The 72089-nt window shown below is 45.3% G+C and overlaps 4 protein-coding genes across 7 annotated transcripts; all 4 read left to right on the forward strand.

Moving 5' to 3' along the window:
- The first annotated feature begins 11253 nt into the window (after window positions 1-11253).
- Window positions 11254-12549, forward strand: LOC120692582 (small heat shock protein, chloroplastic-like). Of its 3 annotated transcripts, none has more exons than XM_039975937.1 (3): window positions 11254-11550; window positions 11810-12238; window positions 12286-12549. In XM_039975937.1, coding segments are annotated over exons 1-3 (648 nt in total). In that variant the 5' UTR covers window positions 11254-11333; the 3' UTR covers window positions 12288-12549. The 3 variants fall into 3 exon arrangements, with proteins under 3 accessions (XP_039831871.1, XP_039831872.1, XP_039831870.1); XM_039975938.1 differs by having other exon boundaries at window positions 11810-12001; window positions 12032-12549; XM_039975936.1 differs by having other exon boundaries at window positions 11810-12549.
- A 1864-nt stretch (window positions 12550-14413) lies between these two features.
- On the forward strand, window positions 14414-15542 carry LOC120692647 (small heat shock protein, chloroplastic-like). Of its 2 annotated transcripts, none has more exons than XM_039976025.1 (2): window positions 14414-14723; window positions 14802-15542. In XM_039976025.1, exons 1-2 carry the CDS (start codon window positions 14513-14515, stop codon window positions 15257-15259), a joined length of 669 nt encoding a protein of 222 aa, XP_039831959.1. In that variant the 5' UTR covers window positions 14414-14512; the 3' UTR covers window positions 15260-15542. The 2 variants fall into 2 exon arrangements, with proteins under 2 accessions (XP_039831959.1, XP_039831960.1); XM_039976026.1 differs by having other exon boundaries at window positions 14415-14723; window positions 14814-15542.
- A 3882-nt stretch (window positions 15543-19424) lies between these two features.
- On the forward strand, window positions 19425-20886 carry LOC120687512 (UDP-glycosyltransferase 76C2-like). Its single transcript, XM_039969524.1, has 2 exons — window positions 19425-19939; window positions 20061-20886. The coding sequence occupies exons 1-2, from the start codon at window positions 19441-19443 to the stop codon at window positions 20810-20812; spliced, it is 1251 nt and encodes a 416-aa protein (XP_039825458.1). The 5' UTR covers window positions 19425-19440; the 3' UTR covers window positions 20813-20886.
- A 14681-nt stretch (window positions 20887-35567) lies between these two features.
- LOC120693140 (3-ketoacyl-CoA synthase 1-like) lies at window positions 35568-37593 on the forward strand. The gene has a single exon (XM_039976547.1). The coding sequence runs from the start codon at window positions 35630-35632 to the stop codon at window positions 37247-37249; it is 1620 nt and encodes a 539-aa protein (XP_039832481.1). The 5' UTR covers window positions 35568-35629; the 3' UTR covers window positions 37250-37593.
- Window positions 37594-72089: the final 34496 nt, after the last annotated feature.

Here is a 72089-nt window from a genome sequence, read left to right on the forward strand (position 1 = left end):
AAGTCGGTGACCGCATTATTGAGGGTCCAGATTTTATTAAAGAAGCAGAAGACAAGATAGTAGAAATCAGAGAGAATCTAAAGGCAGTTCAATCCCGCCAGAAAAGTTATGCCGATAAAAGAAGACGTACTCTCAGCTTCGAAGTTGGAGACTATGTGTACCTTAAAGTTTCCCCAATTCGCGGCACACGCAGATTCCAGGTACGAGGAAAGTTGGCTCCACGTTACATTGGACCTTTCCCAATTATCAAGAAAGTGGGAGCGGTAGCCTATAAGCTTCAATTGCCAGCAGAGATGTCAGATGTACACGATGTATTCCATGTGTCCCAACTCAGAAAGTGCCTGCGAGTACCAGAAGAACAAGTGGCCCCAGAAACAATCGACCTGCAGGATGATCTCAGATATCAAGAGGTACCAGTAAAAATTCTAGACACTGTGACTCGAAGAACCCGCAACTCAGAAGTCAGGATTTGCCGAGTTCAGTGGAGCAGGCATTCGGAAGCAGAAGCAACTTGGGAGAGAGAAGACGCGCTCCGAGTCGAGTTCCCCAGTCCCTTTAGTAGTGAAGCTGAATCTCGGGGACGAGATTCCACCTAAGTGGGGTAGGTTTGTAACATCCTGATTTTCACTACTAGTTAAAAAAAATACAAATAATTAGAGCCAATGATACTATTTTATGTGGATGGTATTACATACTAGATAATTAATAGTCAAGCTAGTTCCTTCTCTAAAGTTAACTTTCCTGCTCACTCTCGTAATCACGCACACCAAAATTTGTTCACAAAAGACTACGAAAATCATTGTGCTACTCCAACTTTGAACAACAGCCCATTCATTTCCATTGACCAGCCACGTGCTCCTGCCCTCTTCCTTCCCTGTCCACGCAAAAGCAAATACCTTCTCCTTCCTCTCTCTCTCTCTCCAAGAGCACACACACAGCAGCTAGCACACGCCATAGCCATTCTAGAAACTGGTTCGCCATGTCTCTCCCATCGGAAGCCTCTCGAGCTCGTCGTACCGTGCCATAACTCATCGTCAACTAGTGGCAGCACCTACCTGCAGTTACTTGCAAACCGACGAAGAGAAGCAACGTGAAGAAGCTGCACCGCCTCAGTGCACCGTCGAGCCTTTGCCATCTGGTTATATCACCTTGCCCAAAGGAGAACACCACGCTGCCGGACTCCGACGCGTCGCTGCCAACCGTGGGAAGACCCGTCGTGCAGAGAGCACGCCGGACTTGAGAAGACTCGAAGTGACTCCACCAGCAGAGAGATAGCAAGCAGCTCGACGACGCCCTCAGCCGGCCACCCTCCGCAATCCACGCCTGAGCCGTGCCCCCACCGCAGGCCGCATCATCCTGCTCGCCTCGGAACTCTGCGACGTTGCTATGCCAACGTCACCGCGCACAGTCGCCGGCCTTTACCCGGCCTCGTCGCCAGCGCCGTCAAGCACAGCGCCACGCTCGGCCGCACTTGCCGACCGCATTCCCATCCCTGGCCTATAAAAGGCGACGCCGAGTTCCCTTCCCCGCCGCGCCATCCAGTGCTCGCTAAGCTTTCCCGCTCCACTAGCTAATCCACCGCTCACAAGAACCGAGAGTCGTCCCCTCGCTCGAGCTGTTCCCAGTGAAGGTGAGACCCATGGCAGCTTCTCTCATCAACTCACCACATCCCCATCGTAGCCTCCTCTCCTGAGCCGAGCTCGACGAGCTCAGACGCTATGGCCATGATTGCCACGCGGCCGGAGCCGACCTGCGCCTCACATGCTCAAAGTCACCAAAATGGAACGCCCTCGCCCTCCTCTCTCTCCCCGTATACTCAGTTTCCCGTATGATAGCCTGAGCTACCGTGCGGCAAGCTCCAGAGAGCACGGCATGTCCATGCATGGTGACCGGAGCTGGGGAGCACGAAGACCCTGTGTGTAGTGCCCCTCCTGTTTTCTTCATCCAGGCCCAAAACACTTCCAGTTTAAAAGCCCAAGTACAGACCACACAAGCCTAGCTCACCTAAAAGAAAAAAAAAAGAGAGAAACCCAGCCCATCACGTGCAAGCAAGAGCCATGCCTTAAACCCCTTCATTTTATTTTAGATTTAATCACCAGCCTATACTACACGCCTCATATTTCACTCATCTAAGCTCCCATTGAGTTGATTCTTTTTCCTAAATTCATCTAAAATCAACTCTACCAAAACAACTTATTTGTATAATGTATTGATGTATGTGCTCTGTTGTTTGCGTACGATGAAGTAGAACCGGTTCCAGAAGAGAACCCGGAGGAACCAGGAGACCAGGAAGGCGCCGCCACCGACGCATACGAAAGCGAAGGCAAGTCTCATCGATCCTTTACGTTGACCATGATTGATCCTAAGTGAGGTTAAATAAAACTCGATAGACATAGGGATGACATGAGATGAAACACTGAGAGAATGAGAGAAACCACTGGATGAAGCCATGTTGCATGCTGATCAGATCTTGTTAAATGATGAAATTGTGTTGGTAATGAGATCAGGGCAGTGTGGGATGTGTTGGTGCATGCGCTACCGTGGTGGTAGACATGCGACCGAGCTCTGTCGTGGTGACATCTCGGGTTTGGTTGGTTATGGTTGTGGCTGCCCTGATGAACCTTAAGGACCGTGTGTTGTGGTGCCATCTCACCTAACCTACTTTCAGTACGACCACATGAGCTTGTATGGGCAAGCCTTAGCCTAATCCCACTGGCTAACCTGGTAGTCGTCCGAGGTGGTTATGTTTGGGGTGAGACCTGGATTGGTCAAGACCCGGGGATTTGTGGGCGACTAGTCGGGGTTGAGCCACGGCTGGGTGTCGGCTATGACGAAGCCGTCTCTGGACGGTGAAGTGCGTGTGGGTAAAGCGTACAACCTCTGCAGAGTGTACAATCCATTCGAATGGTCCGTGTCCTCGGTTTGGACAGGTTACGGTGTGGACATCTCAACTAGATGAGCTACCTAGCATATGAGATGGATGACTGGTTGGGTTACCTTTAATACTATATTTGTTATTTATTCTAGTTGGTTAATGGACCTTCGCATATTAATCTGTAACTCCCTCCCCGTAAGGGTGAGGTGGGACTTGCTGAGTACTTTCGTACTCAACCCTTGTTGATCATTTTTTTCAGAGGATCCTGACTTTGTGCCTGAAGATTACGAGTAGATCGCGTCCGCACCCAAGGTGATCGAGTGGAGCCGGGATGGACGAAGAGCTAGTCTTGCATGTCGTTATGCTAGTTGTGATCCTGTGGTTATTCTGTGTAGCGCTGTGTTGTCACTTTACTCCTCATGTACGTGTTAAATAAAGCTCTGTATGACTCTGGACTCCACTTGATGTAACATGTATTATGCCGGAGACCTTATTCGGTAATTAATACATGGTTTAGCCTTGATCTTCGGGTCGGGGCGCTTCATTCGGCCTTCATCTGACGTGCTCGTTGTTGAAACGGCCGAAAACCTTTCTTAAGCGGGAGCCGATGCTCGACGATGCTTCTATCCAGACCAGGCATCTCGGTGTAGTCCCATGCAAAACAGTCCCGGTACTCTTTCAGTAGTGCAATCATCTCCTCTCGCAAGGCCGGATCCAACTTTTTGCTGATAAATGTCGGCCGTGGCTTATCCCCAGGACCGATGTCAACCTCTTCCAAATCATCAGCTGACGTGAACCCGTATCCGAGTTTGCTGTCATCTGAAAAACCAGCTGCGAACGCAAGCGAGTCTTCGTTATCCACAAGATCAGCGGCAAACACAGGGAGATGACAAGAAAAATTATTTGGCCAACCGCAAAGGCTGGCCGCCTCTATAATTCCATTATCATTCGAAACCAAATAGTCGATGAGTGGCCAACTGCCAGAGCAGGCCATCGTGTGTACATGATGTAACAATTCCGAACCCACACAGGATTTTTCTATTTTTTGGGGCTGATCGCTGGGACCGGCCTCTCTATTTCTATTACATCTCGTAGCATGCCAGGATATGTCTACTTTGTGAGGCCAGTGGATAAGACCAGCCTCAATCCGTTTTTTGTCGCCTCGATCCGATCACAGTCTTCCAGGGCGATCCCTGATATCGGCTCTTGTCCTTCTGCATCCCAGGCATTCATGTCTGCGAGCGAGACCTCGCTAGAGTCATCTGCACGGACCACCTCCACTTCATCGCCATCCCATTGGACGAGATACTGATGCATTGTAGAAGGGATACAACAGTTGGCGTGAATCCAATCCCTCCCAAGCAATACCGTGTATGTACTTTTGCTGTTGACGATGAAGAACGAAGTTGGAATCGTCTTGCGGCCCACTGTCAACTCCACATTAAGGACCCCCACTGCCTCTGATGGTTGTCTGTTGAAATCATTGAGCATCACATTGGTCTTGATCAGATCGGCAGAAGAACGACCCAATCGGCGCAGCACAGAATATGGCATTAGGTTGATTGCGGCACCAGTGTCGACCAACATCTTGTTCGTAGACTTGCCATTGATGAAGCCCTTGAGATACAATCCCTTTAGGTGCTTGTAGCTTTTCTCCTTGGGCTTCTCGAAGACGATTGGCTGTGGGCCCAGATCCAGCTGTGCGATAGCCGATTCTTCCGGTTGGGGTGCCCGAAACTCCGATGGGAGCACGAACACCATGTTCACATCAGCCGATGGCTTCTCATCGGCTTTTGTCTGCTTGGGGCGCCACTCTTTTCTCGGAGGGCGCCTTTCCTCCCTTCGCGGTCGCCTGACTTGCTCCGTGAGATCCGGACACGCTTTCCTCAGCACGTCGAGGTACTTTGCTTTTGCCTCTTCCAGATTGCGCAAGCGCTGCACTCTGCGCTTCTGCAAGCGATTAAGCCCATCAGGACACCACCGTGGATGATGGTACCTGTCTTCTTCTTCTTCTTGCTCGGAATCACCCCTGGTTGGCCTCCTCACACGGTAATCATGACGTGTTCCGGGCCCTAAGCGCCGGAACACTGATGTCTCGTCCTGCTGGTGTCCTCAAGGCCTGCACTCCAAGCAATCATCTATAGTAGGCAATCGGCTCATGCCGGAATTCCAACAGTACCTGAAGAACGGGCAATGCCAGTGGTCGCGTATAGCCTGGCGTCCCCCCAGTGTCCTTCCTGAGCGGTGCTCGTACTCGTCCTCTTCCGATTCGTATTGGCGGCACAACTTGTACTGGTACTGGTACTTTTCCAGAAGCCGATTAGAAGCTGGAAGCTGATTGCGGATGTGACGCACCTGCTCTTCAGTCACATGATGCTGTTCCAACTTGCGTTCATCCTGCGGCCGTTTGCCAGAAGCGGCCTCTCTCCTCTGCTTGTCATGGCGACGCATGGGTCCCACCATGTTGACCTGGAACGCCAAATCCTGGCCCTTGGATCCGAAATATGACAGCTCCACCACGTTAGCTTGTGGGAAGGGCTTTGTGTCAACCTTCATCGTGTGTTGAGCCAGGATTAATCGGCCTTGCTCGATAGCCGATTGTATCTGACGACGTAGTTCCTTGCATTCACCCGTGGAATGAGTGAACGAGTGGTGCCATTTGTAGTACAGTCTTCCCTGCAGCTCTTGTGCCGTCGGTAACTTGTGATTCTCTGGGAGCTTCAGCTGTTTTTCTTTGAGGAGCAGATCAAATATCTGCTCGGCCTTGGTCACGTCGAAGTCGAAGCCGACAAGTCCCTGTTGTTTGACCCACTTGCACGGGACAGGGTTTGCCCCCCGAGTCCACTCTGCCACGGCTACTTCTTGCTCCTCGCCAGAGTCATCAGATTCTTCCGCCTGGGCCATGTTTACATGGCGCTTGAACTTGTCCTGGTACAGCTCAGGTTGGTAATGTTCGTATACTGTAAGCTTCTGCACCAGGTGCGCCAAAGATGTGAACTCCAACTGAAAAGCCGCATCCTTGATCGGCTTAGCGAGTCCCAGGACAGCCAGATCGACTGCCTCCTTCTCTGTGATGCGCGACGAGTAGCATCGGTTCTTGACCTCCCTGAAGCGCTGTATATATTCTAACACAGTCTCTCCTCGCTTCTGCCTGACTTGGGCAAGGTCGGCAATTCCAGCTTCAGCAGCCTCCGAGTGGTACTGGGTATAGAATTGATCTTCAAGCTGCCTCCAAGTTCGAATCGAATCCGGAGCCAGTGATGCATACCATCCAAAAGCTGGGCCTGTAAGAGATTGGCCGAAGAACCGGACCCTCAACGGATCCGACACTGAGATCATCCCAAGCTGCGTTAAGTATCGGCTCACGTGCTCGATGGAGCTAGCTCCTTCTGACCCGTTGAACTTGGTGAACTCAGCAAGCCGATACTTGGGTGGCAGTGGGATCAAGTCATAGTCACTTGGATACGGCTTGGAATAGCCGATCGCTTTCCTCTTGGGCAGGATGCCGAACTAGTCTCTCAATATTGCACTGACCTGCTCCACACTAAGAACTCCTAGGGCTGATGGCTCAGCACTCGGCCCAGTAGCGTACTTTGCTAGCCACGCTTGTTTCTCCGCGTCTGTTCCAGAAGCTCCTGGGTTTACCATCTGCACCGAGCGTGTTGGATTGACGCTGTCAGGGATATAGGCGCACGTGTAGCCGTGCGGAATCTCCTTGGGTGGCTCGGTGAGGAATTGGCCTTCTCCAGGATCGCCGCCGATCTTGTGGACGACGTAGATCAACGAATTTTGTGGTTTTGGAGCTGCAAATGAGAACGGCGATACCGGTCTAGAATGCAGTGCAGCTTCCTCTGTGTGACTCCCCAGGGTTGGCCCCGATGGAGAGTACTGGTTCTTGATTATCTCCTGGATGACGCGATGCACCATGCGCTCGAGTTCGTTCATCAGGCTCTGAGAGTGCCGATGAAGCGCATGGGCCACCATGTAGTTCATCTCCTGACGCAGGGCTCTGGTGCGCTCTTCTGATGGCACAGACAGATCTACATTGTCGAGAGCGCCTTCTGGTGAGAACCCCTTCCACCTGATGCCATGGTTGTGGGTCCTCTCAAAAGAGACGATGAGATCGGCTTCCAGCAGAGCTTTGATCTCATCATACTTCTTCTTGTGTTCAGGAGAGAGCTCTTCATACGTGACGGGCTTGGGAGCGGGTTCTTGATCTTGAGCTCCAGTCATTATTGCAGTGGACGTTGTTGCCGAGAAGTGTCCCACTAGGCGTGCCAGAATGTGTTGTCGGTCGAAACCCACCGACGAGCAGCGACAGGCAACACGAAGAGCCGGGAGGTCGCCGGGGCGCTGGCAGGCACTGCTCCCTCGTCGACGGCCCGCAATTCCAGCAACGCGTCGCGGCTTGTGAAGACGCAGGGCGTGCCACCTGACCTATACCCGATCAGGAAGGTGCGGACATGCTTGCGATGATTGACCTGCACACACAAACATGTGGAAATATAAGTCCGAGCCGTGGTTGGCTCCCCGGAATGACTCTTGCATCGGCTTTAAAGAGCCGATCGAGTCCCGGTGTCAGATTGGATCTGTATTTATCCGGATATTGATGAATAAAGCAAACAACTGTAAAGCTGCTTCAATTAAATCTAATTGATCTAATCCACAACGGTAAAGGCTTCACTGCTAGATCGGAACATCTTATACGTGACTGGGCCTAATAAACGTAACAGATAACTAAACCATAACTAAAACAGAGGCCTAAGAACTAGCAAGAGCCGATTCCCGGATCAATTCCCTGTTAAGACTAAAGCAAAGCATCTAAGACGCCACCGGATCGTCCAATCCGTTTACAAGGCCTAACCTAGCAGATATTACGCCAACTCTTGAGAACAAGAGCAAACCATAACAGATCAGATCTACTAAACATGAAAGAAGCAGGGTGTCGTCTCGGTGCAACTAATCCTATATGACAAGAACTAGCATAAGATTGAAACATGACTGCACAGAGACAACATGATATTCGTAGATGATAAACAACAAGGCACGATAGATCTACTAAAAGCCATGCTACGAACATCAAGATAACTAGCATTACTCGCCATCAAAAATGCTTCAGTACGAGTAATGCCAAGGTAAAAGCAAGAACAACGCTGCCCTGATCGCGAGAAGCGATCAGGGCAGCATGGCGCTTACTTGGATGAAACCCTAGGATTAGGGATGGCGATGCGCCGATGTTGTTGTTTGCGAGACGTGATGACGCTCTCCCTTCATGAATAACATAGGGTACATATTTATAGTCCGGAGACTTGGGAAACAATCTAAACTAACCTTGTCCCGATCGGACTTTATCTCTAATCTTAAACTAAATCTAAGATACAAGGCCCATGTGGCCCAGATGCTCACGCAGGAGCCGATTTACAAGTCTTCTTCAATCTTCTGCTTTAAGCTCATCTTGCTTTCGGCCCATAAATTAATCCTGTTAATTTATGGCGATCATTGATTAATTACTGTCATTAGATTTGTCGCGAAAAGTTACACACATCTCTGAAGAGGTTTTGCAAATATACTTTATTTAGTACTCCATACATGCGAGATTCTTTTCTCGACTTGTGTACGCTAGGAATAGTTTAGGGGAACCAAACAAGGCCAAGATGATGATGTGTGCTAAAATCAGGAAGGCCACCTAAGGTCCTAGGGCATCGTCGCAGAGGTGAACCGACAATAGAACATGGAATGCAAAAGCTGGTAGAAAGTTGTTCCATGAACCTGCACCCCGTCAATATATATTTTCAGCAGCATGGACTTAGTACTTCTCCTTGTTGGATATCTAAATCTTACTCTGTAGACAGAGTTTCCATGCTTTTTCGAAATAACTCAGCAGTATCAGCCTTTTTTTCTTTGAAGAAGGTGTTGACACCTTTGTGGGCTAACACATGATCGCGCTAGTATGTGCGACACGCAGCGACACACCTTGTAGCGCCGCTGCATCAACCGGTCAGACCGATATGGTGGACCGGTCAGACCGGTTTCGTCGGGACAGCTCGACGAGGATCCAACAAACGCCCGTCTGGGAGGGACTCTCCGTCAGAGCAGCGCACCTTGGACTGGCTTAGGCTCGGCAGGCCAGCTAGGGCATTCTCAAATGCCATGAAGGCGAGAGAAGAACAACATGTCGATATTGGAAAAGTAGGGTAACGAGTAAAAAAGGTGAAAATGATAAAGATAGGTTGATTTGTCTCTCTCAATCGGCCGTGGCCCTTTATATTTATAGGGAGGGAAGGACTTGCCCCGAGTATAGTCAAATTCCCTAAAGAAAACATGTCAAATTACAACTTTAACTCAGACTTTCTGTACCAAATCCGGAATATCCGAAATTAATTTTGGAACCTCTGGTTTTCCTGCAGCAGCAAATCTTCCGACCTTCGTAACTCTGACATAAAGTTCAAATTGGACTTCTACATATAAATCTAGATGTACTCAACGAGAGCTATCCAATGGTGAAGTCTAATTTACATTTTGAGGACTTAGACCAAACCGATCTGACCGGTTAGGGAAAGAGGTCTAACTAGTCTTCTCTGGGCTGCCACTTTTGGGTGCGAACATATGCCCCCCTATTTTATGGTAAAGCTTGCATGCCATAAAATATTTCAATGGTCAGAATTGCTCAAGGACGATGATAAACAATACATCGGCCATATATTTTTCTCTATACTTGTCATGCATGCTAATATAGCCGAAATAAGAAAACTAGCGAGTGTAACAATTTATGGCTTAGGATCAACAAACTATTTTAGTTTTTATATTCCTTAGCATGTTTAGTAACACAAATTCTGACACGGCCAATGCAGCCATTATTCAAATCATGGCTCCTTGGTAAGGCATAAGTATGAGATTGATAGTCATAATATGGCAACCAAGGATTATACCAAAACTATGAAACTATGGACTATAATTGGGTATACCTGAATTCGCGTTCCATGACAGATGCATTGACGGAATAAATGATCAAGACCAATGCGATGATCGCTGATGCCCTTTTGTCCTTGGTGATGAAGAATTCCTACTTTGATCAACTCCTAACTGATTATTTTTATTTTGCTCGGCTATTTTCTGATATTTATGTAGCAATTCAGCAAATTTTGGCTTCTTCTTCATCCCTTTGCTTCTTGGCGTGAGACTTTGAGCTCTACCAGAATTTTCGGTAAGATCGATCAGACCGGTTAGGCCACCGGTTAGACCGGTTCCTTCACACAACCAGTCACTTTGAGATCATTTTGCCCCCCAGCCAAACTTGATTGTTGTTCAGCTATATTATTTGAAACATATTCATCATTGGGGATCGCCTTAACACAAAGACAATGTTGACGAGAAGACATATAAATGTGCACAATGATGGGTTCTGTGTTCTTTGTGACACACGAACAAAAGAAATGATTGTTCACCTCTTCATCGCCGTTCTCAAGACAATGCTGGACCTCCTTGGCTATTAACTGGGCCATAACACTGAACCTGGCAGACAGCTAGGCAAGCTCACAATCTGCAGTTTTTCACTGAAGTTACATTGATTGCTGCCTGGGAGATTTGGAAGATTAGGAATGATAGTGTTTGATAGGCAAACTCCCAGCCGGGCTAGGTGGCTTAACAACTTTAGGGCACAATGTTTGTCACAATATGTTAGGTTTAAGGCTGATCTACGGTCACGGTCAGCCTTCCGCTTCTGGTTAGATGTTTTCAGTTAATTGTTTTGTAAGCACCGCCTAACTTTTGTTATTTTTCTATAAAGGTTTTTTCTCTGTGGGGGATCTCCTACACAGTTTTCCCTCAAAAAAAGAAACTTGTTGCTACCAGGAAAACTAGAAATAATAATTTGTTCCGCTGGGAAACCAGCATAAAGCTGAGTTCCAAGCTCTGTGGTTGATCTATGTTCTTTCTTATTTTCTAACTTAGCGAACCCAAACAATTGAATGGTGATGGTGTGTGCATTAGTAGAAACCTGGCAATGTTTTGTGTTCTTTCTTATTCTAATTTAGCGAACCGAGGAAGCAAGGAATCAACCAATCTGGAATCTGTTTTTTCGTGCTGGACCAAGCTCGCGTAGAGCAATCAGATTTTGTGGTCACATTCAGTCTAGACCACAACATAAATAGCAAGCAAAAAGAATTGCATGCATCACCTGGTCATCTTGTTCTTTTCGATCTCTGCCTTAGCTTGCAACTGCAAGATTGGCATAATTTGCACCAATGGCAAATCCCTTCATGAGAAAGCAAAGCACTTTATTCCTCTGATTTTCATGGACCAAGCAAAGGTAACCTTGTCAGATTCTCTCTCTCCATCTCTCTCTAGTATCTATCTATAAAGCCCCTCACAATCTTCACCTCACCACACTACATTCTAACACAGTCTATTTCCCGATCTCATTGCGGAGCTAGAGTTACACACCAATAACTGAAGTGCAATGTCGACGATCACTTCCTGCACCCTTCTGAGGAGTGTGACGGCAGTGCGGCCGGCAATTTCCTCCGGCAGGCAGCTTCAGTCCAGGAAACCAGCAGCGGTGGCTTCCCTTTCTTCCCAATGGAGGTCCCGGCCCCTTTCTGTGTGTCGTGCAATCAGCCGAAAAGGAGAGCACAACCCAAAGACGGATTTACATCCGTTTAATATCCCTGCATTTGGTAAGCTAGGCGATGCAAATTTTTCTCGTTCATGTTATGCGAATATACTGACATTTTAATTAGTTGTATGTGTTTCAGTTCAACGACACAAGATAAATAAATGCATTTGTAAATATGTATCACGCATCAGCTGTAAAAACATCCATTGAAAGTAACTAGATCGCCATTTCCAAATACTTATCTTATTAATATGCATACGCACACCAACAATTGTTCGTGTCAACCACTCCATTCTGATGCTGTGTTGTGTTGTAAAAAGTTCTGGTGCATCCGGTGTCACCGCGTGAGGAACGGTGGCAGGTGGAGGAGGAGCCCGGCAAGGTGAACCTGTGGTTCGAGGTGCCTGGGCAGTCCAGGGAGGACCTCGCCGTGGAGATCGACGAGGACGTGCTCGTCATCAAGAAGAAGCTCCATGCCGTCGCCGGGGACGTGGGCCAACGGAACACTGGCGGCGGCGCCACGGATTATCATCCCCAGGGCAATAATAGAAGGAGCACGGCAGCCACCGGCGAAGCAGGCAAGGAGGCGGCACAGGACGGCGAGGTGATCTACGCGCGGCTGCTCCTCCCAGCGGGGTACAGCAAGGAGGGAGTGGAGGCCGAGCTCAAGTCAGGCGTCCTGAGGGTCAGCATCGCCAAGATCAAGGAGCAGGCGCGCAGGAAGATCAGCGTCGACATCGTCGTCAAGTAGCGAAATGCATTGGCATGCATGAAGGAGTCGTTACCGGAAACTCAGAGTTCGCCGTGTGCCTCATCCTTCGCCGTGTAGTAGCCGTGTGCCAGGGCGGCTTCGCCGTGTGCTTGGCACACACGGCGAAAACTCTCGAAATCCGGTAGTGAGTGCTTTTGATCTGTCCAACAGGTTCATGAATTATTGCGTACTGTATATGTACAGCGGTCGGCTCACATGTACTCGATCGCGTCAAGCATATGTGCCTGTTGGCTTTCTGTTCCCAAATACTCAATCAATAAAATGAGCGTTCGTTGTTGTTTGCGGCAATTACACTCTGCTAGCTGTCATGACGCAAAGCAATATGCTAAACATGATTTGGAAAAAGACTAACTTGTGCATGAGTCTGTCATGATCAGGAACGTATACATTAGGTGCTATTTAATTATATTCTACGCCCAACCAAAGTTGATGAACATTAACTATGGCCTTGAACTCTTGCTGCGATATGTTCAGATTTACTGATAGCACAGAAATTCTTTCAGCATGCAGGGAAAAAATAAAGTTCTACATAGTTTTGTAATTTTTGGCGTACAAACAATAGAGTCATACTAATTCATTTTTAAAGAATTAATTTTGGATTTGTTCATCATCGGAAGTCTCCATGTCACCTCTTTCCTTTGGGAGACAGAAGTTCTATGGCATCCCATCACCGTTGGACCCATTAGTGTAGTATATCATTTTAGATCATGATCAATCTGGATCTGAGATGTGATGGTTAATGAGGTCTCTAAACCTAATTGGATCTCATACAGTTTTCTTTTCTTACCGTGGGCTCGAGTTCGGGTCAGTCAAGCTTCTCTTGTTTCTCTTTCCTAAACGTTTTTTTTTTCTATGTGAGGCTTGCAAATAAATTTGTTTGCTCGAGCGATCTCTCTTTATTTTTAAGACAACAGACAGCTTCCCTGCCAGTTAAACAAAGGCTCCACGCTCCAGTGCCAGCATCTCTCCAAGTTGCTTGCATTTAGTTGGCTGCCCTTAAAACATCTCCAGCAGTCCCCCATTATTTAATAATCTTCTACTATTGGGAAAAGAATATGTTCCACTAGTTTTCCAATACATCTCTCTTTCCCCAATAAGTATTGGGATGTCCCAATATTTCACCACATCTCCTCTCAAATAAAGGGAGAGTTCATGTTCTCCCAATATATTGTTGTCTTGGGGCAAGAATATTAGGAAACTGCAAAAGCAACTCCCCCAATAATCTTAAAGCTACTATTGGGACATCTCCCAATGCCAGTTATTAAGAAAAGATTATTGGAGAACTGCTGGAGATGCTCTTAGTGATTATTATGTTGTACTGAAATGAGATTCTTTTCTTCCAAGACTTGTCCCCTCATCTTTGGGCCCCTTGATTTATATCTCAAAGGCATGTGGAAAATATATTAATACACTTATTTGTTTGGCTACTGTCATAATAAAATTAAAAAAAGGGCTACAGCCAAATGGACCACATATGACAAACTCGAGAATGCCGTCCCTGCAGCGTACCCTGATAGATATATAGTGCTTCCATACTAATTAGGACTCAAGCTTTACATAATTAAAAAGGCTCAAACTCTTAATGAGACGATGAAAATATCCGATGATCATCGAAATACGGGTTCTCAATCAGTAAGATGAACACTGCATGTGGTTTCCTCGGTTCATATTTATCTATCTGGTGTCTTCCTCTTTCTAGTGGTTCTCATTTGCAATTTTGTGGTGCAAGAGCCAAACTTGCATTGATTTGGTGAAAACATGTATTGTGGCATGATAGCGCGGCAATATATACGTTTCGAGTATGCACAACCAAACCAAATCCAACAAGGAAAGAGTAGAAATTAAAAGGCAACATAATGAGAAGCACGGATGGAACGAATCAGGGATCTCCCTACTCTGAAGCAAACGGTACAAAGCAATAGAAGCGAAGAAAATGCCAGAGCCATTTGTCCCACCACCCTGCAAGATAGGTATCCATCCACCTGATATCCGAAGCATCCAAGCTTTTCGTACAAAATTTAAAGCGGGCGGCCTCCCGCTTTATTCCCTCCCAATCCGACCAAGCAAAGGTGCCCAAACCACGTCATGCGCGTCTCTCACTCACTGCATGCTCTCCCTAGCTATCAGCAGTCTATATAAACACTTCAACGATACCACACAGAAGCACTAAAAAAACTGCCTCTCCAACTAGGCCAGAATTAGCATGCACTAAGATCTCTCTCCCTCTCTCCATTCCTCACCGGCGGCATCGATGACGACGATTATGCGATCTTACACAGCCGCAGTGAGCCGGTCGTCGCCGGTTCTGCCGGCTTCCTCTCTAGTCACAGCCCGTGGTTCATGGAAGCCCGCAGTGGCGGCATTCCGACCTTGTGCCGGCGTTAAGTGCCGGCGAACACTTACCGTGACCTGCGCGCTCCCGGAGAAAGAACGGCCGCCGGCGTTCAGCATCCCGCCCACCGGTGAGTACATTCCGTTTCGTTCACCGGCAAACATTTGGTACCCGTAAATTATCATGCATCCGTATTTACACGCAACAGTACCATGCCTAGCTCTGCTGTGCCCCGTGCCGCCGCCGGGCGGGAAGGAGCGGTGGGACATCAAGGAGGAGGAGGACCGCGTCACGCTGTGGCTCCAGGTGCCCGGGCTGTCGGCGAGCGACATCGAGGTGACCACCGGCGAGGACGTCCTGGAGATCAAGCGGAAGGTCGCAGCCCAGCAGCCCGCGGCGCCCGTGGACGCGCACGGCGTGGGCGCGTTCCACATCCGGCTGCTCATGACCAAGGAGCATGACGGGGCCAGGGTCACGGCCGACCTCAAGGCCGGCATGCTGGAGGTCACCGTCCCCAAGAACCTTCAACGCGAGGGTGAACGCGTCGAGCTGGGGAAGCCTGCGCCCCGGGGAAAAGAGGGCACGAACACCAAGAAAGGCTCGGAGGACGCGAAACCGGCCGGACCAAACCCCGGGCAGACAAAAGACAGGGGACTAGCTGGCTGAGGGGTTGTGCAGTCTCCGTCGGCCCCCTCTGTTTCCTTTTGTGTTGAAATAAGTCTCTTATTTTGAGTTCCCGATCGATATGGGATGACGGAGATAGACTCAAGCCAGCAATCGGCTTAGATCGCTGGCCCGAAGTGAGCTCTTGCGCAGTTTGTTGTATCTTGTGTTTTTCCTGGAAGAGCATTTCTCTATTTCTTTACGAGGGTCGTTTCCTTTATTTAGCTCGTTTATGGGGAAACTAGATTGTACCACCACAAGTAACATGCCCGCTTGCTGCACCGAACATTGATGGTATCTGTTGCCCCAACATTGATGGAAGTTTTGTGACAGCGTGAGCGAGCGAGAAGGAATAGGAGCCATGATTCGGCTGATCCGATAAGGGGAAGAAGAGGTAGCGATGCAGATTGGGACTCGAGGTGCAAGAGTGCAGATTGAGCGAGCGAGAAGGAAAAGGAGCCATGATTCGGCTGATCCGATAAGGGGAAGAAGTGGTAGCGGTGCAAATTGAATTTTGATATGAATTGTATTTGGGTGGATTCAAATGAATTGTATTGGCTAATGAGGTGGGTGGAGCGGGTTCTATGTAAATATGGATTAGTGTGGATGGGGGTGGGCTGAAATAGATTCTTTATGCAAAACAGTATGACTATATATAATTGTCGGTCTCGTAAGAGTTGGACCCTAGAAATAAAACATCGCGTTCATATTATAATTTTTTATCGAAATTGACTAAATTTTGTTGGAGATAGCTCGGTATGACTAGCAGTTACTTTGTGCAAAGCAGTGTAGCTAGAAGTACACGTGCGTGCACGTCAAGAGCCGAACCCTAAAAATAAAACCTCGCATTTACACTATAAAATTTTATCGAAATTGACCGAAATTTGTTGTAGATGACTTAGTGTGACTAGGAGCTACTCTGTGCAAAGCAGCGTAGCTAGAATTACATGTGGGTCCTACGTCAAAAGATCCTAGAAATAAAACCTCGCGTTCACACTATAAAATTTTATCGAAATAAACTGAAATTTGTTTAAGATGGCTCAGTATAACTGACGGCTACTCTGTGAAAAATGGGGTGGCAAAATATACACTATAATCTTTTTTGGAAAACGAGTTCTTATTGGTTGTAATCATAGTTTGACTAATATTTTATTGCATCATGAGCTGAAATGTTTGGGTAGGATTGGTTTGTAGTGGTTGTGGTTTGGAGTTGTGTGGGTAATATTAATCGCTGTGTTCGCTTGGCTGTGGCTGATGGCTAGTTCTGATTTGTTATGAGATAATAGTACTGTTGACTGACTGGTAGTTGGTGGATGGTGCTAATTTAGTATAAGAGAACAGTACTGCTAGTTGGTTGGCTGACAAATTAAGCGAACACAGTGATTAATTTCTCTAATGGAAATGGATTGGTGTGGATATAATTTGGTTTTCAACCTATTTGTAGGGCTAAGTCGGAGGGAAGCCTCGCGTACAGAGAGATGGGGAGCGGTGTCGGTAGTGTCGGAGGGAAGCCTCGTGGACAGAGAGATGGGGAGCGGCGTCGGCTCCCAAGCCTCACAGGTGGGAGTCTGGGAGAGCCGAAGAGGTGCGCTGGTTCGGTCACGGGCGGGGAGATGAGTGCAGCTTGGGTCCATTTGTCTGTGAGATAAGGACTCTTCTGGTCTTACCTATCAATGAGATATGATGTACTAAAAGTCAAAGTACCGCAGAATCGGTCTGCTTTCGGTCTGCTTTTTTGAAATAGGTAAACATTGAAACTAAATCCAATACAGATAGATAGGTCGAGTTAACTGCACTACCAAATGCAATCCACGATCCTTTCCAAAGATCCATGAACCGTTGCCCATTTATACCTGTTGTATCGTATCATTGTCACCTTGTGGCTGCTGGATTTATACCTGTTATATATTGGTGATATGCCCAAAAGCTCATCATCACAATACAGTTTAAAGGCCCAAGAGGATATTGATCCGAGAGGGATTAGGGTTACTAATATGCCTATGAGATAGAAGCACATTAATACGCCCTATATATACGAGGGAGAGGTTAGGGGGCGACAGACCCCTGTGAGCCGCGCCACCTCCTAGCCGCCGCCCCTCTCTCTCTCTCGGCCGCCGCCCATGCCGTGCGTGCGGTGCTAGCACACCGACGCCCGGTGTTTCATCCCCGTATGTGTGGACTCCGTGGAGGCGCTGCTACGACTGCTGGGATCAAGTACGAGGAGCTCGGTTCGTGGGACGTGATCGACTACTTCCTCTACATCGACGCGCGACTTCTTCCGCTACGCTGCGCGTCTAGTGGTAACGATTTATGATCTTCTACTCGCAAACATCTTGGATATATGCGGTAGTGATGCTAGTGTAGCCTACCCGTTTATCTACATTATATCATATCATTGTCACCTTGCGGCTGCCGTGACCTGTGATAGCACGCTCATCATCCCCTTGGCATTAAGAAGTTTCCTACAGCAAGCTACTAGAATTAAAAAGATGGCGACGCAGCTGACAAAGTAAACACAGCCAGACAAAGAGCAAAGAGCCATTAGTACTGGTCATAGGGCCTGATTTGTATCAGTTGCTTCAACCGCTGGTCGGTACTAAATGGAGGCTGTAGCAACTGGTACTAAATACACCACCTCAACCTCAGTGGCGGATCTACAGGGTATGCCGGGTGGGCCACAGCATACCCTGTAAATCGGCCCAGTCCATGTACATGAAAGATGCAACAGAAAAATAAATCGATTCTGCCCTGTTTCTTCTCCCTGTCACCGAGTACTCGAGGCATCGAACAGATGTGATGGGGAAAAACCGAGTAACAGGAGCCAGCAATCCAGGATTAGCCACCGGCCGCCGCTGTCCGGCATCTCCACGTTCGGTCCACGGCTGTCCTCTAGCTATGTCGACGGCGCATCCGCGACGCAGCCCTTCGGCAAGCCAGCCAGGTCGCGGGCTCTGCGCACGACTCCATCTCCGGTCGTCCGATTTGCCTTGATCTGCTACTGCCCAATGGAGCAGGAGTGCAGGACTGCCACACAGACCGCCGTTAGGTGCGTGGTGAGCCTCTGTCCTCTCCATCTCCCGTCTCCAAACTCCTGCTCACGTGAGATGTAATTATGTTAAGCACTTGCTCCTTCCAAGCTCATAAAATGATGTATAGTAGATTAAGTTTAATAGAATCAAACAGGAGTAATATTTTCATGGCAATTGGATTGAGTAAATCAGACAAAAAGTAATATTGTAACCTTCTCTAAACAATTGTAGGTTTGTAATTAATTATGCTTATTTTAGACTTAGTGTTTAAAAAGGGCGGCCTGGTGCAAGTGGTAGTGCTTACCGCCTGTGAACTGAGAGGTCACACCTTCGAGCGGTGGCCTCTACACATTGCACGGTGTGTGGGAAAAACCTCCCGCTAATAACCTCCCCAAGACCCCGTACAGTGCGGGAGACTACGGCACTGGGTACGTCCTTTTTTTTTAATTGTAGACTTAGTGTTTGGCCTGTTTCCATTGTAATTTATGCAAGTTTCAAGCTTAATTAAATGATTTAAAGACATTATCAGATCTTTTACAAGTATTGTCATGTTTTTAATTATCTTCTACTTCTATACTGAATTTTTGACAAAGTTGTTTTCAAATTGTGGGTTGTATCATTAGCTTAAAATCCTAGATCCGCCACTGCTCAAGCTTTCCATGTAACTTTCTTTGCCATCTCACCTATGTATCACATGTGACTATGTGTGAGATGCTTCTCCTTTCGAAGTAACCCGTGTGAGGCCTATTTAGTATCAGACCAAGACACCGACTAATATTAAATGTCAATCTTTAGTGCCGGTTGATGTCACTGATTGGTACTAAATGGCCGAGCCATTTTAGTACCAGGCCATAACACTACCCGGTATTAAAATATGACATTTAGTATCAGTCGGTGTTACCAACCGGTACTTAAATAACCTCCGAGGATCTAAAATTTCTACCTGGTACTAATTTCGCACGTTAGTGCTGGACGAAAATGCATCTGGTACTAATGTGTTGGGACGAAAGCTCATTTTTTTTCTTGTAGTGAAACGATAGAGATCTTGTTTGCCGCTGTTTATACTCCTTGTAGACGACACTCGAATCTCCGAAGAACCTAGATATATACCCTGGCATCCAGCATCCTACCATGGAACGCCGTCCAGCCGTGAGAATGGCCGGAAGGGGCCGTCCAGCAGCTCCAGCCCGCGGCGCTCGCGTCATGCTGTTCCCGCTGCCGTTCCAGGGCCACATCAGCCCGATGCTGCAGCTCGCCGGCGCGCTCCATGCGCGGGGGCTCGCCGTCACCGTCCTCCACATGGCGTTCAACGCGCCTGACCCCGCGCGCCACCCGGCTTTCACCTTCGTCGCGGTGCCGGACGCCATCCCGGAGGCCGTGGCCGCGACCGCCGATGGCCTCGCCCAGCTCCTCGCCCTGAACGCCGCCATGGAGGCGTCCGGGCTCGTCCGGGATGCGCTCGCGTCGCTCCTCGCGGACGAGGGGGAGCCCCGGTTGGCGTGCCTGATCTTCGATTCCACCCTCGCCGCTGTGCACAAGGCCGCGGCTGGCCTCGGGCTACCCTCGCTCGTGCTGCACACCAGCAGCGCGGCCTGCTTCCGTATGGTCGGATCCTACGACATGCTCCTCGACAAGGGCTATCTACCAGCGACAGGTGCTGCCTCTGTTTCTTGAAATATTTATGCGATGTGTTCATGAACCAATTTTCCTTGAATAAAGAAGCTATATAACGCATCCAATCGAACAGGACTTGATTACACTTCGTTTCGTTTCAGAGTCCAACCTAGACATGCCGATAAAGGAGCTGCCACCACTGCAAGTGAGGGATCTGTTTGACCCAAGCAAGCTCCCCAGCAAAGAAATTGGGCAGAAGATCTTGAATCTTGCCATCGAGACCACAACAAACTCCTCCAGTGCAATATTCAACACATTTGAAGCACTTGAACCCGACGAACTTGAGATGATCCGGGACCAACTTGTCCACAATGGCGGTATTCCAGCCTTCGCTGTTGGTCCGCTTCACAAACTCATGAGCTCTAAGGGTGATGGCGCCGAGACTAGCCTACTCAACCAGGACCGCGGTTGCATCGAGTGGCTGGACACGCAGGCCCCTGGTTCCGTGCTATATGCGAGTTTTGGTAGTGTTGTTCATGTGACTCGAGACGAGATGGCGGAGATGGCATGGGGCTTGGCGAACAGCGGCAAGCCGTTTCTTTGTGGAGATGGAAGGAACTCCACGTTGGAGAGTATCTACGAGGGGGTGCCTATGCTATCGAGGCCAATCTTTGGAGATCAATTGCCAACCGGAAGGTACGTGCAAGATACATGGAAGATAGGGATTTTGTTGGAGGGTGTGCTAGAGCGAGAGGAGGTTGAGAAGGACATCAAAAGGCTGCTAGGTGAAGATGAGGGAGTTGAGATCAGGGGAAGAGCAAAGGTTTTGGAGAAGATGCGGATGTGCCTTGAGAGTAGTGGGTCTTCTCAACGGGCTGTTGATAAACTAATGGATCACATACTTTCCCTTTGAGTTTTTTTTACAGAATTGTTATGTCTCACCTTGCTTTCAGCTGAATAAATTAATATAACTACTGGTATTTTGTCTGTCGTTAGTTTTCATTTTATTCAGTAAATAAATATCTACAAAATGAACAATAGCAAACTTTTCAGGCACACAACTTCCATGAAACAAATAGATTCGGTCAACAACAAAGATCATTTAGTATGACATGATCATGAATAATTTCTAAGAGGATGGTGCTCTGTGTGGTAAATCGTGTGATTTTTCTTCTCCGTGATAAGCACTCTTTCACCTTCTAAGCAAACCATAGCTAGCTACCAGCCTAATATCAACAAAACGCAAACTGATGTTTAATGTTCATAAAGGTGGAGAATCCATTCCACATATCCGGCAAATGATGCCTACTGATGTTCTATGAGCTGACAACTGACAAATAATGTATGACGTTTTTAACAAACCCTGATGAGCAGATGTTCTATAAGCATACATTTCACAGACAAACACAAGGACGTGTGCACAGCATGCGTTTTAGGCTTTTAGCAAGGATTAATCAGTGCAAGGCAAGAAACGAGACCAGCAGAATTAACCAAGTCTTTGACAAGGCTGGAATCAGCAGTTCCAACTTCTGAAATATTTTTCAAGACATCAGACAGAAGGTAACGTTCATTCATCACAGATGAGCGCTTAACGGTCTGTTCATTCAGTCCCAAATCACCACGTATGCAGATGTTGATCCAACAAACTAGTAATAAACAATACGACGATGGCGCTAGGGATGTATGGTCGAAACTGGACTCCATTCTGAGAATCATATACCGTGCGACTTGATGAGGCCCCTGAGGTCGCAGGTGAGCTGCTTCTCATTCTCGTGCTTGGGTTCGTCGTCATCGCTGTCAGACCAGTCTCCCAGAGTCAAATAAGGCCTGCGTCAATGTGACAGGCAGCACAAATGAGGGATCCAACACAATTCAAATCCAATGGGATCAGAGAAAAACAAAAGCAGAATAGTCGAAATCAATGGACTGTGTATGCCCTGTGCCTGACTTTGCAACGTCGTCGAGGTCTTCCAGTGGGATGTTGGGGAGCAGCCCCTGCAGCATCCGCATCATCTGCTCCCTGTAATACATGATCCCGGGTGAGTAGATCGACATCAACGTGATTCCCCCGAACCTGACGCTGCCCGGCCTGCCGACGTCAAGGACCATACACTCAGAGTACTGGTTGCGCCAGCACAGGAGGCGGAGCCTCGGCGCCCGCAGCGTGAATGACCTGTAGTCTGTGGTGGCTCCAGCCCCACAGTCCATCTCCAGCTCTGTCAGCTCCGGCGCGTCGATGGTGATGACCCCGTACGGCGCCTCGGTGGATGATCGGCCGTGCGGTGCGACGTCGACAGAGTCCATGTCAAGGAACCTGAGCCGCGGCAGGCGGATGTCCACACGGGCTTGTCTCATCTGGCAGCCGAACAAGCTCAGCTCTTCGAGAAGAGGGCACCAGGCGCCCGGCGCGAACGGGGCCTCGACGGTGATGTCCTTGAGATCCAGGGAGACCAGGGACGGGAGGCGCGGCCACTCGGTGAGCACCCCGTAGTCGAGGCGGAGCTTCCGCAGGGCGGCGGCGCCTGGCCCGGCGATGGCGGGAGCGAGGTGCCTCATCATACTGACCTCCAGCTTGCGCGCCGCGGGGGGCAGGTCCAGCGACCATGCGTTCCGCCGCGCGTCGGCATCGCGGACGAAGGGTGCGGGTGCCAGGAAGCGGATCACGCGCGCGTCGGCAAGCGCGATGATGCGGGCGGCGTGGCGTCTCATGCGGGGGTCGTCGATGTCGGAGACGAGCCTCAGGGTGTCCACCTTGGACGAGGACGGCTCCAGCGCGCGGCGGCCGAGGGCGACGCGGAGGGCCAGGATCGCGCCCTCGTCAATGATGCCGCGGACGGAGTTCGCCTCGTCGAAGTAGATGTCCCTCAAGTAGAGGAACGCGTTGAGGTAGATCTTGACGACGGGCGTGTGGAGGTGGATGTGGCGCCACGCCCGAGACAGCACCGTCAGCTGCACGATCTCGTCGAACGAGAGGAGGGAGGCGATCCGCGCGCGGAGCTCGAGCGGCAGCGCGGTGATGCGGTCGCCGCTGGAGCTGGAGCCAGCGGCAGTCCTGGCCTCCTTGCGCTTGCTCCCACTGCCCCGATCCATCTTCTTCTCAGCCGCCGCCGCCTGGGCTGCCTCTCTTCTCCCTTTCGTCTCCGATCTATGGAGATCGGGATCGGGAATGAGGGTAGTTTCAGAATTTTCGATGTCTCGGCCGCAGTTTGGGAGGGAAAGAGCGGCCCCTGGCAACCGTTCCCGCCAATTCCAAAATGGGCTGCGTGACAGCCCACGATGGGTGCAAATGGGCAATGGGGACGGTTCTCTTGAGTCAAAACTCACTGCCACCACACCAAAGAGTATGAAGACTAATCTATACTATAAAATTTATAAAATAAATCTATCTATCTGTATTCTATATATTATAAAAGTTGAAATAATTGAAAACAATTCTCACTAAAGCTAGGCCCACCGTATCTCTCACGGAGGTCCTGCTCGCCAGCCCAGAAGGTTTGACGAAAGGGAGTGGAGTCCATTTTTTGATAGAAGAAAAATATTTCCATCAAAATCCTAATACTTTTTACACCAAACACTTTTGTCTACCCACCCTTATTCCCACTTATTACTTTCCATTGTATAGATATCATGTGATCATAATTTTTGGTAAGGCATCCTTAAATCTCTCCTTTTCATTCCTTTTTATTTTAAGCTAATTAACATTATATTGTGCGGTTATTACCTTCCTCTTGTGCACTGGTTAACTTCCTATTCATGCACCAATTACTTTCCGAATCGCTTGATGTGATATTCGCCCGACGTTGCCAATTTAAATCTTCCATCCTTCCTCCTTCCTTGATCGTCCACCTTCACTTGTTATTGATTGTCTCGCACGTCTACATTAAGCAAGCTAGATCAATACATACTCCTCTCCATCGTCGGTGGACTCATTGCTCCAACTCCAACCTCGATGTCTAGCTGGGTGAGTAATTGAGCGGCTTTGCTTCTCCATCTTCCTCATCTCCTGCACTCAGGTGGCCGCGATCCTGATCCAGCAAGGCTGATGGGAAAGCCTGCATTCGTTTAATTTTCTACAGGGTGGTTGGTGCACGATCTGAGAGCATAGGGGGACGAGGAGATGGATCGATATGTCATCGACGGGAGTGCTGCCACGCCACGAAATGGAGATGGGCCACGGGGAGAAGCTTATATAGAATGTGCATAAATATTTCATTTATATATATTAATGGATGAGTTTTTTTTACACTCGCGTGTACCTACTCTCAGTATCAATATGTCATCATGTGTATCTCCACATACTCATTTATCACTTTGAGTATGTTCATATACTAATTCTAAGATATTTCAAAGAGATATATAAGAAAATTTCAAAAACATCCCTATTTTTTAAATATATTATGATTATACATTATTGCTATATATTAAAAATAAGTATGTACATATACTCCATGTATGGTCACATACCCAATGTATATACCATCATATATTGTCTAGTATGATTACATACTTCACATACATATTTTTTGTTGGGTCAGATACATCATACATCATGAGATATACACGTGGGAGTAACTATAAGCGAGTGTAGAAAGGATTTTTCCAATATTAATTATTTAGTTATCTATTATTTATTTATACAATATGTATATATAATATTTATTATTTTAACTTATATACGCATATAGGATGTTTGGCTGCATTTGACCACGGTTTCATCTCGCGAAGCAATGCTGCAGAGACCTGTGAGAATCATCAGCACTAAAAGATGATTTTAATAATTTCATTAATTATTTTGTTATTGTTGTTCATTTATAAAGTATATATATTTTTGTTGCTGATGTTTAGAATTTTATACATTCAGATCCTTTGTTGCGTAATGGAATCAAATTTGCGGTTACCACTCGAGATGAGAAGTTTTGCGATGTACCACGCTTGGATTCTAAAAGAGGGCAAGTCTACAGTGAAGTACTGGTACAAGTATATGAGAGGTGGCTCGAGCCTCCCCGAAATATCATCTGCAATCTCGTACAAGTCTGTCGATTAGACTGTTTTAGATTAGATTGGGTTAGTATGATATACTAAAAAATAAATAAAATCTTTAGTACTATTGATGAAATAAATTGTTTAAATAATTGTTCTTTAAGTACGGGTCTTTACACATACATCTCCACTAATAATCTTAAAAAAGCATATCGAAGGAAACATATATTGGTAGGTTAAGATGATGACAGATATCATAAAAAAATTGTTTTGTCAAATAGTCTATCTTATTAGTTTGGATGTTACTTTCTAAAAATTGTATAGTCAAATTCACAAATCAATGTATATGGTCAAATGTTACCATTTTGGCAAAGTACACATTCACCAATTAGGTACTATAATTATATATTAGATGATCATTCTAGCATGAACATCCCAAATATATATACATCTTATAAAAGAAAAACCCACTAATAACGTATTTGTATGTGATTTCGTGAAGCCACTTCATCACGAGGGCCCCATCAAAGCAGTACGTTCAAACACTAAATTATATTTGCTGGTATATATAGCCAAAAAATTATTACGGTGTTGTAGCATGACCCGGTACTAATAGTCAATAATTAGGACAAGGATTGTGCTATGGCCCCATGCTAAAGGCCTTGAGAACCTTTGGCAGCGGGTCGTGGCAGTACCTGGTGCCAAAGGCCCTCTCTAGCCACCTGGTCGTTGCAGCCGGTATTGATGCTACAGCTGACCCGTTTTCTAGTTGTGCAGACCATCTTATCTACGAATTGAACTTCATCCATGGGTTCTAAAAATTCTACAAACTTGAGCTTACAAACTTGTTTATCTTATTATTATGTTGTTACTCAATCACCAAATCACAATAATGGCCTAATGACACCATTTTCCTTAAAGTGGGAAACTCAAAAATGTCGATAAATTTGTTTTTGATTGTAACCTTGGTAGATCTATCCAAATCCATTCATTTTCATAGTTTGACATAGGTTATGGTCCACATGTTATTATCATTTTTCAAATGTGCGAATAGATTCATAAATTAGTGGCACATCGGCTATTGCTTTTGAAGTTTTGTTCTTGCCTGCCGAGTCGTTGGCGAGACTTTTGATCGCTCGTGCCACTATGTTTTTTTTTGCTTTGGAAATTTTCCTTTGGCGTTTTGGCGAGGATCGGCACACTATTGTTTATTTTTTTTATAAAATGCATTAGCGTTCCCGAAACTGGTGAGCATGTGTAATTTAGGTCCACCAAACTTTAAAAGTGCATTTCTAGATTCACAATCTTGTCAAGTTGTTCACTATGTGTCCATATATATCCACGAATGCATGTAAAGTTGAGATAACATGATGATGGTACATCTCTCGTCCCATTTATATCCTCTCCTCTCAATCTCCCCAATCCAACCCCATCTCGAGCCGTCGAGTGGCCCTCAGCAAGTGGCGGGATCGACAAACAACCCGCTAACTAAGAGGAAGACCTAAGGAAAGAGATGGCATGGAGCAGAAGAAAGCTAAGGGCAAAAGCATAAACTCTCACCATAATCTACCTTGGCAGCCTTAGGGAATGTACAATCAGCATGCCATGTCAGTGTTACGTGCATACGTGGATACATATGGATATGTGGTGAATAACTTCAAGCATTTTCATAGTTGATGACCCTCACAAATTTAGGGACCGCCATTTTATTGTACTCATTTTTTCTTGAAATACTCGATCACATTAAACTTCATATACAGGCAAATCACCAGAAACCAATTTTGCCTCGTAAACACATCAGAGCCAGAGTTCAAGACACCCATTCCAAAAGCAACTAAAAAATCAGCAGCCGTACAACAATTTCAATTACGGATAGAGACACTAAAAGTAGACAACATAGATCCAACCCTAATATAGTACACCAGGCAACTAGTAGGACTCCGATATATTCCTCCTAAATTGAGGCAGATGCCAGCACTAATGCGTTTGTCTTCGAAATAATCAGCATACCCATCCGTGCAGATTGCTGCACACCCCTTTTTCGAACAAAGGCATTAAGCCTAGCTTTATTGAAAGCCCAAAGAGCGTAATAGAATGGTCGACGCCTGGGACAGAGCCAGGAAGCATTACAAGGGAGCCACAGAGTTCCAGCTTTAACAGTACAAATAACAGCAAAAGAACTAGCTCTAACTGAACCGCAAAACTAACTCTACTTGAACCAGCATCCAAGCGAAACACCAGACAGATCACCAACCACGTAGAACAACTCCATCAGACAGGGAACAGAGATCATGCGATTGAACCGCAGGCTCCATTGATCTCAACCAGGGCGGTCTCTACCTATTTCATCTTCTTCTCATCGAGTAGTTGCTTCCAGTGTGTGAGAAGCACCACCGTCTTGTGGATGATCATTGTGGGCGATGCTATCACCTTGTCCTCGAAGACCAAATCATTTCTCATTTTCCAGATCGCCCACAATGCTCCTGCAAAAATAAAGAGAAGGACAGATTGAAATCTGTGATTCCTACTCAGAAAAATCAGTTCTAACTCTACTATCGAAGATGGGACCGAACCCAGAATCGGAGTCTCTTTCAGGAACACCCAAAGAAAGACTGCAATAGGACAAGTGAACAAAATATGATCAGTAGTTTCTACTGCCCCGCACATTTTGCATTCCTTTGCACCTGCCCAATTCCTCTTCCTAAGCTGCACTGCTGACTGAATCCTATCATGGCAGGCCATCCAGAGGAAAATCTGAATCTTCAATGGCACTTTACACTTCCAAACTTCCATCATAATAGGGTCTTTCACCCCACCGAAGGTCATCATTCTATATAGTGATTTTGTTGAGTATCTTCTCTTGCTTTCTAACAGCCAGAGCATCTCATCTCTCCCCTCACACAGATGTACACTCTCCAGGATGTCTGATAGATTCTCCCACTCCTCTAATTCATGTTGGATTAACGTGCGCCTAAATTTCAGGTTGCACGTACCTGCTCTTAGAACATCTGCCACGGTCACATTCATGTCAGAGCAGAAGTTATAAAGGTTGTGGAATTGTGTCTTCAAGGCGCAGTCACCCAACCACACATCTTCCCAAAAACTGGTCTGACTCCCACTTCTAACTTTCATAGCTCTCCCCCACTGAAACCACTTTCTGACTCCTAGCAAGCCGCTCCAAAACTGTGAGCCAGAAACCTTTTAAATTTGAAAGATATTCTTTGAGCCCAGATACTTTCTTTTCAGTAGTTCACAACACACATTGTTAGGGCCATTTTCCAATCTGTCAAGCCACTTGGCCACTAAGCAAACATTCATAGCTCTCACATCCAAAATGCCTAGGCCACCAAAGTCTTTTGGTCGAATAAGGGCATCCCATTTGACCATGTGATACTTCCTCTTTTTGCCTGTACCTTGCCAGAAGAATTTGGAACGCACCTCGTCAATGACTTGATAACTCCCCTCATAGAGCATATACACCCCCATAGTATACATAGGAACACTAGAAAGGCAAGAATTAATTAACACCGCTTTGCCACCTGACGACAAGTATCACATTTCCACATGCTGAGTCGTCTGCACACCTTCTCACCCACATAACTCAATTGTGCTTTTGACAATTTGCAGTCACTCACCGGCAGACCAAGGTAAGTTAGGGGGAATTGCCCCACCTTACACCCAAAGATGGAAGCAATCCTGCTCTGCTCAGCTAGCTCTACTCCAACGGAAAAAATTTCACTCTTATCATAGTTAATCTTCAGCCCTGACATAGCTTCAAAGCAGTACAGGATAAATTTCAGATTTCTAACATTCATCTCAGAGTTTCCAATGAAAATGATAGTGTCATCAGCATATTGGAGATGGGTGAGGCCGCCCTCTACTAAATCAGATGTCACCCCTACAATGTCACCAGCATTACTAGTAGCACATAGCATGGCAGACAGTGCATCTCCTACAAAGTTGAAAAGGAGAGGTGAAAGGGGGTCCCCCTATCTCAGACCTCTGAAGCTTTTAAAGAAATCTCCTCTCTCTCCATTAATATCAATCGCAACCCTGCCATCTCTCACAGATTTCATGATCCAATCAATCCAAATAGAGGATAAATTCCTTGTTTTTAATACCTCTTCTAAAAAGGATCAACTCACTCTGTCATAGGCTTTCTCAAAGTCAAGCTTTAGAATGATCCCCTTCTCTTTTTTTGAATGTAGAGAATGTAGCACTTCATGAAGGATTACCACACCATCAAGAATATTTCCCCCTGGGATGAAAGCTGTTTGGTTACTATTAATAACTCTACTTGCCACTGGAAATAGTCTCGGGGTTAGGACTTTGGTAATGATCTTGTAAATGATGTTCAAGAGACATATTGGACTGAATTGCTTAATAGTCTTTGGCAATTTTAGCTTGAGAGTCAGAATAATAACACCATAATTCAGTCTCCACAAGTCAAAAAACCCAGCATGCAACACATCGAGCATTTCTTTGATATCACCTCTTATAAGCGGCCAGAATTTTTTGAAAGACTCTATGGAGAATCCATCTGGACCAGGGGCTGTTCCATTTCTCATCTCTTTAACTGCAGCATCAACCTCTTCCAAGGTGAAGGGTTCAGTCAGCCTATCATTCTCCTCAGGAGTGATTTTTTGCTGAACGGACCAAATCCCGTAGTTTAAATGAATATCAGCTATCTCTTCTTTCCCGAATAGCTTTTTGTAATACTGAGTAATGTGCTCTCTTAGCTCTGCTTGCTCTGAAAAGCTAACACCTTCATTTTCCAAGGAGTGGATTATTGATTTCCTCTTTCTGCCATTAGCACTTTTTATGAAAAAAGGTTGTATTAGAGTCTCCCTCCAACAGCCATTTGACCCCCCCCCCCCCGCTTTTGCCAATAAATTTCTGCAGCAGCATATATAGCCAGGAGTTCTTTCTCTAGTAAATATCTTATCCTCCATTGTTGTTCAGAGAAACCTCCCAAATCAGCCTCCATATCCATGTTACCCAAGGACATCAAGAGCTGTTGTTTGTGTTTCCTCATGTCACTTTCAAAATTGGCATCCCAGCCTTTCATACCTCTCCTCAATTTCCCAGTGATCACATGCCAGTGATCTAGACAATTTGCCTTGATTCCCAGAGGCCATCTGGCAATCAGCCATTCTTTGAAGCCTTCCTGTGTAAGCCACGTAGGGTCAAACCTAAAATAACGAGGAGGGTGTTTCAACTCTTCCTCTAGGCACACAATAAGGGGATTATGATTAGATCCCACTCTTGTGGAAGCAAAAACTCTCACTAAATTATACCTGTCCTCCCAGGAGTTAGTCACAAAAACTCTGTCTAGTACACTTTGAACCGGCATAACTTGCTTGTTAGACCAGGTATAGCGACTCCCACTTCTGTGCAGTTCTTTGATTGCTGAATTGTCTATCAGATCTTTAAAAGCTTGCATCCACCTCACATCTACATTGCCTGAGGACTTGTCTTCCACTCTTCTGACCATGTTAAAGTCTCCTCCCATGATGAAAGGAAGGTGACAGTTAGAGATCAGCTCAGCTAACTCTTGTAAGAACTCAGCTTTTCTGTTGTCTTGAACAGGTCCATAAGCATTGAAATGGCACCATTGGAAGCTATATGAATTATTTTTGAGCTCCAAGAAGTGGCAGAAGACCCCTTTTTCTTCCTTAAGGACTGTAACTATCTCTTTGTCCACTCCCATCAAGAGCCCACCAGAGTGCCCATTGGAGGCAATCCAACTCCAGGCAAAGTCCAGACCTCTGCTGAAGGAATTTATCTCTCTAGGTCTGAAAGAGTCTTTAATTGTCTCTTGCAAACAAATGAAATGTAAATTATGGCACTTACAGAGCTCTACTAACTATTTTCTTCTACCAGCACCCCTAGACCTCTAATGTTCCAGAAAAGCATCTTCATTAACTCTTCTTTTTTGATTTTCTCCCCTCTTATTTTGGGGGAAGAATCTTTCTTAGGCACATACCCATTCTCTTGGATGGGTGGGTTCACTAACTCTTCTAAAGAATCACTGACCTCTAGGTTTGTGAGATATTTCCCATCTGCTGCAAGCTCCTCTCTCTTCTTTTTGCACTCAATTGCCTGCTGAATGGCTGCTTGAGCCATTTCTTTAGCTCTCAAAAGAGATAGATTCTCATATTCACTAGTATCATCAGATTGCAATTGAATGCCACAATTTACAGCAAAGGAGCTAAGAGAACTATTGTTAACCTTTTGTAAGATAGCAAAGGGGTTTGTGATGTGCATCCTGGAGCTTCAAGGTTCTTCATAACAGCTTTGGCTTCAGTAGTCTCCAGCATAGAAACCCCTGTCCTAGGGACTCTTTTGCTGAAAACAGTAGCTTGTGCAGGGAGTTTTCTCTTGGCCATATTCTGATCAGAAGACCCATCCATTTCCATCAAGTCATCCTCTTCACACTAGTCTTCAACCACTACTACCTCTTCTTCAGAGTTACCAGCATTCTCAACTAGAACAACAACTTCAGTTTGGTTAAGCATATATACCACTATTAGCCTTAGAGTTCTCACTCACTACTCCCTCCATGGTTACTTCCAACTCAAATCCTGACTCCATAGATTGTTCATAAGAGTCCCTTGCAGCCACACTGGATCCTTAATCTGAGAGGGGGGAAAGTATTGCTCTACCAACATTTCTGATGAAACCTGACAGAAGAGTTGTGTCCCTGGGCTTTCTGCAGCATTTGTTCTTTTCTTGTGTGAGCCAGTAGCAGGGTTAGATTTAGGAACATTCTCAGAGGAAAATTTCTGTTTTGGACGCGCCTCTCCTTTCAAGATATCTTTGGATAGCTCCTCATAATTATCCTGGGAGTCATGTTCCTCCTCATCAGTCTCCTCATCATTATCATCTTTTTTGTCATGTGGATCCTGATTGGTTTTTTGGGGGACCTTGCTCAGATGCAAACCAGGTCATTTTGTATCCTTGTTTATTTATATACACATCAGAGGAGCCCATAATATGTGCTGGATTCTTACAGGCCACTTTAATCCACACCTCCCTCCAATTTAAAGACTCTACATAAATCTCTTCAGGGTCTTCAACCAGATATGCTAAATCTGTCACAAAAGTTTTCTTCCTAGCAACTTTTGGGATCCCAACTACTCTAACCCAAGTATCTTTTAGGACATCAAAGGATTCTGAAACCATCTTTGTCTCCTCCACCGAGGCCAAAATATCAGAGCAGCTGAACCTGATATTGCCCATTTTTTTTGTAAAAGATTCAGAACAGCCACTGAAGGAACTACTATCAAAAACTGAGTAGCAGAAATTCTCTTGACCTTCCAGTCCCATTAAGAGTCTGCCAAGTATTTTAGTTCTGTATCAATTCTAAACCTTGTTCCTCTTCCCTCTAAGACTGTTACAATAGCTCTAATAGACTTGTCTACCTCCGCTTGCTCAACATGAATAGTCATACTATAGAACAGTTGACCAGGCATCCCAAAACCACAAAGCTTCAGACCTTTGTTCACCTTTGCACTAGGACACTTGGGGGCAATATGAGCAGACAACTTACAATTGTAGCAGTAGGATGGATTGGTACATTGGGATTTGTGATGGCCATATTGATGACAGTTATAGCAAAGCATACCTTTATTTCCCCCTTCAGGAACAGGGTCCTTGCCTGCCCTCCTCAACTCTTCTCTCTTTGGCTGATCCCATCTTGAGGTGTTCTGTTGTGGATAGTACTGCATGGGGAGACGGCGCCCATCTTGATTGTTCAGCTTGTGATGCAAATCATCCTCAGTCATCTGTTTGACCTCTCAACCTGCGCCCCCTTAACCGCTGCGCTTCAAACCAGCATAATATTGCTGCACACCCCTTAGTGCCGCAATCGTTTCAGCCTGCAAAAAAAGACGCCACATGACAAATATTGCCAGCTCCAGCCACCAGCACTTATTTTTTTTATGAAACCAGCCACCAGCACTTCGTCCTTTGTGGTTCCAACAACGAAGACCTAGCCTCCAATTCTTGTGTTTGGGTCAAAAGCACCGTAAGAATAATTAATCTAGCAGTACTCTGTTGATGGTGCCCTGGTGGCCTCTACATAAGTCTGACGTCACACAGCACCTCATTCCTATTACTATTCTGCAACTTCTCAAAACTCCATTAGAATGTATAAGACAGAACCTAGAATTTCACTTGTACACTGCATCCTTTCACCATTATAAACCATGGTATAGCCTTCTCCATCTTCCATATCTTAGTGAATAGTGATTATTTCCTTTCCTGATTGGCGATTTGGCAATTCAGTTCTGATATCCTCCATATCCAATTCATGCCAACAGAGTTTAACATATTTGCATTTAAAGAAAACATGTCCACAATCCTCACCAAATCTTTGGCATACTGGACCTTTAGAGTCTAATTCCACTCCACGTCTTGCCACATTTCTCCTTACAGGCAGGCTGTTATGAGCTAAGCACAACAAAAATATTTTGACTTTGGTTGGGAGCTGAAGCTGCCATATCATGTGCCATTCAAATCACCACTGGCTCCTCTTATGCTCCTTCAAGTTGAAGCATCCTGTGGCCTACCTTTGCATCCCTCTTTGACACTGCTATTTTTTGGTGTGGTTTTAGAGCACACCAAAAAACTTCGTTTAGTAGCCAGCATTGATAGCACCCTTAACCATCGGCATTTTGCAGGTAGTTTCACCACATGCTCTTGTCCAGAAAGTTTTTTTTTTCTTTAGAAAACTTATCCAGAAAGTATTGGAAGGTAGCACAATGACACGTATGCTTGCGTGCAGGGTCCCAGTCACATGGATAAGCAAAGAGGCGTTTCGTTGGTCTTAATTTCCAGGGTTTGTTGAGCGCGCGCGCGTCGATCAGAGCCGTGGGGTGAACCACCCTACCCGTCACGTCTCGTCCATTCATTAGCCATCGCCCACCCTCCCACCTCCTCTCAGCGGCTGCCAGGTTTCTTGCCGTGCTGCCGCTGCTGACATGGTGTGCCTGCCGACGCCGTGTGCTATTCCCTTGAGGTTGAACGCTGGTGCGGCAGGGACAGGACAGCAAGCAGGTTGTTAGTTCACCGCAGAATTGGAGCTGCTTGCTCTTTCCAGTTCTAGACCTATCAACCGTCATGCAAGATCACGCCAGATATACACGTCTGCCAACTCGGGGGGTCGACCACACAAGTCCCTAAAAAATAGTAGTGCTCAATCTTTTTTTATAGAAAATCAAGCTCCGTTTCTTAGGCCATCTGGCCATGTTCAGTAGGGTTTCGGATTCTCCGATATCTGTTCCCCAATTTGTTTCTCACTGGTAGGGTTTCTCTAGTGATGAATAAAAATCACTCTGTTTTGATTAGTATATGACGGTTTAGATTCTAGGAAGGCTCTGCATGCGAGAGGAAGTTATTCTCCTCTAGTAAAAAACGAAACAATTCCTATTTCTTACTCAAAACACTTGCCTATAGTATTGTTTGGTAGTTGGGGGTTAAAATGGTGCGGATAATTTCCTAATCCGAATTTTATAGATATATGAAGAGTTTTTGATACCTAAGAATTGGACATGGACTATCCGAGGCTTTGAAGGGTAATTGTGATTTCACTTATCAACTTAACCTTTAGGGAATTTGTGTTCCTACTCCTACTTTGAAAGGTAATTGTGATTTTACCTTTATATTTTTTAACTTTCTGATTTTCCCCTTTACAATTTACAAGTTAATTGAAGTTTACCCCTAGTCAAACCATCAATATAATGGAAATACGTAAAAACTAAGGGTAAAATACAAAAGGCAAAACAACAATTTTACTTTAAAGTAGGAGCAAGAATATCAATAAGTATAAATCTTTATAGATACTAATTTGAAACTCTTGGAAAATAACAAACTCTCCCCATTAAACCAAATATAAAGCAAGGCGGTGTTTGGTTCATTCTAGAAATCCTAGAATACATTTCCGGACTAGAGAATTTTACCCGCATGAAGTACTAAATGAAGTTTATTTGCAAAACCTATGGATGTAACTTTTTACGACGAATCTAATAATGGTAATTAATCATTGATTGACTACAGTGATGCTACAGTAACCGTCCTATAATAACGCGGTCAAAGGTCTCATTAGATTCTTCAGGATTCTTGGCGTAAGGGTCCTGGAGTTGGTTTTGTAAACTGATTTTGTTTGACACCCCTAATGGACGGTCAAAGTTCATTCTAGGATTTTCCAGGGAGTATCCAAACAAGGCCCAACCAACCTTTAGGGTTGACAATGAATAATTTGGATTGGCTTGACTAGGTCCGTGCATGCACGCTTAGATGGCCTAGCTAAGTCAATGAGTAGAAAGCTTTCTGACTAGTTTTGCGAGCAAGGTGAGATCGAATGGAGCCCCATGGGAAGCATTGGCGACCGTAGCTTTCATGTGGTCTTTGTACATCAAGCGGGATGCAGTATCTTCCGTTGTCTCTCTGACCTAATGTATTTTATATATTCTCCGACTGACATGCACAAACAAAACTTCTCTGCCATTCGAGAAGACAGCTAGAATTCAAAGCCTTCCTTGGCAAATTGTGTCCTTTTATCATCCCGGACATGAAATTTGCCTTCCACTCGACGCCAGTTACTTTCGCGGCGTTTTCCACCCCGAGAAAACGCCTATAAATTGACTTGCCACCCATGTCCATTTTTCTACCCAATTCCAACCAAACGCAACCAAGTCCCGCGCACGCAAAGAACTCGAGCTTAGCTCACGTCCAAACCGACGCGACCATGGAGGCCGCGCCGTCAACGGCCGCGGTCATGGAGCGCGAGCGCCTCACGGCCGAGCTGGACGTCGTCGCCGAGGCCGCGGCGGAGCCCATGCCCAGCAGCTTCGTCGTCAAGATCCGCCGCCGGCTGCCGGACTTCGCGCGCAGCGTCAACCTCAAGTACGTCCGCCTCGGCCTGCGCTCCGGCGGCATCCCCGCGCCCTCGTCCTGGGTCCCGCTCGCGCTCGCGCCGCCGCTCCTCGCCGCGGCGGCGCACTCGCTCGTCGGCGCGGATAGGCTCTACTCGCTCGACCTACTCACCTGCGTCGCGTGGCTCGGCGCGGCCGTGCTGCTGCTCACCGTGTACTTCCTCAAGCGGCCGCAGCCGGTGTACCTCGTGGACTTCGCGTGCTACAGGCCCGGCGACGAGCACTCCATCTCCAAGGAGGGCTTCCTGGAGATGACCGAGTGCACGGGCCGCTTCAACGCCGAGGCGCTCGAGTTCCAGGCCAAGATCACCACACGCTCCGGGCTCGGCGACCGGACGTACCTCCCGCCGGGGATCCAGGCGCGGCCGCCGCGGCTGTCCATGGCCGCGGCGCGCGCGGAGGCCGAGGCCGTCATGTTCGGGTGCCTCGACGCGCTGTTCGCGTCGACGGGGATCGACCCGCGCCGCGACGTGCGCGTGCTCGTCGTCAACTGCAGCCTCTTCAACCCGACGCCGTCGCTGGCGTCCATGGTGGTGCACCGGTACAAGATGCGCGAGGACATCAAGTCGTTCAACCTCGGCGGCATGGGCTGCAGCGCGGGGCTCATCGCCGTGGACCTCGCCAGGGACATGCTCCAGGCGAACCCCGGGTGCTACGCCCTGGTGGTGAGCACCGAGAACATCACCCTCAACTGGTACTTCGGCAACGACCGCTCCATGCTGCTGTCCAACTGCATCTTCCGCATGGGCGGCGCCGCCGCGCTGCTCTCCAACCGCCGCGCCGACGCCGGGCGCGCCAAGTACCGGCTCCTCCACACGGTGCGCACCCACAAGGGCGCTGCGGACGAGTGCTACGGCTGCGTGTACCAGCGCGAGGACGGCACCGGGCGCGTCGGCGTGTCGCTGGCGCGTGAGCTTATGGCCGTCGCCGGCGACGCGCTCAAGACGAACATCACGACCCTGGGCCCGCTGGTGCTCCCGCTGTCGGAGCAGCTCAAGTTCCTCAAGTCCATGGTGCTCCGCCGCGTGCTCCGCACCCGCGGCGTCCGCCCGTACATCCCGGACTTCCGGCGCGCGTTCGAGCACTTCTGCGTGCACGCCGGCGGGCGCGCCGTGCTGGAGGAGGTGCAGCGCAGCCTGGGGCTCGGGGACGCCGACATGGAGCCCAGCAGGTGCACCCTGCACCGGTTCGGCAACACCAGCAGCAGCTCGCTCTGGTACGAGCTCGCCTACGCGGAGGCCAAGGGCCGCGTCCGGCGCGGCCACCGCGTGTGGCAGATTGGTTTCGGCTCCGGGTTCAAGTGTAACAGCGCCGTCTGGCGCGCGCTCCGCGATGTGGCGCCCGTGCCCGCCGGCGGCGGCGGCGGCAGCAGCAGCAACTGCAACCCGTGGGTGGACAGCATTCAGAGCTACCCGCCGAAAGCGTACATCTAAAACAGAGCGTCCGTTGGATCAGATGCAGCTGCACGAGAACTGTATGATAAAAGGACACACAAAATTAAAGGTTATAATTTTCGTTTAATTTGTTTCTTGATCAGGTAGGATCGGAGTTGCTGATCGAATCTTGTTCTATCTGTTGCATGCAAGACCACAATGTCTGTAATACTGTGCTGTGGTTGGGTGAATGGTTAGGATAATGATATTGATACCAAGCACTGGCCTGCCTTTTTCACGTTTCTTATTCTTATTAGGTAGGAGTAGAGATCAGGGGTGCCGTTGGATGTTGTAACAGATGCTGGTAGTAATGTGAATGCGTGTGTAAATTAATTTGCGTTGCCCTGATACTGATCAGAAGTTAGTCCATGAGGAAAGCGACTGTTCTCAGTGCTGCCGATCTTCACGGTCTACAGGCAGCGACCACAGGCAGCGTGCGTCCGATCAATAACAAACAAACCAGAAAAAGTAAAAAAAATAATGGAGAATATAAACAAATTTAAAGACAAAGTAATAACCCAAAAAACCAAACCCAAATTTTTTTTACAGAAAACAAATAAAGCATAATAACAGAGAATAGGCAAACTAATAACCCATAAAACAAATTGCATGACAAACTAATAACCCAAAAAAATTACAGAAAACAAATAAATCATAATAACAGAAAATAGGCAAACTAATAACTCACAAAACAAATTTCATGACAAACTAATAATCAAGAAAAAAAATTTGGGATGCATTTGAAACAAATAGAGCATAATAACAAATTTTCAAAAAAAATAATCAAAATAACAGATCTAACTGCAACATAGAGGTATAATAACATATGAAGTATGAATCAGGGCAAAATATAGAAAAACTACAACGAACAGGGGATGACTGAAATCTGCAAGAAAATCACAACAGTCAGAAACAAAAGGGAATCAAATGGACGCTAGCAACTAACAATTCACAATGAAATAAGCCAAATCTGCAGGCACCTCAGCGCCACCTCGTCCTCGGCCTCCGCCTCGGTGGCCGGACGCGGGGCCTCTGACGCACACTGCCTGTGGTCGCTGCCGTCGTGCGCGGTCTCCTTTATGCAAATTTGGGTGCTGCTGTGTTTGCCGCTGTGTTTTTATGCAAATTTTTTCACAAGGAGTATTTGACTCATTAGGACAAGTTTTCTTACCAAGGATTACTCTATAATATTTTATTTATGTGTTACAAAATTATATGTCTAGAGAGTATTTTTTATTATAAATCTAATGATATCAAGTTTGTCTAACAAATATATATATATATATATATATATATATATATTAGTTGCATTTTCTTCAAATGAAAATTATTCTCTCATCGAGCATCCATTTTTAAATCCATTTTCACCATTGTGTTCTTTGGAAAGAGATCTACAAAACAAGATCCATATTGAGTATGTTTTGAAGATGTATTATACAACTGTCAACTTATGTTATTGTATAGTAGTAAATTATGTTTAGATTGTGTTGCATATTACTTATATTTTTGAACTAGTAACCTATGTGACAGCCTACTCTTTTTCTGTAGCAACTATGTGTTTATCAACTTATTGTGATGTCAACTTATATGTTTAGTAACTTTTGTTTTATGTCAACTTATGTGTATGAATGTATGATTAATTTTGTTTGCATAAACTTATATCTTATATGTGTGGCAATTCATGTGTATAATAGATTTTTTTGGGCAACTTTTATTTTACATGTATGAAAACTTTTATTTTTATTATGACAATTTGTATATTAACTTATACACTAGTCGAGACTTATATGTAAATTTAGATTTAACATTATTAAAGTAGTTACTACACTATATAAATATAAGTGTGAGTATGTAAGTATCAACTTACATGCATAACATGTAAAACAAAAGTTACTATAAAAAATAATCTATTATACAGGTAGCAACTTATATATGTACTCCCTTCGTCACGGAATATAAGCATTTCTAGCTATGTACCAGGTTCATAGCATTTACTATGTACCTAGATAAGTACTTGTCTAGATACATTAGTGATGCTATGAACCTGGATATCTGGAAATATAGCTAGGAATGCTTATATTATGGGACAAAGGGAGTATATCATAGCAACTTCATCAATAATATCAAAGCTCAAATTTACACATAAATTGCTACCTGTGTAAAAGATCTTCAAAATATATGCAAGTGGGATCTAGTTTTATTCATTTCGTCACGTAGAACACAACAGTGCAATTGATATTCAAAACGGAGATCGCACGAGAAAGATAAAATATTTTTATGAACAAATTTGATTCAAAAAGAAAGACATGCAAGAGAAAGGAAGAGGGATACCACGGGTCACGGGAGGGCGGGAAATGAAGACATGGGCTGCATTATAAGCATGCTGTCTCTGGGCCATCGTACAGTCGCGCAGTCCTGCATTGGCGCGATCCCATCCCCAAATAAACTTCTCCATTCAAATTATATTTTTCTCATATGTCAATAATGTAAATGAAATTAGACAGAGCTCTGACTGCAAAGATTCCTAAAACACCACTACAATACTAACACAAGACTGCTCAACGATGCGTTGGATTTATTGTGAACCTAAAAGTTCGGTAAACTTCACTCTTATATCTCGAAGCTAGCATACTTTTGCAGAATGTCGCTCTGTTTCGTGTACAGACTATTAAGAGCATCTCCAGCAGTCTCCTAATAAACATCTCCCAATAACATATTATTGGGATGTTCCAATACAACTTTCATAGGTTATTGGGAGACATGTTTTTGCAGTTCCCCAATAATCTTAACCCAATACAACAATATGAGAGCCAAAGTTCTCCTTTTATTTGAAGGGAGTTGAGGTGAGATATTGGGACAACTCAATAATTATTAGTGAAAGAGAGAGGTATTGGTGAACTGCTCGAGCATATTTCTTCCTGATATCAACAATTTATTGGGGAAAAGAAGACAGGTGGAGATGCTCTAGTGCCGATGCTTTTTCCCCCCATTTTAACCCTGTGAAGCTTTAATCTGAACCTGTAAATCCACGCTCTTATGCGAAAACAATACCTGATGACCTAGGACTTAATGCCCTGACTGGTCGGACATAGGACATGATGGCTCGTTCCTGAGCTGCAATGTTTTATACGTCTCATTTTATATCCTGTAGCTACGAGCAGAATCTATATATATGCAGGTAACATGGTAATGTCAATGTGATGTGAATGTTCGTACCGCTTAAGTAGAAAATAAACAGAGGCAGTTGGAAGTAATACATTAAGCTGCCTTTGAAGACTTACATGTGTCTAAAAAAGAAGAAATTTCAAGTAAAGCATATGTCATCACCCTTGGACAGTGTTAGTTTTAGTTCTTGTAGTGTGTAGTAGGTGTGTTGGCGTGATTAATCCGCATAATATTGTGACGATCGGAGAACAAGTAACCTTAAAGTTAGAGTGCTATCATCGTCAGTCAATGCAGGTGTATCCACGGCAACAAGCGTGACTTATCGTGTTGGCCTGTAGCTGCAAGCGGGTCCCCTGTTATTCCTGTGAATTCAGTGTTTAGCAATGCTTTGGGTTTGTTGACTATGAAAAGCTCCCTGGACTACTGTCACGCCCCGAAAAATTAAAACATGCTTAAAATTTAACTAATAGCATCATGAGCATCATTAATGCATAATGAAGCATCATGTGCACATATTTGCATAAGTTTGTTTAATTTTTGTGTCTTGTTTGAATACATGCTTGTGTAGGAAGTTTTAATTTTGCTATACAACTGTGTCTACAAAATTTTTATTCAAATACTAGATTTCAAATATTGAATTTAAAATATTTTTGTGGAATTTTAGAACCTTTTATCCGAGCCATAAAATTCTTGGAAAATTTAAAAACAGTTGTCTTGTTTATTTTACTGCAACCAATCTACAAAAGTTTTTTTTGAGTGATTCTTCTTGCATTGTGTTGTTTGTGAATTCTTCTTCCTTCTATAAAATTTTGGCAATTTTTGGAGCCTAGGAGCAACCAGTTTTCGAATTTAGAAATGAAGCCGTCATGAACTGTTTTCTCTCCGCGGGCCCCACCTGTCATCCCCACCTTTCCCCTCCATCGTGCCTTCTTCCTCAGCCGTTGGGCAGCAGGGGCGGCGGCACCCCTCGGCAGGCGTCCATTGGCCGCTGTGGCCGGTGCGCCGAGGAGCAAGCCCGCCCGCTCGCCTCTCCTCTCTTCCTTTAAGTTTAATCCCAATGGAGGATTTCATATTGTTGTTTCCAAGGTAGCCATGCAAGTAAAAGGACTATGAAACAATGTTTAAAACACCCTCTCCCAATGCATAATTTCATGTTGTGGTCTCATGGGATCTATGTTGCATTTAATTTCAAGACTCATAGTGTGTTGGTATTTGTGTAGAGAGGGTTTTATCTAGATGAAACTGGTTTCTTCTCTTTCTTCTTAAATACTATGCCATGTCATCATATAATCCTACATGACATATTAATTAATGTGTATGAAATCCCTATGAAACTCCAATTGGGAGTGGCCTAAATACCGAACCGGCCCCTAAACCCTAGCACCTTCTTCCCCATTGCAGCCGCCACCTTCTTCTTCCCCAAATCCAGCCATCTTCGATTCGTCGTCTCCAGCGAGCCCCTCTCAAATTCCTCGCAACCGAAACTTCTTCACCCTCCCTGCGACTCATTCCGTCGCTTACCCATCCTTTTTCCCTTTCCCGCAGGCTCCCCGGCGAGCTCCTCCGCCCACCACTGCATCTGTTCGCCGGATCGCCTCCTCCGCCGCCTCTCTTCACTGCCCTTCGCTGGGGTGAGCCTCGCCGCACCTGGGAATGCGCCGTGCGCGCGCCTCCACCCACGTTCCCTGCTCGCCCCGCTTCGTTGCTCGCTCTCCGCCGCCGCCGGCCCGGCATGGCCGTGGCACGCACGCTGGGCGAGTGTGGGCGATGTTCTGGCCACGGGATCTGGCCAGTGGCTGCCTTTGGACCACCCTAGGCCCCTCCTCAACTCTGGGCCCCACCTGATCTGTTTGCTAGCACGTTTTTGTGATACTTGTACGTGCTGAATGTTGTAAAATGTGTATAAAATCGTAGACCATCCAAAATTATGAAAATTATTTTGTTAGACTCCTGTGCTGTAGATATACCTTTAAAAAAATATGTTTTTGTATGTTCCAGTTCTCTAGATTTATTTATGCTTTAAAGTTATAAAAGTGAATAAAATGGCTAGTTAATTATTCACTATTTTAAAAATGTCAAACTAAATTCTGTTAGAATCCTTGCGAAATGCTCTTTCCATTAGTGCCACTTTTTTTCATGCACCATCATTGTTTAATAGGGTTTTAGTGTGTTTTCTTGTTCTCTATCTGAAAGTTTGTTTATTTCATATCTATTTGCTAAAAAATGATAAAATGGTAAAACCAGATCTGTTAGCTTTATTTTCATGTCTGGTATTTGTGGTAATTTTCTGACATTTGTTCAATGAAGTTTGCATGTGTTTTATGATTTAACTTGTTTGGACTAGCTAAGATTTGTAATATTGATAAGTGATTCTCGAAAAATATTTTTGCTGCAAATCCGACTCTCATGAGTTTTTTTGGATGTTTTATGCATTTTCAATTTATTTCATGATTTATTCTTGCTGTATAAATTTTTGATGATTAATTCTTGTACTAGTTACTTGTGCGTGATTGCTATTGCTTGTGTTATTTTGTTCATCATCGCATGTTGAACCATTCATTCTTCATGACATATCATTACATACACAATTATAACATCATTCTAATGCATGCATTATTCATGCATTCTAGTGACTCAACCGTCGAAGAACGAACCCGTTGGGCCCACCGAAGTCGTCAAAACCGAGCCCGGCGTTGAGTTCCTTGTTGAGCCCGAAGAAAACTAAGGCAAGCAGCTAAGCATGATTCTTTGTACCTATTTGATTTTGTTTAGTTTAGTTATCTCATTTGGGTATTATTGAGTTATATATATTATGTTATCTATTGCATTCTTGTACCTATTTTATGCATTTACAATCCTTGACTTGTTATATCCATGTCCTTGCCACTCGTAGTTAGTAACTAAATGATGGACTAGATGCTTAGCCATGCTTAGAATTAGTTTATCATTTGTGAGGAAATTCTTGAAATAGGATCACACTACACCCACTTGGTTACCTTGATCGCACATGTTTGATTTAGACTATATTGGAAGGGTTGGTGATGGTTATGTTGGAAAGTTGATTTTGTGATTTGGGCGGAATGTTAGGGCTTAGAGAAAGGAGTCTCGGAGACATAGTCCTCTTGAACCGATTAAGAACCGTCCGTGGATGACTGCAGCTTTGAACATTTTTATCGTGCTACCACATATCCTAAATAATGGTATGGATGTGCCAATTACTTTCTTTGACTTGATTTTTGATGCACGGTCCTAGATACGTGGCCAAGGGGCTTTGTAGAGAGGCTTAGGGGTGTCCCCGGTGGACCTAGGTGACTCTCCGCGTAAGCTAGGCGTGATGTTCATCGATTGAGGCTTGTTGGGAACAGTTGATGAGAGTACCGCCTTATCCAACTTGGCCAGTTGGGTGAGCCGCATGGTCCTTGTGTCGAGTGGGTAAAGTAGTACACCCTTGCAAGATTTAAATCAATTCGAATTGCCGCGCTCTCGGATATGAGCTTGCTATTTGTCCGCCGAATTCTTCATAGAAAGTTTTGTTCATGTTGGAAATGGTTAATGACACCTTTATGTTGAATTATTTTATTCTTTTCATAATCAATTAAAATTTATGGTGGGTTGGGCAAGATTAATTAACTTGCTAGAGAGCTAGATGTTGGTTAGAGAACTGATGCTTATGCAATAACAACTTAACCTTAAAGTCTTATTTGAGCCCTCTTGCATACTCCTTGATTATATAATTGCGTAAGTTTTGCGAGTACCTTTTGTACTCATCTTGCTTTTCTATTTAAACTAAGTTGCAGTTAAGCCGGAGGTTATTCGATCAATGTGGCCGCAATGGTGCCCTTGAGCAAAACGTCATTGCTTTGTTACGTTTTTATCAATTTATCCATTGCGTATGTGAGAGCATATTGAAACACTAAACTTTAGTTTCCTATCTCTTTTATGTCAATCGTGAGCCCAAGACTTGTAATTGGAAACTTTAATTTCAGATTTGAACTATCCTTGTCATGACTTATAATCCCTAATGTTGTACTCTTTTTATGACTAAAATTTCTCTTTATGGTTCATTGGTGATGTATTTTTTGTATAACGGTACGTGTGCTTAATTCTAGGCATGTGGCAAGCACGTACCGAGACTACCAGATTTGATATTATTTTGGGCAAATGACGTGTCGGTTGTTTGTGTCTTTAGATGTGGGTTAACACGTAGTATGCTCTCGGGCAAGCGCGTGTTAGTTCCCATCTCTATGATAATGACCGATGGTTTACCTAAAATAATGTCATATTGGGCGGTTCTTACAACTATTGGCTTCGGCAATTTAATTTGTTCAGTCGCACATTTTCACCGATAACTCCAAGTTTCTCCTGAGGATTGCGATCTGCAGAATAGCTGTTGTTCTTTCTGATTTTTCTTTTTTCTTTTCTTTTTAATATCAAGGCGAAACAGCAATTTATTCTTTCTAATTTGCTAGTACTTGTGTCCTGTGACCACCCACAGGTTATGAAAGGCTTTACACTTTCTCCCTCTAGAGTCCTCATGGGCCACATGCACATGGCCTACAATATAGACGGGCCTGTATTGATCTTGAGTAATATTTATGCAAGTCTCCAACGGACTCCCCCTAGAGCTACGCAGAGCGTGAGCGAGACGAGCGGGGAGCCGGGCGACGTGCGAGTCGGCCGCGAGTGCTGTGGCGAGCGTGGCGCGTGGGTTCCGCAGGACCTGGTGAAGCCTATCCATCAACAGTTTTCATTGCTTCCCCTGTGCGAGTACAGGTTTCACAGAAAGTGTCTAATTTATTTCAGTGACAAGTAAGCTCACCGAAAAAAATAATGACTAGCCTCACATTGTAAAGAACTAATAGTGCAACGGGTGGTATTGATTTCAAACTTGAAACTAGTCTATATATGTATTCAACTCTAATGTCCAGCTCTGAAGGAGTATGCCATTCCTTCTTTCTGTTTCCCTAGTATTTTGTTCAAATCACATCTCGTGGAAAAGACATTGCATTTATATTAGAAGTATGAAAGATTTTTTTTTTTGTGTACAATACCTTCTCACCTGTGATATCTCTTTTTAGGATCAAGTGGTTTCTATTGTCACTTAAGTATTTGTGGCAAATGGGTCAAGCACTCGAGGGTACGCCAACTCCTCTTTGTGACACTTGAAATGTCACTTTATTATATGGAACTATGTGTCTCGCAAGCCAGTGGCATCAGGCCAGTGGTAGCCTGGTTCGCAGATTTCTGCAAGGGAATTAATGCTATGCCTATTGTTTCAAAAAAAATTAATGATATGCTTCAAGGTAATCTCTGTTGAATCGTAAGAATTTATAGTAGTTGAAACAAGGCTTGTTGAAACTCTTAATATTTTTCTGGTTACATAACGCATGACATCCAGCTGTTCGAAACTGGGTAGGTTTGGCTCTTAGTTGGTTTCTGAAGTGCTTTTTTATTTTGTAAAAAAAATAAAATATTTAAACTTAAACAAAAAGTTCATCAGTAATTTATTTTAAATTAGAAAAATATAAACCTAGCACAAAAATTTTTCGAAACATGTTAACTATCTATTGCCACTCTACTTCTCAGTTGTTGGATCCAATTTTTTTATACTCCTAGTATTCTTTGCTTAGAGTTATACCTATTATTTTTGAATAAATAAGATTCAAATAGATCAATAATAGATATGTTACATTTTAAGCAAAATTTTGATATATGTTTCATATTTTTCTGATTTAAGATGAATTAATTTTGATTTTTTAGATCTAATTAGAACTTTTAAAAATACAAAACCATCCTAACCGCCAAAATTGTTCGGTTTCAATAGTTGGATGATATTCGTTATCCGGTTTTGTAGTTGAAGATCGAAAATCAGATTTTTATGAGTGTTTAAAGGTGTAAAGTGGACTTTTCCCTTGCTCATCTAATAGTATACACCATAATTTATGTTTTTCTTTCCTTTTTGTAATATTTTGCAGCTATAGACAATTTGAGTTAGCCTATCTTCCCTGTGACTAGCCATCAAGCAATCGAGTATAACAATAGTCACACATGGCTCAATTGGGTCAGAATGACAAAAAACCAAATTCTATCATATACAGTCACACTTCCTATCATGCTAGTGGAGTTATGAAAGAAACTATCCTGTCACTCAAGACATGAAAATGCACATACTAGCAAGATAGAGTGGCCTAATACACAAAAGTAAAAATATGAGCTCAAAGAACATACCTTTGCCATTTTGCCAAAGCAATGTGCAATGTTTAATCATTAATAATCCAATTTTCTTGCTCTCAAGGGATTTTACTTACCACAACCAGAGAGAGCAAACATGGTTAATTGCACATGCTTCTGGTTTCACTTTAGTGATCTTTTGAGTGTGGAAGGAATTTGGATCATTAAAGATGAAACCTCACAATATAGGCTATTATTAGTGCACATGCAAGAATATGTGAAAGGCACGTTCACATGTACTAACTTGGTCAATTAAGTCTCACTCAAGGAATTTAAACTATATTACGGAGAGTAGCTATACAAGAGTTAGCAACAAGAATAAATAAGCATTAAGAACATGTCATCACTTTTGTATGAGCACAAGATAGCATACTCCAAATTGAGAGTTTCCTAACTCTCTTCCAAGAGACTACAAATTCACGAGAACAAAATGTTAGTCCAAGGATGACACAAATTTGAGAATGAGCTCCCCCTTAAACAATGTCTAAGATTTTGAATATCTTTCATATGAGGCACTTTATTTATGGGGTGTTTGGGAGAGCTCCACTCCACTAAATTTGATTCCACTCCACCTTTTTTTGTCCAAACACATCACTCAGCTTCATTCCACTCCACAAAAATATCAGCTCAACACCACAAAAAACCTGGAGCTCCTCAAGAGGTGCTCCACCAAAATGTGGAGCTGCTAGAGTTGGAATATTACCCACCTGCCACTGATTACACACTTCCCATACCCTTTCGAATAGAAAAAGTCAACATCCCAACAACCCAGAGATGTATGCTGCCCACCACCGCCTCTAGCTTGCCAACGCCGCCCACGCCGGCTTGCCCCCGCCCGCGCTTGCCATCGCAGCTGCCTGGAGCTCGCGAGGCCGGGGCTCAGTGCCGCATGGGCTCACCAACGCAGCTGCATGGAGGTCGTGGCGCCGGGGCTCACCGCCGCCACCGCCCCTAGGACGCACCAACACCTAGAGCTCGTCGCCGCCCAAAAGTCCGGCCGTACCCTGGAGATCCGGCCGCGCCCCGGAGTCCGGCCGCGGAGGTCCGGCCCGGCCGTGGAGGTCTGGCCGTGCCCCGGAGTATGGCGACCGAGATCCGGCCGCGCCCCAGAGTCTGGCCGCGGAGGTCCGGCCGCGCTCTCAGCCTCCCACGCCGCCGCCCTCCCTCGGGCCTCCCATGACCGCCTCTCTCAGCCTCCCCCACCAGATCCACCATCGTGGGATGAGGGAGGAAGAACAGGAAGGGTGGAGAGGGAGGGTGGAAAGGGAGGTAGAAGATGACTTACAAGCGGGGCCCGCATGAAAAGTGAGAGGAGTTTAGATGGGCTGAGTCGAACTGCTGCTTGCTAGTTGGGCCAGTGGGGCAAATGGAACTAGGCCTATGAGATGACTTACAAATGGTGGAGTGAAGTGGAGTTGGTGGAGTGGAGTGACTTTTTTTTGTAGTGGAGTGCTCCCAAACAGGCCCTTAATTAAGTTTATGGGAAGGCTTATTCACAAATTTGATCAAAGCACATAAATAATATACAAGTATTGAAATTGTTCTTGAAATGCTTACTATCACTTTGTATGTACCAAACATTGTGCCATGAGTGAGAATATTCTTCAATTTACACTTGATGAGTCATTTTCTAACACTCAACACTTAGTGCCTCAGCTCTAGGCCAGACCGGTCAGAACAGTCTGTCAGACCGGTCTGTTCAGAGACAGGTCATCTGAGTGTTTATCGGAAGTTCCGATGATTGCAGAGGTGAAAACTGAGAGCCCATGGTCGGAAGAAGCATGGAACTTTTGAGGATTGTCAGAAGTTCCAATGGGGTGTCAGAAATTGTGACCCGTACAAAACAGCTCCAAATAATTTTCTCAGAAATTTTTGTCTTGGTGACAATAAATGATGTAAGAGATGTTTTCTGCACTTAATCAACAAGACACTTTCTCTCCTAGAGAGACATTATGAGCATTATATGGCACAAAGGAAATGGATAACTAGAGTTTGAACCAAAGTCACTTCCAAATGTTTCACAACTACAAGAATAGTGAAACACTTGTTCACAAAGAACTGACAGTGACTAAGGTGTGATAGTTAGCACTTGTTGCTGAGATGCCATTGGAGTAAGGATTTTCTTCAATGTTGCTTTATGCTTGGTTGCTCCTTGAGACATACTATTTCTTTGCAAACCAAGCCTCCAATGCATCTCCATGGCCCTACAAGCTCAGCAAGAACCTTTTGGTACCCAAACCTTGTTGGGTCCGTCTAAGTTAGACACAAGATGCTTAGGAACCCAAATGGCCCTTATGCTAGTTCGAGGAGGGTTAATCACTCTAATGTGTATTGCTTTTCTTGACTTAGAATCATCCTTGAAACTCTGCACTTGCTTCACTTCAAGCTTCATTTTTGGATTTGACTCTTTTTTGCTCTTGTAGGAGTGAGGTTGGGCATTCTGTGCACCAACCGGTCTAACCGGCTAGGGTTACCGGTCTAACCGGTCAGATTGGATCCCACCTCACATTGTTGAATAGGGCATGCAGCTATGAGATGGCCTTTTTCCTTGCATCTGAAGCCCACCCTTGTCCTTGCACGATACTTTTCTCTTCTAGATAGCCTTGTCTTGTTCTTGGAATTCATTGAACAAGTGGATAACTTGTGTTCCATGGTTAACTCTTTGCTTTGAACAAGATTCTTTCTTTTAGCTTGATGTTGTTGAGGAGAAAAGGAAGTGACATTTGAACTCTTCTCAAGCTTCTTCACCATGTGATCACGGTTATCTTGAGAAGGTTGCACTTGACCTTGCTTTTCAGCTTGGTTGGCTTCAATTTTAGCTCTTTGACCTCTTTCTTGAGTTCATCATCCTTTTGAGCAATGAGGTCATCACAACAATCTGCAGCAACATGCTCAACACAAGAATTTGTTCCTTAGGAGCAACACGGTTCATCACAAGATAACATAATTTGAACTTGTGAGCATGTGCATGTGTATGTGGGAGGTTGATAGAGTTTTACCGTTGATATCACAACCTCATGAGCAACTTGTAGTGAAACATGTGAGTCCACAAGCTTCTCTTATGACTCTTTAAGTTACAAATGAGTTCCTTGTAGATTCATATTGGCATTTCCTAACATCGTACTAGATTAAATAGCAACAGCGCCAGAAAGCTGCCTGGGTATATTGAACCTCACGAAAGAATCTGCAAGTATACGAATACCGCTGTAGCTTTCACATCAAAGTATTCCAAGGGTTATCGAATCCAAGGGAACGTGAGTACGATATCTAAGGTTCAGGCTCATCCAAGGACATAACATCGGTAGGATCAAGGAGTAGAGAGGACTATTCATATTCAAGGTAAGATCAGACTAAGAATCAACTGTTTATGTCAGGCGCTAGCTTTGCTTGGTCAGACTAGAAGTTCTAGTATAGGCAGCTATCATGCAACCGAACGTGGAGGACTACGATGGCACTAAACAGGGCTGTCACCACCTGCAGGCTACCTCTACAAACTGTGGGAGGCACAACAATCGAATGGTAAAGTCTAGCCTAGGCACCATGCCTACACTATTGTTTACTAGCTCTAATCCTAGCTAAGAGCATCCATATTTAGCAGGAGTCTTAGACTAGAGCTAACTACTATGATACTAGTAGACACTCAATCCAGTAAATAGCACAAAACTAGTAACTGAACTTGAAATGAAATTATGAATACTGAATAAGTCATGAACACTTACAGACCGATAAGCATCCGTCGAGGTACAAGCGGAGAAGAGTGCCGACCGATCCGGCACATCCCTCGCTTCTCCTCACTCTCTCCCTATTTCTCCTAACCTCCTAGGCTACCTAAGCACCTAAGGAGAGCTCTATAGCTCTAAGAGAGGTGAGAGTGGAATGGTGAGTTGACGTGTGTGTCTCTATTCTAGCCCCCCTCTCAAATTTATACGGAGGAGCAATGGGGCCTTCACGCGGCAATCGCAGTAGGGGAGTCACTTAGAACCGACATTGGGAAGCTGCTGGCCAAGGCTAGAGGTCGGTGGGGGTACCCACTGGTTGGTCTACTAGTGGGGTCGGCCGACTGGTGGGCCCCATCTCTGGCCACCACTTTTGGCCAGGAAGATTCCTGGTGGGTCCCAACAACCTTGACATATGCTTGAGCTTCTGACATGTTGGATTTCTTGCTCTGGTGGACCCTATGATCCATGAGACGTCACGTGTCTCCTTCTGATTTGCTGAAAAGTTGTACTTTGGATCATGATCTTCGATCTAGCTCCAAACTTAGCTTAAATCCACTTACACACAATCTCAAACCAACAACTATGGAATTTGTTAATATTTAATCCTAAGCTACCATTAATTCCATCTTTATGCATGGTTTTCATGCCAGAGTTGACGGTCAAAATGGTTCAAATTAGACCGTCAACAAGCCACATGCTCACTAGTGAGCTTCTAAACTTGAGCCTTGAGCATTTGAGTTTCTTTCTCCAATGATGCTACACAAGTAATTGAGTTAGTAGCATTATCATAATCATTGGACAAATTATTATACCTCTGGACCAAAGATGCTTGTTCAAGTTTGATCTTTTCAAGCTCTTGAGTTCTAGCCTTTGATTGCTCCATCTTTTTTATCTTCATCTTCCTTGGTCTTTTTCTTGCTTTTGGCCATCAAGCACATGTGATTAACATCACTTGAAGATGTTGACTTAGCTGAAGCTTGTGCTTGTCTTAATTGCCTTCGGGAGCATTTCTTGCTCTGATTACGCTTTTCCCTGGTCAGATCAGTCTGATCGGTCACCTAGACCGGTTTGACCGTTCCAATAGGGAACCAGTAGACTTGCTTGCTTCTGCTCCTTGACTCCTTGTCTTCGGAAGGAGTGATAATAGGCTGAGTACAATTTTCTATAGTAGTGTACTCCTCCAGTGACTCCTCTTCTTCTTCATCATCACTATCGTCTTCAAATATCGCTTCAATGAACTTCCACAAGTGATGTGCATTAAGACGTAGCTTTTGCAACTTCTTATTCTTGTGCATGAGATCTGAAAGTTCTCTGTCCATGTTCTCAAATATGGGGTCAACAACACAACAGTTGTGAAACATGCAATCCCATTCCTCTTTTGACAATTTGGACAAATCATCAAAGTCCTTGGGAAGGATGCTTGTTTCAACAGCCCATACAAAGGAAGGACCCATAGTCCTTAAAGCAATAAGTACATTAGTTGACAATAGATAGTAGTTTGAGCCATTGTTATGGAGTGACTCAAATGGTACCTTACATAGAGTCGACATCGCGATTCTCCAAGCTGTGAAGCTTCAATCCAGAGACCAAAGCTCTGATACAAATTGAAAGGACCTCGGATATCACCTAAGGGGTGAATAGGCATTTCTAAAAATTATGCAAATTACAAACTTAAATCAAGCTGTCAGCACACTGACTGGTTAGGCAGACCGATCAGACTGATCTAAGACTTAGTTGCTGAAACAAACAGGCAACCGGTCAGACCGGTTGGAGGGGTCGGTCAGACCAGTCCTATGCAGAACCTACCCGAATCAGAGTAACTTCCCCTTCTCGAGCTCTAGCAAATATGTAACTTGGTGTAGTGCCTCTGCAGGTGATGTTGAGTGTATTTGAAGTCCCTACACACACAGAAACAACACAACCAAGTAGATCGAAGCCGAAGCACAATGTAAAGCTAGAGTAACAAGTAGTGAGGCAAACCACAAAGGAGACGCAAGGATTTGTTTCCCGAAGTTCAGATTCACTAAAGTGAATCCTACGTCTCCATTGAGGAACTCATTGGGTGTGAGTCTCTTTTAACTCGGTCCCTTGAGTTGGATATCTTTCAACCACTTCTCCTTTCCACTATCTTGATCCTTTCCACCAAGGGGGCAAGATCACACCCGCACAAACTTTGCTGTTGCTCACCACACCGTTGGGAGCTAGCCGATGACATCTAGCCATCTAGGAAGCAAGCTTCCAAGAGTAACAAATGCCACAAATCTTTCTCGACACCGATCTCAAGTGCTCAAGCTATGGTTTCTCTTAGCAACTCAAATTTGAGCTCTTACAAGGCTCGTTTGCTCACACACGCGCAATCTCTCAACCCAACTAAAAGATATCAAATCTAGTTAGCACTACTCACAAAGAGTGTTGGGCAGAGCTTGCTAGTCAAAGAAAAGCTTCAAGAGGCACAAGAGTAGCCAGGGAACCAGCAGCCCATGCAAGAGAAGGCCAGGGGATATAAATATCCAACTTCCCAAAAACTAGCTATTTGAACTGTCAGAGTAGACTGGTCAGATCGGTCCCCAAGACCGATCAGACTGGCCTGGCCCAAACTAGCCGTTAGACCCTGGGACCGGTCAGACTGGTCCTCCAAACCGGTTAGACTGGTCAGGGCCAGAACACTACTATAAAACCAAGGTCTGGTTAGACTGGTCCCCCTGACCGGTTAGGCTGGTCCCCCTGACTGGTCAGACCGGTCAGGGCCATGTAACATCCCCGATTTTCCAAAACTTTAATAAGTCAAAAAATTCTAATTTCAAAAAAATTTCGTGGTAATGCTGTAATAAATATACATAAGTAATAAATAATTGGAAGTAATTGGATTTATTGGCATCTACCTTATTTAATCGACTATTTGATTTAATTTGGATTTAACTTTAGATTGGGTGCAATTGTGTGGGGATTAAATGGAAGTGTGCCCTTCAATTTAATCCCAACTGTGGGTGCATCGAGTAATATTTGGATCCAACTATTATGGGAAAATTGGGGATTCAAACATTAACTCCTAAGCGGGTTTTGATTCGAATTAAATCTTCAAATTAAACCCTAACCACACTTTGGCCCTAATCTAATCATAGCCCTGGCCCAAACACTGGGACAAGATTAAAACCCTAACGAAGCCCTGGACCAATCCCAAACTTAAGTTAAGTTGCTTCACTTGGTTCACCAAGCTAACACTTGATCATCCAAGCAGCACGAAGTTAGTTCACAGGGGTTTTCTCTCAGAATCCTCACTTGGGTGACCTATGAGCACTTTTGAGCGTGTCAATAGACCAATGTTGCATCCCTACTGATAGTGTGGAATAGCTATACTCAAGATTAAATATAAATCACTAATCAAACACTTGAGCTCTGAAACACTTCAGCTTTGCCATACTTTGACTTTGTCAACCTTGGGATTTTAACATTGCATCTTCTTTTCTTGAGCAAATCCATACTTGAGCTAGTGACGCATTCCCATCTCATTCTCAAATCTATCCTTGGATCCTTAAGTCACTCCATAAAATATTTGATGCATTGCATTGCTTCTCCCAACAAGACTTAGACATGGTACTTCAAACACCCCACGGACACTAGCCACTTCACCCTAGCAATTCGCACATGGTAAGCCATCGCTTCACCAAAACTTGCTTAGTCCCTCGTACTAGTTATCTCGGTTGGTTTCTTCCCACTTGGCTTCAGCTCATTAAATTAAGCTTTGCACATCAACAATGAATTCCACTATTCATTCTCATATCTTCATGTCTTTGTCCTTGTGTTGTAATCTTGAACCTTTGATCTTTTAGACAAACAACTCTTTACTATGTCAAGCCATAATTAGAAACCATCTTTGATCAATGCATGAGCAGTTGTTTCTATTTTCCTTCACACTATGCTTGACTTTCAATAATATTTGACTTTTATTTGATTCATAACCACATGAGCCAATGATAACAATTCTTTCACAAATGAATCCCTCCTTATGACATCTACAACAAAATAATTATTCCTTTAATCATATTGTCATTAAACTCATCAAAACCCATTAGGGGCCTAGATGCGCTTTCAGACTAAACCAAAGATCACTGTGATGCATCCCTGTTGATAGTACATCATATCTGTACTCAAGATCAAGGATAAATTACATTTCAACTCCTTGAGCTTCTCATTTTTTATCTCATGTCATGCTTTGATCAAACTCAATCTGAGGATTGCATCCAACTTTGTTTTTTTTTTACTTTGAGCACATCTTCCTTGAGCTAGTGACCTTGAACCTTCTTCTTTGAAGGAAATCCACTTCTAGTTCAAGACACCTTCTTTACAATAAGATTCTAGAAAGATTGATACTTGCCAACATGTAAATCACATATGACCAAGATTCTTCAAGTTGAACCCAAAGAAAGTTTTGTCACCCTAGCATTGGTTCCTCGGCACAACCCAATTGCCCTTCTCCAAGCTTAGTTCCTAGAAACCCATTCCCGAATTCTAACTCTTCATCCTTGCATCACATATAACTTCATGTACGACAATGAAACCCAACTTTGATTCACAAGCCACTTTTCTTCTCTAATGGATAACACCTTTCAATATGAAATTCTCCTTGTCTCTTAGAATTCTTGGAGTTGATCATTATCCATTTCTTTGTTCATGCCAAGCTGTTGCTTACGTCTTGAAACTTGCCTTTCGATCTCATCCATTTATTCATAAGAGCCCTCGTGAACTCACATTGACTTTTGCCAGTAGAATGAAAACCATTTCTTCCATGCTTGCTTTGCTTGTCATTTTAAATCCCACATAAGTCAACAAACTTCAATTAAATTAGAACCTTCATCTTAAGCATGAAAACTTAGATCTAAATACCCTTCACAATTTTGCTTGTATCACTATTAAACTTGTCATTGAAATCATTTCTTCATAATTTATTTCAACTTCAATCTCCTATTGATGGAACGTCCATTTCTTCATAAGAAATTCTTCTTTGAATGCTTATGCCCTTGTCAACAAGCATTGCTTGTCTATATCTTCACACTTGATCATGTCATAACACATATCTTGTCATATGAGCCTTTCATCTTGAACATTAATTCATTTCTTCACATATATTACTGATATGATAATTAAGCCCTGCTCATATACTCAATAAGATGGTTAGTTCTTTAATCGTGGTGTCATTCAATTCACCAAAACCCACTAGGGGCCTAGATGCACTTTCACTAGTAGAGAGGGGTCCAAGGATGATGTGTTCCCTGGGAACCCCCTGCGGTGTTTCATCAAGGATCTCTTTCAGAGCCCCTATCGGATATGTTGCTGTTAGGACTTGAGCGCGCTCCACTAGCGCCGCTGCTCTGCTACTTTGCTTGCTCAATGTCCCTATCTGCCTCCGCGTAGATGGGGTGAGCTAGAGCGGATGAGCAGCAAAGGAGGCATGGGAGGTGTCACCGCTCTTGCTCCTATTCTAGGAGTGCTTCTCCGGTTGATTTAGTGGCCTCTAGTGCAGAAGGGCAAGATGCACCTCTCCCAGTCGGCATCGTCTTTGTCGAGCTCCAACATCCCGGGATGGCCTGGTGGAGGCCATGATATCTCGAGATGTTGCAACTACAGCTGCTGGTACGGAGAGAGGGGTCCATGGCCCTTCTTTCTTATCCTCCAAAGTAGCAGACATTCATCCAGTTACTACCCGAGGTGTTTGTGTAGTGCCTTGTTCTTCCCTCGCGTTGAAGTTGTCACATCTGGTTCCGACTTCCTCACGTGGCTCTGGCGGGGTACCTCTTGTTGCTCTGGGAAGTTTGGGTAGTCGAAGCTGTAGGAAGATGGAGCTTCCTGGCTTTGTTTCCACCCTTCCGACCTCGAGCTGCAGAGCGATCTCGCCGTCCCCTTGCTCGTGGCTTGCACACGCATCTCCCGTGCGATCCGCCCCCCATTGTAGGCCACAAACATGTTCCGAGAGCCAGGCCGACAGTTGTGCGTGCAGCTCCCGGTAGCCCACCCCCTGTTGTACGCGGTGGGGCAATTTACACTGGTATTTAATGGCCCTGGTATGTGTGTGAAAATAACTATAGTTTGTGCAATTTCGCATGTTTATAGCTATTTCAGTAAAAAAATGCGGCAACCTGATTTAATAAAATAGACTTGCAACATAGCAGATGAAATGTGGCATTAGTCAGATTTGAAAGCATTCACTCTCTACTCATCCCCTCAAGACTCCAGATGGGGGAGTTTGCTACAAGGCATATGGCTACCAACCATTGAGTACAACTGTTCTGTTTCTTATTTTCTATGAGTGTTGGGGAAGTCACACATTTGTTCAAAAGAATGTACAATAATCCCAATTCCCACCACATTATATATATTTACAATGTAGATCCCAAATCCCGCCACGTCCATTATTCATATCTACAATGCAGAGATTATGGTGATGTTTTTGTTAGTTTTTGAATCCACAAGTTCCTGGACAGAAAACCACCCGACCTTGTGGGTTTGTAATGTAGCAAATTAATGGGTTTTCTAATGAGAAATTTGTTTAATATTTGGAATGCATTTTGTATTACAACCAATCAACCTAGGATTTCTTTGGATGTGTTGACGGCCTCGATCAAACAACATCAAATCTACTTCATTGGTGAAGAGTAAGTACAAAATTGCTCTTATGCTCAAACTATCCATAAGGGGAATACTTTGCACTAATGAACATGCTTGTTATGTGTAGGAATTGTAAGTTGTGTTCGCGCAGATAAATTTCATTTCAAGCATTGTGGTTGACTGGTTGGTGAATATTTGTTGTGTGTCGATTTCTGAAAAGCCACCCTCCCATGAAAGCTGGGACGTAAAGTCTATTGGTGAATATACTTGCAAGCAATTCCACACTGACCTCAATAGCAGAGTGGTTGGTATTAACAATCATTATGATATAAGTGTGAGCTTACTATTGGTTGCTCGTAATGATGATGAGCTCTTAGTTCCAAATCCAATGGGCTATAAAAATGAATCAATTTAAATGTTAAGGTGGGCGGTAAAAATAAGGTAATGATGTGTGCTATACACTACCAGGAAATGCACGTTGCACGACGCCCCAAAATCGTCGCAATAAGCCCATTTTCATTGCAATATCAAGGAAAAACAACAAATTTAGGGTCGTTGGGAAAAGAATCTGGGCGTCGCATATACCCGGGTGGCAATAGGCTATCTCATCGCACTGTTTTTAGTTGGGATAATGCAGGTTTGTTGCAACGACGGTCAGCGTGGCAATATGTTGTTGAAGCAACGACCTTGGTCGTCGCGCTAACTAGTGCGAGGGTTGCTATAGTTGATTTTGCAACCACGTAGGTTAGATGCAATCATGCACTAGTGCAATGGAAGATTTCGGTTGCAATAGCATATATTGCAACGATATCCAGATGTGGCAATAACTCATATGGTGTTGCAATATCCTTGTAAGATATAGCAACGATTTGTTACCCGTGGCTATATCCTAAGAGGATGTCACAATGCCTCTTGAAGTCATCGCTATGCATTTGAAGGATATACCAACGCCAGGACTTGTCGTCGCTATATCCTTAGAAGATATCACAACGCCAGGAAGAGTTGTTAGTATATCCATAAAGGATATCACAACGCCGGTTATTGGCGTCGCTATACCCTTAGACGATATCACAACGCCAGGTCGTGTCATCGCTACAGCCGTAGAAGATATCACAACGCCAGAACATGTCGTCGCTACATCCGTAGAGGTTATCACAATGTCAGATATTGGCATCGCTATACCCTTAGAGGATGTCACAATGCCAGGACGTGTCATCGCTACATCCGTAGAGGATATCACAACACTAGTTGCAGCTGTCGCTATACCATTAGAGGATATCACAACACCAGTTGCAGCTATTGCTATATCCTTGTAGGTTATTACAACGCCAGTTGTAGTTGTTGCTATATCCTTGGAGGATATCACAACGTCACTTGGAGTTGTTGCTATATACTTATAGAATGTTCCAACGATAGTATGAGGCGTCGCTATGTCGTTATAAGATATCCCAACGGTAGTTCGAGTCGTCGCATTTTATTTGGTGTCTATCCCGTGAACGATACAATTCGTTGTTATATTCTGTAGGAAATCCCAACGCCCATATGAATCGTGCCAATATCAGAACAAATCCAAATATAACAGAAATTGATGCAAAACACAATTCCAATCATCAAAGCATCAAATAAGAATCCAGGGATTACAAACAAGCAGGGCTCAAACCCATAATTTATTCGAATGCAAACTTCTTTGGTAGACATAAAACCAATAATGTCTACGACATCAAGCAACATCTAGTCTCAAGTGTACATATTAAAACAACATAGTTAAGAACATATGTCCATTGATCATAACCATGGGCTCGGCGATTGCAGATTTCAAAGCTGATGCACACATCAAAAGATGTCAAAAGCGTGCAATGATTAGTCTTAGTTTGCAGCCGAACCTTCATTCTCTTGCAGCTTAAGAAAAACATGGTTCATAGTGAGATGACAAAGTTATGGACTGTATATGTTTGAAAAAGCGAAACGACAGTTCCTTACCCGCTGTTGTTTTCTTCTACCTGATCTCCTTTTAGCGATCAGCTGCTGTTGAGAAATGTATTTCTTACTAGATGCTGCACCTTTCGCTCTCTTATCATCGTTGAACAGACTCTTAGAAATGTTAGTTATGTCCTTTAAATTATGAGGTGGAACATTTTCTTTCTCTGTTGTGGTTTGACTTTGGTGCCCAATCTGCATTGTAATGTGGCAATAATTAATTTTGCCTCTATCTGAATGCACAAAACATGGTGATATGGATTGTTCTAATTCATCACGTACCTGGTTCAGATGGCGCTCTGGAAGCTGTGCTGGTGTTTCAACATTACTAGTGTTTTCCTCAGCGTTCCTACCTCCATTCTCAGTTGTTGCATGCTGGTGTTTCAACATTACTAGTGTTTTCCTCAGCGTTCCTACCTCCATTCTCAGTTGTTGCAGCAGGAATGGTTACCTCAGTGCTCCAATGTTCATCTGCTGCCGTATTGTTTGTTGCAGGGATAGCCTACATGTGTGCAATAATTAGGCAAGTAAGAGATTGGCAGCAGTCGTGTAGCAGTAAACCTCGACCATAAGTAAGCAATTATAGTTGCTCAGTATCATGATGTTAGTTAATGCAGGACATTACAAAGAAAATTATACAATCTGATTTCATGCATTACCTCTTCTGTTGGCAGCAGATTATTATTTTGTGCCATCATTGTTCTGACCTCCTGCATCACTTCCTGTTTAAGTCTTGCTGCAAGCTCTTGCTTCTCTGCTTCCTTCTCAGCATCTTTCTGTGCCATCAGTTGTTGAAGTCTATCCTGAAGGATTCGTTTGTTACTGCGAGTCGACATGTAACTATGGCCACATGACTTGGAAGATTTGGCTCCTGTTGCTTCTAGGTACGTTTCCTGGAAAGCTTGGTCTTCTTCAACGGGGTCAGCTGCGGCACTTGTTGATTCTTCCTGTTCATTGGATTCCGACGTTGACAGTCTCCATGATGTCTGAGACTGAGGGAAAGAGACAATGGAAGGTGCAGTTTATGTAATGCTCTGATAGAAATAATAAAATATAGTGTGGAAGCATGATTACGATCGAACAATTACTCACGTAAATTTTTTCAGCTAGGTGTCTATACCATATTCCTTGTCGTGTGTGCGTAACCTTAAAGAGTTGCAAAGTACTTAGCTCTGCAACAGTTTCTCTATCTCTCTGTGAGTGCAATATGAAATGACTTTAATACCATATTATTTGTTTTATGTATTGGAAGTGAAAAACAATGTAAGAAGTATTTATATTTTCCCAACTGCACTGCGGGTATGGTTTGGAACCCATCAGATGATTTGTTCTTAAATTCTGTCGATTTGAAGAGTTCTAGCTGCTAACTAACAGCACCCAGCAAACAAATAATGTTTATCAATATAAATTTGAACCGATGATTCCATAATTAGGTTTGTAAAGTATTGTTGTACCTTGAACTTCTAAGATCCAAAGTACTTGATCAAATAATGCCACTCCATAATGTCTAAGTCTTCAGGCCTATTTTTCATCCTCTCATCATAAGTGTTGAATGCCTTGTAGGTAGCACTAAAAGTGGCTCGCCATCCTTTGTAGCGTTGTTGTGCAATCTTTCAAATCTTTTGCTTCATTTCATCAGTGTCTTCAATATCCCAACATGATTGTATGAAAGAAAATGGATATTTTTAATGCAACCTTTTGTAGGTAGCTGATGAAGTGTCTACCACTATACATGCATGAGATAAATGAATAAATATGCATGTGTCATTTAGATACCATAACTGCATATGCGATACTAGTCTTGACATTTTCTTTCACATCTTTCCACCGTCTAACTCCAATTAGTGGAGCCCTTTTCCTTGTAAACATAACCACTTCGTCCACAAATGTACGCCTGTTTTCTTCACATGGACCACCCCGCTATGCGGAAAATTCAATTTTTAGTTTTTGATGCATCCCTATCTTGGCCACTGCAGCAATCTCTTTCAAGCTACCACGTCCAGTTTTATTGCCACCATCTAATAATATAGATATAAGAGCTTATATTAACTACTGAAGAATAAAGACTGTAGCTAATTTGCAATCATGTACCTTTCAGCTTCTTTATTTTCCTAGCATGACGTGGCCATTCTGTCGGAGGTGGGTCACTGCTACCATTTGCATCATTAGGTTCTGAGCGGCGCTTCTCGAATGCTTTGTAACACACTGCCAAAAAATTGGATAACAGATGAACCAAGTACATTGACAAATTTCATTAGAAATTGGAAGTGCAAAAGAACAAATAAGTACTAATGTCTTTTAGATGGCCTTGGTGTCTTAACCATTCAGTGAATGTTTTTATAGTTTCTTTCCTAAAATCATCTCGTAGATCTTCAAGTAACGAACAATAATAAGTAAGTTAGTAAACCTCACTATTCTTTAGTGAACCAGAGATAGTATATATGTATTACCTGTTTCCGAGCCTTCGGCTATGAGTCAATCTTTGTATGCATCAAGTTCAAAATCATCCCCCTCCTCCTCCTCCTCCTTCTCGTCCATACCATCCTCATTATCATCACTCTCATTAACTCTCGATCATTTCATGGGTGTAATTGGCACACTTTGTTTTTGTAGTTCCTTGGATGTCAACAGTATCCTAATTTTCTTTTTGTGCTCCATGTTTTCAATTATGTCGTCCAAATTTTTCAGGATATCTAATTTCTCATAAGTTGCTCTATCATTACCACATCTATTCTTGTAGTACAAGTAGTCCCGGGTACCATAGCAAAGCCCAGCTTTTATAGTTAGCAGGTTAGCAAATGATATGTCAACCCTGTCCATAGTGCCAATGACCAGTTTCTCTTCCGGCTGACTTATTGTAGGCAAGCAGTGGAATTCAACATCCCACTTTTCACCTGTCAAATGTTCTCTGTACACAAAAAAAATATAGAAACATGTCGACAATATATATTATGAATTAGGAAAGTAAAATATATGACCTAAGTGCTACATAAAGGTGGTGCGGCTTAGGCTGCTAATGGGTTATAACCCAGACTAAATCCACACCGAACCATTTTCCTTACAAACATCAAATCAAACCAGCCCAAACCACACCACCACATGTCGCAACAAGACCAAACCAAGCTTCATGCAATTTAAAACAAAAACATCAAAATTTTCTCAAAAAAGATCAACTAATGGCGACCAACGATGCCAAGGACACATGTGCATATGTGCACGAGGGTTTTCCAGAGCAAAATGCTTACAAATGCTTCCATAATCGAAATGTCTCAACTCGGTTTCTGATCGATTTCAACAGAGCAGCAACCAAACCAAACCAAACTATTTTCTTTCTAAAACCAAACCAAATCAAACAAATAGCTAGAGCAACCATTTCCCACCAAACTAAATGGGGACCGAAGCAAAATCCAAACTGCTCAACCCGGTTCAACTCTTGGCCAGATCCGCGAGTGGCAGAACAAGAAAACATAGTCAAAGAGGAGGGTGTCAGACCCGGCACAGCGGGACTGCTCATAGGCATAGAATGTTCTAGAGTAAGGGATAGCTCATGGATGTACCTTACCTCTTTTGTAACTACCCTAATAGGCGTAGTACTAGCTGCAGTACAAGAAAACTACCCGATCGTGTTGTAGAAGGACTCCAACTGTGCTCAGCTAGGACTTTCCATGTAACCCTGTCCCCCCAGATATATAAGGGCGGGCAGGGACCCCCTCCAAAATCATCTACAGCTAAGGCAATACAAACCACCACACAGGACGTAGGGTATTATGCAACTCGCGGCCCGAACCTGTCTAAATCTTTGTGTTCCTTGCACCATCGAGATCCAGAGCCGTCGATCCCTACCTACAAACCCTACTGCTAAGGGTATCCCTGAGCAGGCTTGGTGGTAAACAACGACAGCTGGCGCGCCAAGTAGGGGATTCGGCGAGTTCGATGGCCACTTTCGCTTTCAACACCATGACGCCTCCCAGAGGCGCCACCTTCATCTTCGGTTCGTGGGTCTGCATCACCAATAGTTCAGGCGGCTTCGATAGCCACTTAACCAACTCTCCCGCACCGAAGAACTCCACGTCGGAAGACTCCAACAAGCTCGCTAGATCTCATGATCGTGGCGTCATGTTGCTTCCCGACCTCGCCAAGGAGATTGAGCCGAAACTCGAATACAACTCGAGTTCTATTTGGACTCAGATTGATCTCAAACCAAAACCCATTTGGATTGGGACTCTTATTGCGTGACCCGTCTTTGGCTTGCGCAACTCATCGTCTGTTTACAAACAGATGATTAGATCCTTCTATGAAAATAGCTTGGATCGCCCACTTCACGTCGAAAACCAATTAGCCACCGCTAGCCGGGAGGCACCCGTTTTTGACGTTTACCTAGATCTAGTTGAGTCACCTCAAGACAGTCTGGATTTCATCACCAATGCGCTGGCTAAGATGCAACTCAAATCTTGCCGAGGTGATACCCTCGCGGAACTACTCGACAACCTGTGAGAAGTCGCTAGCATTGACGATCTCCCGTTTCAACATGGCACTCCCCTCGAAACCGAGAGGGAAACTGGCTCCCGTGGAACTGCCCTAGCTGATTACGAATCAGACCTGGAAAGCTTCTCTCACGAGCGTTTGGTTTCGGTAATCATCTAGCCCGGGGGTGCTCCAAGCAACCATGATCCAAACGAAGCCTTGGATCAAATCTCAGCAGACAATCTGACCCAAGACGCTCTAGCTGATGAAGACAAAGTCACTCATACAGCCCGCAGGGAAAGGAATCAATGCAAAGAAGTGCACAGGACTCGTGCGGCCGAATGTGCTCATCTCCTGCCACGCAACCTCAACAACGAATTCAACAATGCTGCAGATCCCATCTTCAGAACACCAATCGCCGCAATGACAGAAGCAACCCTGCGACTCATGACGATGCCCAAGAATCCCGAGTTGGAACGAGTCATAAATCTCACCAAAAACACTGTTGAACAACTCGAGAGACAGAACCCCCTATCCTCGCTTCACGGTACGCGATCAAGGGCTACTGCAACAGCAATACCTCAAGCAAGCCATACTCCCGGAGGCCACCAGCGTCAACAGCAGCAGGAACAGCAGAACCGAAGAAACCAAGAGGATCAGGAAGCTGCGAGTAGTCATCACCCCAGAGGTTGCCAACCCCAAGCAAATCAAGCTCCTGGCCCTCAGCCAAACCACAATGACAACAACCGTGGGAACAATAGGGAAGAGGTAGCCGATTCCATTGTGGACGCACGGGACATCATCAACGCAAGACATAGAGTGCAACTTGCGGACAACTCTGACCGCTTCCAAGCCCTGAGCAAGGCTTTCGATAACATCGAGTACCCGAAGGATTTCAAGCCTACGAACATCCAAAAGTACGACGGTAAGCAAGACCCTGCTCAATGGTTACGATTATACTCAACTGCTATTAGTGTTGCAGGGGGAGACACCAACACCAAGGTCCTCTACCTCCCGATGGCCCTGGAGCCCGCACCCCTCATGTGGCTCGAAAGCTTGGCACGCGAGTCAATCCACTCGTGGGAGGACCTGAAGAAGGCGTTCGTCGAAAACTTCCAAGGGTGGCTACACTGAGTAGCTACTCGCCACGCCCTATCCATGATCAAGCAGGAGCAAGGTGAGTCGATCAGATCCTACGTCAAGCGCTTCTTCGACACAAGAGCTACCATACCCAACGTCGCTGACGACGATGTCATCGACTACTTCCAGAGCGGCATCACCGTCCAGTCGCTATACCGTGACTTTGGGCGTAATCGGCCCAAAACGGTGGTAGATCTACGTGACATGATGCAGCGCTGGGCAGATGAAGATGAGCAAGAACGCAGTCGCTTTCCCCGCCGCAACAACGACAACAACGGGAAGCGCCACAATGATCGTGAAGGGCCCAGCAACCAGCGGGATCCTACGCGTAAGCGTAAGCCTGATGACACTGTCGGCACTATGGATCGCACACCACGTGGTAAGAAGTGCGACAAACCGCAGGACCAGTTCGACAAGATACTTCACAACAAAAGATGTTCAATCCACCCCAAGAGCAACCACTCGATGTGGGAGTGCACGATCCTGCGCAAATCCTTCCAATCGGCACCTGCAACTGCTCCAAAGAAAGAACAAGACAAAGATGATGAAGACGACAAGAAAGACCGTGATGGTTTCCAACAGCAGCAAAACATCGTCAATGACATATTTGGAGGAGATTCTAGCTTCTCCAAGCGAGCTCAGAAGCTCCTACTCAGAGAGATCCTCTCAGTCGAGCCAGCAATTCAGAGGCCACTCAAATATAGCGAGGTCCCCATTACCTTCTCCAGGGAGGATCAGTGGACCAGCTTCTCTGAACTTGGAAAGTTCCCGCTAGTACTCGATCCAGTCATTCAGGGCTCCAAGCTTACTCGAGTACTCATCGACTGTAACACCCGGTTTATAAAAGGACATAAATCGAGCAATCATATACGTGCCAGGATCAAGTCACACGTATATACAACAGAATGAACAGTATATCACAGCACATATCACGTAAAAAGATATAATAAAGCGAATACGAATGTTATTTATTATATTAATGACAAAATGTCTGATACAGCGGAAGCGTAGAATACATATACGAAGAACTCTCGGAAGCAGGGCGCCACAGGGACGTCGACTGGGAGACGAACGCCTAGAAGTCCTCGTAGTCCTGGTAGCGCTGAGCGAACTCCCTCGAGTCGGCAGGAACTGAGCAGCAGTAGAGTGTCCCCAAGAGGAAAAAGAGTAGAGTAGGCAAGAGTGAGTACACAACTTGTACTCAACAAGTATAACACAAACTATGAGGCTCTAAGGTTGGCTGACTCAACTGCATTAGCTTTTAAGTCTTGGCAAGATTTTATTAAAGCTATTTACTACAAGTTGATGAATTACCATAAACCCAGTTACATAGTAATTAATCAGAATTAATCATGTTACTACTGAGAACGATACCAAACCAAGCCACCCGGGGAACTCTGCCTCGCCAAAGGAAGATAACCCCACTAATCAAAAGGAGGATCTGGGCCGCTCATGACCGTGAGCACGGCTAGTATACCAGTTTTACACTCTGCAGAGGTTGCACCTCTTTACCCACAAGTCGTGAGCTACACTAGTTGTTCATCACACTTCCTTAGGTGAGATGACTAGCAAACTCACTACGAGGCCGTTACAAAGGACACGTTGGTAAGGTGTAACCGCTAAGGATTCAGTCAATGCAACGATGGTGCCCACCTCGAGGGGGTACAAGACAACACAGACCAGCCTCGTAGCGTAGGGACCATTGAAGCTCGACTCCCCTCTTGCCCCATCGGTAAGTTACTCCCGAACCAAAATGACCTAATTAGTAAGCCAAGACCGTCCCATTCCAGTCTTGTGGTAGCGCTGTTGTCCCAGGTTGTCGCTCTATGAACCGGTCCTTATGGAGAGTGGCCAACCCAGCAGTAAGCACCGTGCTGGCCCCCTAAACCATGTTTCTAACAAAACATATTTTAACGAGACGTGAGCCTCTCAAGCCAACACAGAGGGCCACTCTCAGAATTAAGTTGCATATACCATTAATCAAATTAATTAAAAAGGACCATTATGTGTTATAGCGCGGCACCTAGCACAACTAACCAAAATGCAACCCAAAGGATATATAAAGGATATAAAGTGGCTAGGAAAGTCCTTATAGGCATACAATATTAAAATGCAGTATGAAAATGTATTTAAAAGTGATAGGTTGTTCATGTTATACTTGCCTTCCTCAAACTGTTCCTGCTGCTCGACCTGCTCAGAAGATGGCTCCTGGTACTGGTACTGGGGCTCCTCAGATGGATCAATGTCTACTCACGAACACATGGCCAAAAACAATACACAACGTAAACATACATGCAAACAATAGCAAAAACTAAAAAACAGTACATCAATATATGAAAACAGCAAACAAAACTAGATAAAACTATTCTATGCATTACCACGATCGTGTGGACATAAAGAACGCCTAAAACGGAGCTAGAATGTGAAAACTAGGCCTAAAACAAGATCTATGGGCTAAACTGCAAAAAAACTAAGTTTCTGGGGGTTTTCTGCAAAAACCAGGGACTTAAACGTAAAAACTAGAAAGATCCGAGGGCTGACATGCAAAAAGACCTGGGCTGGACAGCGGGTTCTATTTCCAGGAAGTTTAGGGTCTAAAGTGTTAAAAACAGGACCCAGAAGCAATTACTTTTGAACGCGCATGGACCGCGGATTGAATACGAAGAAACTGAAGGGCTCTTCAGCAAAAAGGCCAGCGCTGACCATTTTATTTCCTGGTTGACTCCGGGCCGAACGGATCTGGGCCGTTGGATCTGGGATCGGACGATCCAGGGAAGATGGACGCGTGGGGGGGGGGGGGGCGGCGCGACTCGCCGGAACAGAGTTCCGCGGCGGCGATCTCACTGGAGAAGGCCAAAACGGCGCCCCTGTGCATGGTTTGGCCTGGGATTTGGCCCAAATGCTCGAGAACGGCATGAATGATTCACTAGAACTCTCGGAGAGGCGGTGCGGGACTGGGAGAGGTGTTCTCACCGGCGAGGGCGGGTCGGCGGCCACTGACCTCGTCGGAGTTCACGTTCGGAACCGAGTCAAGGCTCGAATCCGGGTGCGAGCTGGTGCGTGCGCGCGCGCGGTGCCGGGGCATGTCTATTCTAGGCTCGCGCGGGGTGCTGCCGTTCTGTAGAGGCTCCGCCACGGCGGAGCCATGGCGCACGCGGCGGCGGAGCGCCGGTGCACGCCGTGCCAATAACTGGAGTGACCTACGGGCTAAGTATCCTAGCGCAAGAGAGAGAGGAGGTCGGGGAGTGCTCACCGAGGGTCGGGATCGAAGGATGGACCGGCGTAGAAGTTTCGACGGCGAGATCCGGCGGCGGCCCTCGGAGCTGCTCGCGGGCGAGGTTGTTGCAGGACGGCTCCGGGCTTCTGATCCCCACGAGTGAGTTCTGTGTCGCGCTGCAAAGCCAGGGAGGTGGTCAGCGTGGCTGGGGAAGCACCGGCGGCAAAGAAATTCTGCGGCGGCGTAGCTTATCGGCGGGGGGTTCGGTTTGAAATCCCGGGTGAAGCGCGGTGCAGAGGGATGAGGAGATGACTGGGGATGTCCCTGGTACTCAGGCGGAGCTCCAGTGGTGGTTCTCGGTGGCCGTGGAGCAGCAGAGCGGCGAGGGCACGGCGGCGCGGAGCCCTGCTCTGCTCTGAGCTTGGAGGGCAGCGACGGCTAGGTTTGGGGTGGCGCTGATGGGAGGATGGTGGGCGCTGGGGTTCCGCGGGGCGGTTTATAGAGGGGGCCCGGGATCTCAGGCGGGCGTGCCCCGGAAGGAAAGGCTGACGAGAAATCCGGCCGGATTCTGTTGCGCGACTGTTGCGCGAGCGGAGAGCGCGGGGAAGACGGGCCTGACCCGTGGGGTCGGCTTGTCAGCGAGGGAAAGGGGCGGGGTCGGGCGAGTGCGTGACTGCGGTCGCCGACAGGTGGGGTCGGGAAGCGAGGAGCGGGTGTGGGAGCGGGGTGCGGGCCGTGTGCGTCACTGGGCCAGGCGAGCTGAGGGAAAACGCGGTTGGGCCCGGGAGGGAAGGAAAGAGCAGGGAAGCGCGACGCGCAGCCTGGCGCTGAGCGCGCGAGTGGGCTACGGGACGCTGCTGGGCCGCGCGGGCTGAGGGGAGAAGGCCGAGCGGGCCGCGTGTGGGGAAGGGAGAGTGGGCTGGGTTGGTTTGGTGCTGGACTGGGTTTGGGTTTTTCTTTTCTTCTATTTTCCTATTTCAAACTCTACTCAAACCTAATTGAATTCAAATTAAAATTTGAATTCAACACCAGCACTCAAACAAATAAAAGAGATGCTCCAGCATGAATGCAACAACACAATTTAAACTTAGACCAATTTTAATTACTTGTGGAACAAAATTATATTAAATGCAAGTCTAAGCAAATTAAATCCTAGAAAATTAAATAAAGCCAATTAAATTTATTATTAAATGCTGGAATTTAAATTAGGGTGTTACAGACCCTACCCCCTTATAGGAATCTCATCCCCGAGATTCAGCTGGGCTGGCTAGCAAAGAGATCTGGATATGTCTTCCTCAGCTCATCTTCTCGCTCCCATGTAGCCTCAGCTTCACTGTGGTGACTCCACTGAACTCTGCACATCTTGATGCGCTTGTTCCGAGTAATCCTTTCTGATGTCTCTAGAATCTTCACCGGATGCTCAGTATAAGTCAGATCTTCCTGCACATCTACTCCATCCAGTTGTGCCTGCTCCTCGGGTACTCGCAGACACTTCTTCAGCTGAGATATATGGAAGACATCATGAACTCCTGAGAGGCTGGTGGGAAACTCCAGGCGATAAGCAACTTCGCCTTTCCTCTCTAGCACCTTGAATGGACCAACATACCGAGGTGCTAACTTCCCCTTGACATTAAACCTGCGGATTCCTCTCATCGGAGACACCTTCAGGTATACATGATCACCAACAATGAAAGTCAGGTCTCTCCGTTTGCCATCTGCATAGCTCTTCTGCCTGCTCTGTGCAATCCTCATATTTTCCCGCAAAGTTTGTACCATCTGCTCTGCATCTTCTATAATGTTAGGGCCAAAAAGCTGCTTCTCACCAATCCGATCCCAATAGAGAGGAGTCCTGCACTTTCTGCCATACAATGCCTCAAAGGGGGACTTCTTCAAACTGGCCTAGTTGCTGTTGTTGTAGGAGAACTCAGCATACGACAGGCACTTATCCCAACTAGTACCATACTGAATAGCACAAGCTCTCAGCATATCCTCCAACACCTGGTTGGTCCTCTCCATCTGCTCATCTGTCTGAGGATGATAAGCGGTACTGAAGTGCAGCTTCGTATCCAACGAATCATGGAGCTGCTCCCAGAACCGTGAAGTGAACTGAGATCCTCTGTCAGATATGATCTTCTTGGGCACACCATGCAAGCAGACAATCCGAGAGATGTACAACTCTGCAAATCTAGCACCGGAGTAAGTAGTGTTCACTGGAATGAAGTGAGCAACCTTCGTCAGACGATCCACCACTACCCATATAGAGTTGTACCCTTTCTGAGTACGAGGCAATCCAACAATGAAGTTCATAGTGATCTCTTCCCATTTCCACTCTGGAATCTTCAAAGGCTATAACAGACCTGCTGGCCTCTGATGTTCAGCCTTGACACGCTGACAGGTGTCACAAATAGCCACGTACTCTGCCACTGAATGCTTCATCCCATACCACCAGAAATGTTCCTTCAGATCATAGTACATCTTCGTGCTGCCTGGATGAATAGAGTAAGCTGTATCATGGGCCTCACTCAGAATCAACTTCCGGAGATCATTCACATCAGGCACGCAGATCCGGTTCCTGTTCCACAAGGTACTCTGATCATCCTCTCTCAAATGAGGAGCCTTGCCCTTCTTGAGCAACTCACGGATCTCCTGAAGCTTCTCATCTTCCTTCTGATGCTGCCTGATCTCTGCCTCGAGAGTGGGTACTGCCTCGAATGCTGCACTCGAAGTATGATGCAAGAAACCCAGACTCAACTGCTCAAACTCCTCACATAACTCCTGAGGCATCTGGAAAGCAACGGCCATGTTGACATAGCTTCTTCTGCTCAGAGCATCTGCCACGACATTGGCCTTACCAGGATGATAGTGAATCTCCAGGTCATAATCCTTGACCAACTCTGACCATCTTCTCTGCCGCATGTTCAGCTCATTCTGCGTGAAAATGTACTTGAGGCTCTTGTGATCAGTGTAGATATCACACTGCTGCCCATACAAGTAATGCCTCCAAATCTTTAGAGCATGCAGCACTGCGGCTAACTCAAGATCATGAGTGGGATAGTTTAGCTCATGCTGACGTAACTGCCGTGAAGCATAAGCAATCACTCTGCCCAACTGCATCAGAACACCACCAAGACCATCCTTCGAAGCATCACAATACACCATGAACCTCTTGCTCTGGTCTGGCAGAGTAAGGACGGGCGCCGTAGTAAGCCTCTTCTTCAGCTCATCAAAGGCCATCTGATGCTCATCAGTCCATATGAATGCCGCATTCTTCTCTAGCAAGGAAGTCAAAGGCTTTGCGATCTTGGAGAAATTCTTAATGAACCTCCGATAATATCCTGCTAAACTCAAGAATGACCGGACTTCCTTCACCGTCTGCGGTGTCTCCCACTCGAGCACATCCTTCACCTTACTCGGATCAACTACAATACCTCCCTTGGAGATGATATGACCGAGGAATGGAACCTCGTCAATCCAGAACTCGCACTTGCTGAACTTAGCGTACAGCTGATGCTCCCTTAATCTCTGCAACACGAGCCTCAGATGCTCTTCATGCTCTTCCTCTGTCTTGGAGAAGATCAGAATATCATCAATGAAGATCACCACAAAGACATCCATATAATCCATGAAAACCATGTTCATCAAGTGCATGAAGAAAGCCGGGGCATTAGTCAAGCCGAAGGAAATGACCGTGTACTCATACAGCCCGTACTTGCAAGTGAATGCCGTCTTCGGAATATCCCCAGTCGGATCCTCAGCTGAAAATAACCCGAACGCAGATCAATCTTTGAGAATATGCGAGCACCTCGAAGCAGATCAAAGAGATCCTCAATACGGGGCAGTGGGTGCTTGTTCTTGATAGTAACTACATTCAGCTCCCGATAATCGACACACATTCTCTTCGAGCCATCCTTCTTATCTACTAGCAACAATGGAAAAGCCCAAGGAGAGAAGCTGCGACGGATATAGCCCTTGGCTAGCAACTCATCAATAGTCTTCTTAACTTCCACATGCTCCATAGGTGCCAAGCGGTAGGGCCGCTTTGCAATAGGAGCTGTGCCAGGCAAGAGATCAATAGAAAACTCGATGTCGCGTTCAGGCGGCATACCTGGCAAATTATCCGGAAAGACATCCGGGAATTCAGACACCACGCGAATACCGTCCGTGGGTCTAGCCTCCATCTGATGAAGAAATCCCGAGGGCTCTGAAGCACTGACTGTCACCTCTTGGCCATCAGATGCTGTCAGGTGAATTGCCCGATGAGGACAATCAATTCTGACTCCCCACATGGCAAGAGTATCCATTCCCAGAATCACATCGATACCCT

This window comes from Panicum virgatum, chromosome 9N (genome assembly GCF_016808335.1).
Source record: "Panicum virgatum strain AP13 chromosome 9N, P.virgatum_v5, whole genome shotgun sequence".
In the NCBI taxonomy this organism is placed as follows: domain Eukaryota; kingdom Viridiplantae; phylum Streptophyta; class Magnoliopsida; order Poales; family Poaceae; genus Panicum; species Panicum virgatum.

Bases quoted from the DNA above. Each gene is read 5' to 3' on its own strand.
- LOC120692582 (XM_039975936.1), top strand. From the start codon at position 11,334: ATGTCGACGATCACTTCCTGCACCCTTCTGAGGAGTGTGACGGCAGTG. The intron at 11,551-11,809 runs GTAAGCTAGGCG...TGTTGTAAAAAG, and splicing joins GTTTAATATCCCTGCATTTG to TTCTGGTGCATCCGGTGTCA.
- LOC120692647 (XM_039976025.1), top strand. From the start codon at position 14,513: ATGACGACGATTATGCGATCTTACACAGCCGCAGTGAGCCGGTCGTCG. The intron at 14,724-14,801 runs GTGAGTACATTC...TACACGCAACAG, and splicing joins GTTCAGCATCCCGCCCACCG to TACCATGCCTAGCTCTGCTG.
- LOC120687512 (XM_039969524.1), top strand. From the start codon at position 19,441: ATGGCCGGAAGGGGCCGTCCAGCAGCTCCAGCCCGCGGCGCTCGCGTC. The intron at 19,940-20,060 runs GTGCTGCCTCTG...GTTTCGTTTCAG, and splicing joins GGGCTATCTACCAGCGACAG to AGTCCAACCTAGACATGCCG.
- LOC120693140 (XM_039976547.1), top strand. From the start codon at position 35,630: ATGGAGGCCGCGCCGTCAACGGCCGCGGTCATGGAGCGCGAGCGCCTC.